Source organism: Lactuca virosa, chromosome 3 (genome assembly GCF_052849685.1).
Source record: "Lactuca virosa cultivar CGN04683 chromosome 3, Lactuca_virosa_CGN04683_v6, whole genome shotgun sequence".
Taxonomy (NCBI): Eukaryota; Viridiplantae; Streptophyta; class Magnoliopsida; order Asterales; family Asteraceae; genus Lactuca; species Lactuca virosa.
Window position 1 is genome coordinate 241,423,262 of NC_136428.1, and position 72,089 is coordinate 241,495,350.

Here is a 72,089-nt window from a genome sequence, read left to right on the forward strand (position 1 = left end):
ATATCATAGAAATAGGAAGATGTGGATGACCAGGCCTTCGCTTTCCCACAATCCTCAGAAGTACCTGAAACAATAAACTAAAACTGTAAGCCAAAGCTTAGTGAGTTCCCCCAAAGTACCAACACAATACAAAACAAACAAATCATGCAAATATGAGCCTTCAACCTAACTGGACTGACTCGTAGGGCCTACAACCTATCTGGACCGCTCTACGGGCCTTCGGCCTAACTGGACCGCCTCGCAGGGCCTACAGCCTATCCGGACCGTCCCGGGTGTCTTAGCCTTCAGCACAAAGCAGGACCGCCTCAACCCAACCACAATATGTCGACATACGAACAGATAACATAAACACAGAACCAGCAAACACAAATAATCATCCAAATCTACTAATCAACCATATACTAGCATAACATTACCTAACCAGGATAAATAATCTAGTGGGTCAGCATTGGTGTCTTCGGCCCACAAGACAGTGAGGAAAACTCACCTCTCAGTCTGAAAATATATCTGACAGAACACAACTCTGAATGACAACTCAACTGGTCACCTAAACACCAAATAATGACCGATCTCAAATACCACTCAAATTACCTAAAATACCCTTAGGTCAAACTTGGTCAAAGGTCAAAGGTCAACAAACCAGCCAAGTCAACCTAACCGAGTCAACCCAGCTGAGTATGTTGGACGTACTCATTAGTACGCGGGGTGTACCCTGCTTGACCCAAAAATCAGGACTTTGACCGCATATGTGTAACGCCCGCAGATTCGGGCTAGTCAATTTATAGACAATGAGCGTCAAAAATGAGTTTTTTATGGAAGATTATTTAAAAGGATTAATCTTAACCAAGTTGTAGTATATGTTACAAGTGTTCCGTACATATAAAGAATGCTGAAATCCGAGTTATAACGAAGAAGTTATGGCTTGTCGAAGTTTTACGGCAAAACCGGCACGACACCGGGAGACGTAAATAGTGAATTTATGATAGATGACTTTTTAGCCTTAGCAATCTAAACGAAAGTCGTAGAATATGTTAAACCGAGAGCGTCCGTAAAAAGAACGCCCAAATCTGACTTCGTATGAGGAAGTTATGAATTTTCTAAGATTTGGCATAGTAGTGCACGGCCCGAAACTCGAATTTTAGTTCGAGAGGTTTTTGGCCTACGCGACCTAAATGAGAGTTGAAGATATCATTAATAGGAACTCAACGATAAAAAGACAGACGAAAACGGAGTCCGTATGAAGGAGTTACGAATTTTTCGCGGTCATTTAGCAGTATAATCTCCTCCTACTGTTAAATTTAAGATTGGTCAAGAATTATCCAACGGAGTCAAAATGAAAGTTGTAGATCTTGTTTTTACCTACGCGTGGATATAAAAAACGTCAAAACGGAGCTCGTATGCGAAAGTTACGGGGTTTAGAAGTCGGCAGGGTGCTGCTGCAAAAGGGGTGACGTGGCACAATGTAGGCCACACACGTTTTGCCACCAGAATGGTGACATTTGGCACTGAACTCGACGAGTTGGAGGCCAAATCGATGAGTTTTGGTGATTTCCAGCCTATAAATAGAGGTGTCGGGTTCCCCTCATTCTTCACACCTCCCAACTCCACTTTCTCTCTCTAAACTCTCTCTCTAACCCCCTAAACCCCCCTAAAGCCTAGGAAAACCCCCTAGCACCCGAAGGAAGCCCCGAGGCTCCCGAAGGCTCCGAGAAAAGAGCTTTTCAGCTCGGAAACGCTGCTCCAACGAAGCCCGGTTTTTAATAAAAACTCGCTGTAAATGAGTTATGCTTACCCTACTTTAAGTATAACTTATGTTTAAGTTCATTATCGTTATTATGAACTTATAAACATGATTTATCACTGATTCCAAGTCGTTATACTGATTGATCTACTTACGGGGATGATGTCTAGGCTGTGATTTAGTGAGGTGTTTAAAATGGGATTTCCAAACAGTATACTTCGTATACCAAACGGACCCTACCTCCGATATGATCTTACCTGGTTGTTCCTTACTTGTTAGATCATGAAGTAGACTTTGAGTTAATGATAAATCTAGACTAATAATTAGTCGCAATAAATATTAGACTAAAATTTAGCAATAATAATGCTAGGTTTCGTCGAAGGAAAATAGAATCGTTAGAAGCGAAGCGCTGCCCGAGTTTGGAATCATCACTTTAACAAGTGAGTGCATAGTCCCTTTCATCTTACACATAGATATGAAGTATCTAATATAAATTACGTGCTGTGAGTGCATAGTTACTTTCATCTTACACATAGATATGAAGTATTTTATATAAATTACGTGCTATGTGTGCATATAACCTATATACTTGCTATCTATGCTGGATGAACGATTTTATACATGTTTTAAATAATTTAAACTGTATATGTATTTTATATTTATGAATATGTTGGGTAAAACATGGGTAGATGAATGATGAGAGATGAAAGATGATATGAGTGAACATTGGCAACTATAGACTTAGTGCCTAATAAATAACATCGACAACTATGGACTTAGTGCCTATTGGATAAACACTGGTAGCTATGGACTTAGTACCTGTTAGATAAATGTTGGTAGCTATGGACTTAGTACCTGTTAGATAAACGTTGGCAGCTATGGACTTAGTACCTATTAGATAAACACTGGTAGTTATGGATTTAGTACCCGATGAATGAACTTTAGCAACTATGGAATTAGTGCTTTACGAACGAGCATTGACAGCTATGAACTTAGTGCCCGTCGTATAAACCCTGGAAGCAATGGACTTCGGATTGAACGAATGTAGGATAAATGATTCTTAGGGTAGACCCCTAAGAATAAAGAAGATATTGAGGATGGGTAATTGGGTTAATTGTTTGATGATTAAACATAATAATTATATTATTGTGGGTTGAAAACCCTATGTACTCACCAGGTTTCCCAACCTGACCCACTCAGTTTATCTGTATCACAGGTGTCTATATGAAGTTACATTACACTGAGAGATTTATAAGAGATGTAGATCACTAGTGTAAATGAATGTAAGTTCTGTTTATGCTTATGTTTCTGTATTGACGATGACATCCCAAATGTTTTAAAATGAATAAAAATACATTTCTTCGGAAATGCTTTGATAACGAATTTATCATGTTTTACTGGGCACAAATTCCGCAACATTTTTATTAAAAGGAGTACTCTAATTTTTTATAAAGCATAAACAAAATCGGTCTTTTCTGGCCGTGAAAATGGGGATGTCGCAATATGCGCAGTGTACCATTTGGTACGCCCAACGTATACACCTGGTCAACCCCTTTTCTCATAAAGAGCTTAATACATCAAGTCCTTACGTTCAAAATCAGATTCAAGCCCCAAATGACGTCCTTGACCATAAAGTTTCCAACTTTATGGTCTTGCATGGCCAATAAGTTCTTAACACTAAACATCTTAACTACTTAACCCATTAAGACCTTGTAACCTATGCATGGAAGGGAAGAAATGATCAAGACCGTATTTTTATGCTTCTAAGCACCTCAAAACGTCTGAAAGGACAGCTTAAATGTACTGGAGTAGCTCATACTCAAAATACAAAACTAATGGGACCAAAAGGACACAAACTTCATAGCTAACTTAGATTTATGCATAGCTTCATCAAGTTCAAAGATTTTTATCTCTAAGTGATGCCAAATGGTGATTATATTTTGGATCCAAAGAGTCCTACTCCTCCAAGATGATCTTCTCTTCTTCCTCTCTCCTTCAAGGTGAGCAAAACACACAAACAAAGCTCAATGGTTCTCAAAAGTGGATTAGGGTTTTTTTGGGGACGAAGTCAAGTTGGAGGCTGATGAAAGAAGGTAGGTTGGGGACTTAAGGATGTTTAGATAGGGTACAAACCCTAAAAATTAGGGTTTGGGAATCATGCACGTACGCCCTGCGTATGCTAGGTACGTCCAACTTACGTGACCTTGGGATAATAATTACAAAAATGCCACTATGGTCCATTTTGCAACATTTCTCATACACAAGGGCTAAATAAAATAAATCTTCATACTTAGGGTTTAATTTGGAAATATCTCATCAAGGAGATGTTAAAATTCTCCCCCACTTGAACTAGACTTCGTCCTCGAAGTCCGTTGCTGTGAACAACTCCAGGTAATGCTCCCGTATCTCAGACTTGGGTTCCCATGTCCATTTGGAACCCTTCCGATGCGACCACTAAACCTTGACTAACGATACCACCTTGTTGCGTAGAGCCTTCGTCTTCCGATCCAAGATCTCCACTGGCTTCTCAATGTAATTCAAGCGATCATTAACCTGAACAACCTCCAAAGGAAAGAACGCTGACTCATCAGCCACACACTTCCGAAGCTGGGACACATAGAAGGTGTTGTGGATCTAGCTGAGTTCACTAGGAAAATCCAATCTGTATGCTACCTTGATAACCTTGGCTATCACCCGAAATGGCCCAATATATTGGAGCCCTAACTTTCCGCTCTTCCTGAAGCGCATTACACCCTTCTAGGGTGATACCTTCAGTAAAACCATGCCTCCGACCTGGAACTGCAACTCGGATCGCCGCTTGTCGGCATAACTCTTCTAACGACTCTGAGCTGTCTGAAGTCTCTGCTTGATCTGTTAGATGAGCTCTGTCGTCTGAAGAACTACTTCAGTTCTTACCATGACTCTATGACCAACCTCTCCCCAACATATTGGGGTACGACACTTCCTCACATAGAGGAGCTCGAAAGGTGTCACATCGATACTGGCGTGGTAGCTGTTGTTGTACGAGAACTCGGCTAAAGGAAGGTAGGAGTCCCAAATCCCACCAAAATCAATGACTCAAGCTCTCAGCATGTCCTCAAGTGTCTGACTGGTCTGATCACTCTGACCGTCCGTCTACGAATGATAAGTAGTGCTGACATGCAATCTCGTACCCAATTCCTTATGGAACTTCTGCCAGAAACGAGACGTGAACCTAACATATCAATCAGATACAATGGAGACTGGAATACCGTGTCGCAATGATCTCATGCACGTACAAGTCGGTCAATTACTCAGCCGATGAGCTATCACGGATGGCTAATAAATGGGAACTCTTGGTCAACTGATCTACTATCACCCAAATTGCATCGTGCCCCTTAGCCGTCCGGGCTAAATTAGTGATGAAATCCATAGTAATATGTTCCCACTTCCATATGGGAACCTCCAGTGGTTGCAACTTTCCATGTGGTCTCTGGTTTTTGGCCTTGACCATTCGACTGGTCAAGCACCTCTCAACATACCATGTTATCTCCCTCTTCATGCATGGCCACCAGTAGCTAAGTCTCAAATCCCAGTACATCTTGGTGGCTCCGGGGTGTATCGAAAACATGGACTTGTGTGCCTCCTCCAGCACATTCTGTCTAACCCCACCAAAATCTGGCAACCAAACACGTCCATGCCGTGAAGCATACACAATAACTCTCCCACGCTGCATAAGCACTGCGCCCAAACCCGTGATTGATGCGTTACAAAACACCACAAAATCATCAATACCCTCGGGGAGGGTCAGCACTTGGGCCTCACACAATATCTGTCTCAGAGTCTCAAATGTCACCTGCTGCTCAGGGCCCCATCGGAAATCCACGCCCTTCCTCATTAGATGAGTGAGGGGTACTGCAATCTTAGAGAAATCCTGACTAAACCTCCGATAATATCCCGCTAAACCTAAGAAATTCCTGATCTTTGAGGGAGACTTCAGAACCTCCCACTGCATCACGACCTCAATCTTGGCTGGATCGACCAAAATCCCATTTTGGTTAACGAGATGTCCCAGGAACTAGACCTCTTGTAACCAAAACTCACACTTTGAGAAATTGGCATACAACCGTTCTCGCCTCAACACTACCAAAATCTCTCGAAGGTGCTCCTCATGCTGCTCTCTGGTCTTGGAATACACCAAGATATCATCAATAAAAACAATGGCTGGTCGATCGAGCATCGACCTGCATACCCGATTCATCAAATCCATAAAAGCCACAGGCGCATTGGTGAGCCCAAATGGCATCACCACGAACTCTTAATGACCATAACGAGTCTGGAACACGGTATTCTCCACATCCTCCTCTCTGAATCTCATCTGATGATACCCTGACCTCAAGTCGATCTTGGAGAACTAAGACGCACCCTACAACTAATCGAAGAGGTCATCAATCTGCGGAAGGAGATAACGGTTCTTCACCGTTAACTTGTTCAACTCTCGGCAATCAATGCACATCCAGTGTGAACCATCCTTCTTCTTTACGAACAAAATCGGTGCTCCCCACAACGAAGTGCTCGGTTTAATAAACTGCTTGCCCAGCAGCTCCTGAAGCTGAGAGGACAATTCATGCATCTCAGGTGGTGCCAAATGGTACGACGCCATAGCAATAAGGGCCGTAGTAGGAACCAAATCGATCATGAACTCGACCAGCCTCTCCGGAGGCACACCAGGCAACTCCTACGGAAACACATCAGCAAAGTCTCTAACCACTAGCACCTCTGAAATCGACACATTCTTCCCAACTCGGGTATCAACCACATAATAAAGATAACACATACACCCGTGCTGAATATACTGTCGAGCTCTGGCAGCATAACAAAAGGTTGATCCCAATCTGCTACCCTCTCAATAAATAACTAGTTCTCCCCCACTTGGGGTTCAAACTATCACCCGCTGAGCCTCACAATCGATCATAGCCCCGAATCTACTCAGCCAGTCCATCTCTTGAAACAACCCAAAAATATAGACCAAAAATTTCTTTTTAAAATCATTTATGAAAACAATATTCCAACCATATCATGATAAAACCATAAGACATGTATCTCAAAACAACATCAATTCTGTCAATGTATCACAATCATATATCATAAATCAGAGTGAATCCTCCTAGGCTAAAAACAGTGGTGTGTGCCATGCAGTCATACCGAGCTCTTCTTGTTACTAGCGGAAGTACCTGAAACCAAAAACTGAAAAATGTAAGCACGAAGCTTAGTGAGTCTCCCTAACTACCACATACCATACACATAACACATAAACATATCTTGGGCCCCGCCCCTGCTACATCGAGTTAAGCTTGGCATCGACTTTCCCGGCATCGGGCCCCGCCTGGCATCTAACCCTATTCGGCATCGGGCCCAGCCCATCATTGAGCCTCACCCGAGTTCCCCTGTCTACTGGACTCGCCGAGTTCCCCTGTCTGTTTGGGCTATCTTAAAGGATTAAGCCCTTACACTTCAGATCCAAGCTTCATACTCCACAAAAATTCTGAAAATGTCCTTTTAAGGGTAAAGTTTCTGACTTTACCCCTTAATACCACTTCTTAAAGGGTTTAGCTCAAACCCTAATTCCTTAGGACCTAGAACTTGGTCCTTAAGCGTTCCTTACACCAAACTAAAGCTTACAACCTCTGATCTAAACCCCTAATACTACTTGGGCACGTAAAGTTCCCACCTTTTCCCCACATGCATGGCCTTTTGGGCTAAAAAGGCCAATATGATACTCTATGTCTTGCATGGGGGCTCCAATGACATAAAGTTTGCACCTTTATGTCATAATAGCCCCTCTAGGTCCTAGATTTGGAAGATTATCCAGTTGGATTGTCCATTCTCCAAGGTTATCATTCTTGGGCCAAAACCTTCATAAAAAGGGAAGAAGGAGATCTAATGAACTAGAGATCAAGATAGAAACTTGATTACCAGAAAATGTAGCCAAAGAAGTGTAGTTTCTGGATCTACTCTCTTCCTCTTGAGCCTTCTAACTCCTTCTTCTTCTTCAAGCTTCAAGAACACAAAATATTGCTTACAAATGGCTCACACACTCACAAGATGCTCTAGGGTTTCGTGGATTAGGGTTTGGGACAAGGAGGCTGTAAATGAGGCCAAGGGGTGGGGGTTAAGGAGCTTAAATAGAGTGTAAAACCCCGAAATTAGGGTTTCATTCTGGCCGATCTACTCGCTGAGTCGAGGGCTCTTGACTCGTCGAGTAAATAGGTTAAACCCCGCGCATAATCTGCCTTCTACTCGACGAGTTAGGGCCACCAACTTGTCGAGTCCCTCTCTTAAAATGAATAAATAAATAAGTTAAATGCATACCAGGAACCAGGCGTTACAATTCTCCCCCACTTGTCTTAGACTTCGTCCTCGAAGTCTACTTCATCTGAAAACAACTCTGGGTAGTGCTCCCTCATCTCCTCCTTGGGCTCCTATGTCCACTCCGAACCCTTGCGGTGCTGCCACTGCACCTTTACTAACTGAACAACCTTGTTCCTCAAGGTTTTTGTCTTGCGATCCAGAATCGCCACCGATCTCTCGATGTAGTTCAGGCTGTCGTCAACCTGAATATCCTCAAAGGGCACACTCACGGAATCATCCACTAAGTACTTCCGCAACTGGGAAACATGGAAAGTGTTATGAATCTGACTGAGCTCTGCCGGTAGATCCGACCGATAAGCCACCCTACCCACCCGAGCTATAACCCTGAAAGAACTAATGTACCTGGGGCCCAGCTTGCCCCGTTTCCGAAACCGGATGACACCTTTCGAAGGTGACACCTTCAGGAGGACCATATCACCCACCTGAAACTCTAAATTTGAACGCCGCTTGTCGGCATAGCTCTTCTGCCGACTCTGAGCGGTATGGAGCGTGCTCCGAACCTGCTGGATCCGCTCAGTAGTCTTGAGTACTACCTCAGTACTCCCCATGACTCTCTGACCGACCTCACCCCAACAGATTGGGGTCCTACACTTCCTCTTGTAGAGCATCTCGAAGGGAGGTCGGTCTATGCTGGCGTGGTAACTATTGTTATACAAAAATTCCGCTAATGGAAGATACGTATCCCAACTGCCACCGAAATCAAAAACACATACGAGTAGCATGTCCTCGAGAGTCTGTATCGTCCTCTCGCTCTGTCCTTCTGTCTAAGGATGAAAAGTGGTGCTGAAGTGGAGAAGAGTACTCATCTCCTCATGAAACCGCTTCCAAAATTTGGAAGTGAAACAGACATCTCGGTCTGACACCACCGAGACAGACACTCCATTCCGTGCCACTACCTCACATACATATATCTCGTCCAGCTTTTCAGACGATATGCTCTCCTGTATCGGGGTAAAATGAGCGCTCTTGGTCAACCGATCCACGATGACCCAAATCGAATCTACTCCACGTGTGGTCTGGGAAGCTTGGTAAAGAAATACATGGTGATATCCTCCCATTTCCACACGAGAATGTCTAGCGGCTGCATCTTGTCGTGTGGTCTCTGGTACTCAGCCTTGACCTTCCTGCAGGTCAAACACCGCTCCACATACCAAGCGGCGTCACGCTTCATGCAGGGCCACCAGTAGTCAGGGCGAAGATCTCGATACATCTTCGTCGCCCCTGGATGGATGGAGACCCTCGACTTATGGGCCTCATCCATCAGAACCTGTCGTACTCTGCCCCAGTATGGAACCCAGACCCTCCCATGCAGGGTCAACAACCCTCGGCTGCCATAATCAAACGAGGCTACCCGGCCTACGATCCGCTCACACTTCTGGGGCTCTTCCTTCAGGCCCTCAACCTACGCCTTTCTAATCTGCTCCAACATTGGAGTAATCACTGTCATCCTCAAACATATATCTCTAATCGGTGCCACCACCTTCTTGCGGCTCAGGGCATCGGCCACCACATTCGCCTTGCCCGGGTGGTAAAGGATCTCACAGTCATAATCCTTCACCACATCCAACCACCGACGTTGCCTCATGTTTAGATTCGGCTGATCCATGAGGTACCTCAAACTCTTGTGGTCCGTGTAAATGGTACAACGGGCCCCGTAGAGGTAATGTCGCCAAATCTTGAGGGCGAAAACCACAGCCCCCAGCTCTAAATCATGTGTCAGATAGTTATCCTCGTGAGGCTTCAGCTGCCTCGACGCGTAAGCTATCACATGATCCCTCTGCATCAAAACTGCACCCATCACTACAAGAAAAACAACATTTTACGACGCGCAATGCGTGTCGTAAAACACTCAGACGATGCGCAAATACGCGTCAAGGAAGGCCCTGTCATAACGAGAGACGACACACTTTTGCGCGTCGTCTATTTACGACGCACGTTTATGACATGCATTTACGACGCACAGTTATGACACGCAATGCGTATCAAGGAAGGCCCTGTCATAAAGGAAGACGACACGCATTTGCGTGTCATAACCTTACGACACGCGTGTTTATGACACACAATGCGTATCAAGGAAGCCCCTGTCATAAATAAAGATGACACACATTTTCGTGTTATAAACTTCAATAACCATTTACGATATGCATTTACGACGTGTCTTTACGATACTCATTTACGCATAATACAAAAATATGTAAACAAATATATACCAAAACAATCAATTTCATCAAATAACATCATGTCGAAAAATTGTAATACATTGATATTAAGGGGATCTAATTGTACATTGTTATTAAGAGGTTTTCCCTAACTATATAACCTAATACTACATTGCATATCAAAGGACACATTCTGCAAAGTAATGCTATACAAACTAAAAAGATATACAAAAAGATGATAAACATGAAATTCCAACTAAGTAGAGTTGCATCTTGCCTTTCATAATTCTTTAAGACTAATGAACCCCTGCTCCGATAATTCTTGTGACCTGATCAAATAAAAGTAAAAAAATTAATATGCTAATATAATTAATAGATGAATCAAACAAGGAATGTTAGTTGCACATACTTGTGCCAAATGTGAGTGGTCAAATGAGGGAAAAGTGAACATTTGCAAGCTTTTTGACACCAGCCTACACACAAGCACATATACATATCAAACAAGGAATTTTAGTTTTAGTTTTTACCTTGTCTTTAACCAAACCACCCGATGTAAAAATCCCAGCATTTTCTAATGTAATTAAAACCTTTTTCTACAACAAATAATATTACCTTGGCCATAAGTTGTAAGCATTCGACGCATTATTGGTAGTAGAATCGGCTCAATGTGAGCAAAAATGTGAGGGAGCCCGCTCACTGATTCAAGAATGGTACTAATGGCAAGTAAACAACCCGCAGCTGCCAAAGCACCAAGATCATCCGCTTCATCATCAGCCTCTGAAGTATTGATACACTTCCAAAATGCAGCAGCCTGAAGTATCACATTCACATCAAAAAGTTAAAAGTTATAATGGGAAGGAGCAACTGCACCACTTCACATTTTCAATTGGAAAAACACATCACCAGACTCTGGCACAAGCCAATAGCATAGGGTGCCATCTCCTCTCCAAACTTGTCAACAATTGTCTCAAGTGTAAACACCAGATCCTCGTTCTCAACTTCATCCATTAGCTTGAAAAAATCTGAAAACAAACCATGTGTTGTAAGCCATGAATCAGTACAACTTCTTTTTCTGCATATATACGACTGACTATGTAGCAACATGCTTCCATTTATATATTTATTTATTATAACATCCTACGTTCGTAGCTACTTTCATATCTTTTTAGTACATACAGGATTCTACTTCCAATCTTTCTGTTATGAGCATCTCCAATGGAAGGTTATTTTATAGCTTATTTCTATTTCAACAATTCTTTGTTGACCATTGGAGTGGAATATGTTTTTTGGTATTTTATCCAACCACTTCAGTTATTTTTTAAACTTTGTTATATTTGACTAATAAATCTATTTTGTTAAATATGCAAAATAAAATTGAACATTTTTTGTATTAGAACTATATACATGATCAATATCAAATGGCATGTGTTCAAAAACAACAAATTGGATAAGGGGTCTTTAAACAATATTTCAAATAGATGCGGATACACATGTAATTGTTTAAAAAAAGGCTTTGCATTGGAGATGATATGTAAATATAGGTTGTTTTAAATAAAGTTGGTGAAAATATTATGGGGAAAAAATAAGAAAGGTAAACTACCGTGGATGCTCTAAGACATTGTACTTTATATAATTTACCTAATTATCGCATTGTACATTCAATAATTTTCTTATCAGGAAATACAAAATCTATCCAAATATAGCAGTGAAAACTGAAAGGTACAATGTTGTAATGGGAAGAAACAAAAGTAGGATACCATCAAGTAGGTGTGGAAGAATTGGCCTGATTTCGCTATGATCTGCAAATTAGAGAAATATTTTCCAAGCTTATTAAATTGTATATGTGTGAAAGAAAGAAAGAAAGCACAATATAAAAGAAGATCAGTTAAACTAGTTGTGCATTTTACCTTTGTAGGATTCAACAAAAGAACGCAATGTAAAAACAGAATCAAGACGAACTGGAAGCTCAGGGTCACGCATCCCAGCAACGACACTTTGTAGTGCTTTGCGGAAATTATTTGGGTCAGAGAAACTTATATGGGCATATTGTCCTGCAACCCACGCAGCCTAACATTTGAAAATAATGTTTTAGATTTAAAGTTTCCACCAAATAGGGATACAAAAAGATAATGACCATCAATCATCAACCAACACACACACACACAACATTAAATAACTTTTTTTTCGTTATATAATAAAATTTTTATACATAAACAACAATACAATGTTGCTTCATTTCTATGACAGTTTATGTTTCTGCTTTTATTGTTTATTAATATTAATATAATATAATGAAGAGGAAAGGAAACAAAAAATAGAAAATAAAGTATTATGAAACTTAGCTCACCTTTGCTCTGAGATGACCAACAGGACTGGCAAACTCGGGGAAAACATGCTGCACTAACATGGGCTCGAGCTCGGATTTATATGGTTCAGTCTGTTTCAATTTATCACACAGCGCTCCAATAGCAAGAAGTGCCCCATCCTTTTGTCTATAAGGCTTGAACTCAGTTGAAGCCTCTTCATATCTAATCAGTCAAAGTAGGACCATGATTGTTTGGACAAATTAACATGTTGTTTATGAAATAGCTAGAAGATTGGTATGTACACCTCTTAAAAATATCCACAATAAATAATATGAACTTTTGAAGGTTCTCTTTTCCACGTTTTCTTACCAGTTCGCTCACAAAGTCCATTGATGCGGTCCTGGGACTGTATAGGTCTTCAATAATATCTGCAGAAAATTATGGGAAGTATGGTTGATAAATATATATATATATATATATATATATATATATATATATATATATATATATATATATCAGATTAGAATGAGAGTCAAAAACTAACTCACCATAACCCTTCCTCACATACTCATGTGGATCTTCCTCCCAAAGGGCTTGATCATTGTCATTGAAGCACATAAGTGGAAAGATAATCTCAAACAGAACAACATTAAGTCTTGGTTGGAGCAGATTGTACATCGTAGTCTTGAAAAGACTGATGGACAAAAGTTGATGATTTCAAAAGGAATATGATAAGAAAAGGAAAGGAAAGTATTAAATCATGGATTACATGAAATGAAACAGACCTGTTGCTCAAGTATTGCAAAATAAGGTTGAAACCCTGTCAGGTAAATAGTCACCCATACGCAGCGCATTCAACAAGTTGAGATGACATTCCAAAAATTTTCCCGCATAGTTCTTCTGGAAGTGTTGCGCAAAAGCTTTGTTCTTTGGGTTTTTCAATTTTAAATCTCCAAAAGCTGAGAAAAAAGTAAAAAGTAAAAACTTGAGCAAGAAAGATCAGTTATAACATATTAATGGCATTAAAATATTTTAATTTGTACCAAAACAATCCTAAGTACTTGTAGTGTGACTAATATAGTTAACTAACGGAAGGAGCACCAGACAGAAATATCAGTTATGACAGTCTAAGGCAAAGAGATATAGAATATCGGCATAAACAATTAATCAAAACAAATTTATAAAGTAACTTCATCAATCATCTTCAGCATCAGCAGCTTAAGTAAAAATACAGCTTCTAATTATGGTCTATCAAGCAAAAAGTTAAAGTTATTAATGTTCCACCTTTAAAATGGACAGAATCCAGAATACAGGAAGCATCTTCTCAGCTCCTGCTGCTTTTTCGCCATTAGCCCCCCTTCCATAAGTTCAACAACAATACCTTCAACTTTTGGGACAACCTCCGACTTAATCTTTTCAATGGAACCAACAACCAAGTTTGACCACAGATCTCCCATGCCCCTCTTTTCATCTACATTCATGATTATATTATTATATACCAAAACATTCTGTTTTACCAACATCATACTTCACTTTCATTTCTATGATTCTATCTTTCACATGATTAGCTTGAAAACAATTTTGGTCCTGTTACTTAATACTTTTTTTCCCACTAACTGATAACTTGGGGAATGGAAGAAAAAAATAAAAGAGAGAAAACTTGTAAAAAGTTAGGACTTCTCCTTTCCCTGACTTTTTCTATTAACTTGTTCTTTCTGCATTGAGTCAGGGCCTCGCTATTAACCGGCTCCTTGCCATCCTCTGAATAAAAATTATCATAAAATAAAGTTAAAAACAATAAACATATTATATATTTAACATTTATGAATAGTTTTGAATATCCCTGTTTATTATTATAATAATATAATATTATCATTAATATGATTGTGTGTCGTAGATTTATATAGGGAGTTAAAGGAGATGTATGTATGCATGTACTCACAAACAACTAGCATAAACAGAGAAGCATGCAAACAACATAACATCAATGACTTCAAATCTGTATGTATAAATTCGAAAGAAAAAACTTTAACTCATGTCTTGTTGAATGTGTTGTACCTCTGGACATCTGTATGTATAAATTCGAAAAATTTAGGAGTAGTTATTCACTTTCTATTAAGTTGTTCTTTCCAAATTTAGTCGAAATGAAATACTTATATAATGTCGTTCTTTTTATGTTTAGTAAAACAATTTAGGATTGATAGGAAAAGCCTTGTATTACAATTTTCTAACTGTTAATTCATTTTTATGTATTAAGTAAAAAAGAAGCTCTCATAAATAATTTACCAGATTAAGTATAATCATGCAATTAAAAAAAAGATCTTATAACTTTTAATGGTTCATACCTCGAAATTATTAAGGGGTTCATCAAATAAGAAACTTCCATTTTCAAGCCCTTCTCTACCATATCTGGAGGAGGAACTATTGGCTTCCTCCTTTTGACAAAAGCAAGAGGATAATTTTGTGTAACAACCAACATGATTCCTCGCAGTTCCTGAGATTTTGAGTAACAAAACAAAAATATTGAGTTTCTAAAGTATGAATAACAACCAGCTTATTAAACTTATTTATATTTTATAGTTCATATTTCACTAAGAAAGCCAAATATGGTTTAGACCTTTAAAACGTGTTCCAAGAATAGCTACATTTGTGTTGGATTCTTTCTAAGGCTACAACCTAGTTACAGGACATTCAATGTCAATACATCATCATAAACGATTAATTTAACCATCCAATCTGTACTAATGAACAATTCACATATTTGACTATTTTAGGTCAAAATCATGGTTTTGCATTCTGCCTATTGTCAATCTATAACTCAAAATCGAACTTATAACACATGTATAATCATATTATCATTTCATTTATTGTACTCATCATACATATACCTCGAATTTTGATGGGTTTTGATCAATACATCAATCCTATGGTGTACATGCAAACCCTAATGCTTGGATCTAGTTTTTCTAATTGTACATGCAATAAACTTCCAAGACTTGCAAACCCTAAATCTAGCATACCAATTTCGAATACAACATATGAAATTAGGGTTTGGATCTTACCTTGATTGTTATGTAGCAATAACAGTCTCAATTCCTTCTTGTAATTGGCTTCTGAAAGCTTAGTGTCACAAGTGTCACACCTCTAATGGCTCACAAACACCAAGAGCAAGAGGATGACTTAGGAGAAAAGAAGGAGGCACCAAAAAACGTCCAAGAACCCTAAGGAATGTTTAGCCACGTTTTTGGTGCCCTAGGGATCCTTATATATGTGAGGCTATTAGGGTTTTGAACTAGGAAACCCTAATCTGACTGCTTAGGCCCTAAGCAGCCCATGGACTCCCTCCTTAGAAGTCTTGGACGAATTCTTATGGGTTTCCCCATAGATTTCGTCCACTCCATCCTCTATGGTGTCCATTAGCCCAATATTTAACTATCACACAATTGACAATTCTAATCCCCTTTATTTAATTAATGTCTTTTAGCCACAAAATTAATTCTCATTAATTCTTGACCAATAATATTAATTAAACAATATGATTTCTCTTTTAATATATTATTCATATAATATATTAATAAATCATAATTAATCTCTTTCTCCACAAATCATCCTATCAAGTTGCTTTGGTGAAGGCAACCCAAAAAGGACCATGCTCGCAATCAGGTCAAGTACATACCAAAATAGTTATGGGCTTAGACACTAATCCAACAAATTTATCAATGAGAATCGGCTTACCTTAATAATTTCGCAACTTTTGTCAAGAACACACCATGAATACCAAAACTCTTTTTTTCCAATTCAAAGCTTGGTCAAGTGAAAACTGGTCTGGTCCAGCACATATGGTGGAAAACAACATGAAAATTCCTCTGCAATGATGATAGGCTAGGGTTTTAGAAAATAAGAAGAGAGGAAATGTTTCGAGAGAGAGAGAGAGAGAGAGAGAGAGAGAGAGAGAGCGAGGGAAATTCAAAATAAGGTATGTATGATTGTGATATTCAGTGATGACCGTACACTTCTCTAAACCATATCAGGGTGAACCCATACCATCTAGAACTGCAAAACAGAGGAAACGATCATCTTTTTCTTCAAGCCCATAATAAGGTTACTGTATTTTGAAAAGACGTTAAGAATAGTACCACATCTCCGATGCATCCTCCCCTCAGCCTTAAGCTCTCTTCTCTCTCTTTCTGCTTGTTTTTTCTTTTCTTTCCCATTTTCTGTTCAGTCTTTCCGCGCACACACACAGACCATCTGGGAAGTAGGACGACGTCAACGATGGTGGAGGTGGTAGCCGACGGTGGCTGGTTTAGGGCTTTTAGAGAATATGATATATTTTTGTTCAGAGAGAGAAAGTGGAATCGATGAGAATGTAAGCTTCGGTTAGTGGATACCAAATAAACTGATGTAAGCTTGAATGAAAGTAGAATCGATGAGAATGTAGAGAGCCCCAAATTGAAACCTTGTCCAGTAGAATCGATTTGAGAGTGAGTGTTGGATTTATTGCTTCCCTTTCCCGGTTCGCTTACCCTTTAGTTACCCTAGTCGATCGATTCAAGCTTTCACGAAAAACCCTAGGTAGAAACCGATAAAGACAAGAACGATGGGACGAAGGTAGGTTGGATCCGATTTCAAAGAGTAACAGTAGATTTCACTGAAAACCCTTTCCCGGTTCGCTTGACCTTTGGTTACCTCAGTCGATCGATTCAAGCTTTCAATAAAAACCCTAGGTAGCGACTTGGAGAGACAAGAGGGAAAGGAAGGATCGCATATAGTTAGGGCAAGAGGGAAAGAAGAAAAAGATAGCGGGATTTTTTTATTTTTTAGGATTTCATTTCCCCCCCGGATGGAACGCGCGTTCCATTAAAATTTATAAAGCGACATCCTTAGACGACACACATTTTATTATAGGTGCCCTCCGTGTTTTTTTTTTCTTTAGACACTAATTTAAAGGCACGCAATAATGCGTGACCTAAATCCTTAAATTTTTTGAAGAGACGACACTTTTTTAATGTCACTCTCTTTTGCGTAACATAAATCAATGAGTGTCGTTGTTTGCGCGTCGTAAAAGGGTCTTTTTCTTGTAGTGCATCACCGTAATCGACGCGTCACAATAAACTACGAAATCATCAACTCCCTCGGGCAGAGTCAAAATCGGTGCCTCGCATAACCGCTGTCTAAGAGTCTCAAAGGTCGCCTGCTACTCAGGCCCCCAGCGGAATGTCACCTACTTCTTGGTAAGTTGGGTCAAAGGAACAACGATCTTGGAGAAGTCCTAGATGAATCTCTGGTAATAAACCGCTAGACCAAGAAAACTCTGAATCTCAGTTGGAGACCTCGGAACCTCCCACTGCATCACGACCTCTATCTTGGCCGGATCGACCAGAATACCCTTCTAGTTGACGAGATGCCCAAGAACTGCACCTCGCACAACCAGAACTCACACTTGGAGAACTTTGCGAAAAGTCTCTCCCTCCTCAATGTATCCAGCACCTCCCTCAGGTGCTCCTCATGCTGCTCCTGAGTCTTGGAGTAAACCAAGATGTCATCAATGAAAATGATCACAGACCGATCCAGCATCGGTCTGCACACTCGGTCCATGAGATCCATGAACGCGGCTGGAGCATTGGTGAGCCCAAACGACATCACCACATCCTCCTCTCTTACTCGCATCTGATGATAACCCGATTGCAGATCAATCTTGGAAAACCAAGATGCACCCTGTAGCTGGTCAAACAAATCATCAATCCTCGGGAGGGGATAACGGTTCTTCACTGTTACCTTGTTCAGCTCCTGGTAGTCTATGCACATCCGGTGCGAACCATCCTTCTTCTTCACAAAAAGGATCGGTGCTCCCCATGGTGAACTAATCGGCCTGATAAATCCCTTGCCTAGCAGCTCTTGCAGCTGCGTAGACTAATCCTGCATCTCGGGAGGAGCCAACCGATATGGTGCCTTGGCTATCAGAGCCGCACCAGGGACTAAGTCGATCCTGAACTCAACCTGTCTCTCCGGGGGTATCCCAGGCAAATCCTTCGGGAATACATTCGAATCCACTGTCGCCTTACCCTAATCCCGAGTATCCATCACATAAGCGACATAACCTGCGCAAACCTGCTGAAGGTAACGCCTCGCCCTCGCTGCTGAACATAAAACCGGTCCGCGCTGTGGCCTCTCGCCCTGGATCACTAACCCTCCCCCACTAGGAATCCGAACCCTCACTAGCTGCTGCTTGCAGTCGATCACTGCCCCATTGGGGCTCAACCAATCCATACCCACTATAACCTTATTCCCTCGTAGGGGAATAGGAACCAAATCCACCTAAAACTGCTCATCGAATAACTGTAGTGTACAACCTCTGTGAACCCTCGCCACCCTAACGGTCCTGTCATCTGCTATCTCCACATCAAGTGGGCAATCCAGCTCCCCCGGAGCTCCTACGAATCGCTTGCTGAGCGCGAGCGACACAAAAGATCGGGTTGCACCCGAATCAAACAGTACCAAGGATGATATACCGTTCACTAAGAACGATCCTATAACAAACACATAAACATAAGCAATAATCATAACATATAAAGATATAAGGAGAGAATACATACCCGTCACAACATCGGGAGTTGCACATGCCTCCTCAGCAGTAAGCTGAAAATCCCTGCTCCTCGTCGTAGGCGCCTCTGACCGGCCCTGACGACCATCTGTAATCCTCAACGTGGCAGGAGCGGGTGCCGCCACCTGTCCTGCTGCTGTCAGACTCAGACACTGGGCCTTCTTGTCGCCCCTCTGATTGCACTGAAAGCAAATCAGATCTGAAACTGCTGTGGTGGTGGTGGTAGCTGTACAATCCCTGCTCATATGACCAGTTCGGCCGCACTTGAAGCAGCCCGAACTCCCGGCCCTGCATGCTCCCTCGTGCATCTTGCCGCACATGCCACACCGGCTGCGGCCCTGATGGCTCCTCGTGTATCTGCTCGTACGGAATGCGTTGGCGACATCAGCCAACCATCTACTGCTAGCAATGGCGTCCCGAGCCCCATGATAGTCGGGAGCTCCACAAGCCCTGAACTCCCGGAAAGTCAGTGCGCGCAACCCCATCATGGCTGCCACCTCAGTGCGGAAAGCGCTCAGCTTCTCATCCAGAAGCTCCAAAATACCCTCCTTGACCAAACCAAAGATCACAGGAACCTGCTCTAAAATGCTGCACGTGATCTCAGACGAAATAAAATCCCTCGTCGGGTCATTTATCTGCTCGGTTCCAGAGCCCGAGCCTGATCCCTCACCAGTGCCTGAAGTGCCAATCGGCCTAGTGCAGAGCATCACCATACTGAAAATACACCATAACACACATCAATATACTCATCATATCTCGAGGGATCTAATACACTACAAGTTTCCTGGATTCATCTCAGCCTTCCTTGATTCGAGTACGGATCCTCTGCTTTCAGTAGTACGGGCTCATACTACCTTCCACATCTATCCGTACTTTCCTCAAGAACTACCTCGACACCACACCCTTTTTCTCTTTTCAAAGTTCTTTTCTCTTTTCAAGATTCTTTTTGTAAAAATGAATTTCTTTTGAAAATTTTCATACCAAGTCCTTAGTTTGAGTTCAGACACACCCTAGAGTGTGTCCGAATCCCTCAAACCAAGGCTACTGATACCAACTTGAAACAACCCAAAAATATAGACCAAAAATTTCTTTTCAAAATCATTTATGAAAACAATATTCCAACCATATCATGATAAAAGCATAAGACATGTATCTCAAAAACAACATCAATTCGGTCAATGTATCAAATCATATATCATAAATCAGAGTGAATCCTCCCAGGATAAAAACAGTGGTGTGTGCCATGCAGTCATCCCGAGCTCTTCCCGTTACTAGCGGAAGTACCTGAAACCAAAACTGAAAACTGTAAGCACGAAGCTTAGTGAGTCTCCCCAACTACCACATACCATACACGTAACACATATACATATATTGGGCCCCGACCCTACTACATCGAGTCAAGCTCGACATCGGCTTTCCCCGCATCAGGCCCCGCCCGACATCGAACCCTATTCGGCATCGGGCCCCGCCCGACATCGAGCAAATCATCGGGATACATAAGAGCATAATCAGCAATACATATAAACCTAAGCACATAACATTAACACTTAATCATACCTCGGACCCCTCCCGGCATCGGACCATAATCCAGTAACATACTAACATTCCTCGGGACCACCCCGACATCGAACCGAAGTCCGGAAACATACAATACAAACACATGTAAGAATCACAAAGACATCAAGCATACAAGCATTCGTTGGGACCGCCCCGACATAGGATTGAAACCTGGAAAAGCATATAAACCTACATCGGGCCCCGCCCGACATCAGACCATAGTCCGGACCTACTACTAACTAAATGGGCTGGCCTTGGTGCCTTAGACCCGTTCCTACTAGAGGAAACTCACCTCGAATGCTAGTTGTGAAATATCGTGTGAGGAATCTCTGACGGCTGCTCCAACGACTCCCCAACTATCAATTTCACAATAATACTTAATCAAAACCTGATAATCCTTCTTAGGGTAAAATGACCATTTTACCCCTGGTCAAAGTCAACATCCTGGTCAAAGTCAAAGTCAAGGTCAACTCCCAGTCAACCCAACTCGTCGAGTTATCTCCCAACTCGGCGAGTTCCTGTACTACTCAGACTCGTGGTCAACCGAGTCAACTCGTTGAGTCCCTTCACAGACTCGTCGAGTTCTACTTGACATACAATCGGGACAACCCGGCTTCAACTCGTCGAGTCCCTTACTAAACTCGTTGAGTTCCCCTGTTTGTTTGGGCTATCTTAATGGATTAAGCCCCTACACTTCAGATCCAAGCTTCATACTTCACAATAACCCTGAAAATGTCCTTTTAAGGGTAAATTTTCTGACTTTACCCCTTAATACCACTTCTTAAAGGGTTTAGCTCAAACCCTAATTCATTGGGACCTAGAACTTGGTCCTTAACCCATCCATACACCAAACTAAGGCTTACAACTTCAGATCTAATCCCCTAACACTACTAGGACACGTAAAGTTCCAACCTTACTCCACATGCATGGCCTTTTGGGTCTAAAAAGGTCAATATAACATTCTATCGATTGCATGTGGGCTCCAATGGCATAAAGTTTGCACCTTTATGTCATAACAGCCCCTCTGGGTCCTAGATCTAGAAGATTATCCACTTTGGTCGTCCATTCTCTAGGTTATCATTTTAGGGCCAAAACCTTCATAAAAGGGGAAGGAAGAGATCTAATGAACTAGAGGTCAAGATAGAAACTTGATTACCAGAAAATGTAGCCAGAGAAGTGTAGTTCAGATCCAAGCTTCATACTTCACAATAACCCTGAAAATGTCCTTTTAAGGGTAAATTTTCTGACTTTACCCCTTAATACCACTTCTTAAAGGGTTTAGCTCAAACCCTAATTCATTAGGACCTAGAACTTGGTCCTTAACCCATCCATACACCAAACTAAGGCTTACAACTTCAGATCTAATCCCCTAACACTACTAGGACACGTAAAGTTCCAACCTTACTCCACATGCACGGCCTTTTGGGTCTAAAAAGGTCAATATAACATTCTATGGATTGCATGTGGGCTCCAATGGCATAAAGTTTGCACCTTTATGTCATAACAGCCCCTCTGGGTCCTAGATCTAGAAGATTATCCACTTTGGTCGTCCATTCTCTAAAGGTTATCATTTTAGGGCCAAAACCTTCATAAAAGGGGAAGGAAGAGATCTAATGAACTAGAGGTCAAGATAGAAACTTGATTACCAGAAAATGTAGCCAGAGAAGTGTAGTTTCTGGATCTACTCTCTTCCTCTTGAGCCTTGTAACTCCTTCTTCTTCTTCAAGCTTCAAGAACACAAAAGATTGCTTACAAATGGCTCACACACTCACAAGATGCTCTAGGGTTTCATGGATTAGGGTTTGGGACAAGGAGGCTGTAAATGAGGCTAATGGGTGGGGGTTAAGGAGCTTAAATAGGGTGAAAAACCCCGCAATTAGGGTTTCATTCTGGTCGATCTACTCGCCGAGTCGAGGGCTCTTAACTCGTCGAGTAGATAGCTTAAACCCCGCGCATAATTTTCCTTCTACTCGACGAGTTATGGCCACCAACTCGTCGAGTCCCTCTCTTAACATGAATAAATAAATAAGTTAAATTCATACCAGGAACCAGACGTTACATCCCTACTATCATACACACATATCCCATGGGAATACAGATCAAATCAATCGAGTAAGGTACCCCAAAAATCTCCAAAACACAATCCCGGAAAACACTCGATGCAGAAATCTCATGTTCGTTGGCGATAGAAACCCGCAACGGACACTCCAGCTTTCCAAGGGTCAAATAAAAACTCTACTAAAAGACTCATATACAAAGGAACGACTCTCACCCAAGTCGAATAACATAAGAGTAGGAAAAGAATTCACTAAGTAGGCACCTATCAGAAGCATAAACATAAGCATACCATAAAATAATTGACAGAATGATAAATGGTGCTGGAGCTTGTGCCGGTCCCGCAGTGAGCAAAGGACAGTTGGCCTTAATATGGCCAACCTTCTCACAGTGTTAACAGATCCTGGTGCTCGGTACTGGGACCTGCTGGCGACAATCCTGGGCATAATGCCCCTCCTTTCCACATTTGTGGCACCCATAATAAGATCGAAAAGAACCATCATGAACCTTGCCACACTTTCCACAAGTGCGGCCCTCTGAGCCCATGATCTCACATCAGCGGCCTTGAACCACTTCGTCGCAGGTTTCTCCTGTACCAGATCCTGCCTCTTGTCCCTATGCTGGAGCTCCATCTCAATCTCCCGCCTCCTCACATCCTCCTGAAGCTCCATAAGTGTACAATAGCGCTAAATGGACACAAACTAGCGAATGTCTGTCTTGAGCATGTTCAAGTATCGGGTAATCTGAGCTTTCTCGGAAGCAGCAAACTTAGGACAAAAAAGATCCCTATCAGTAAACATCTTGGTGATCTCAGTCACCGACTCAGTCCCCTTCCTCAAATCCAAATACTCTTGGGCCAACCTCTCCCTCTCCACCAATGGAACGTATCTCATGCGAAACATCTTAGAAAACTGCTCCCATGCCATAGCAGTCCTCTACTCAGGAGTCTACGAACCAGTCACCAATCTCCACCAATCCTTCGCTCCTGACCGAAAAAGGTTCAGGGAGCACTTGACCTTCTGGTCAGCAGGGTAAGAGCACATAAAGAAACACCCATCAACATAGGATAACCACCTCATCGCAATGATCAGATCTTGAACTCCATCGAACACCGGGGGCTTTGTATTATCGAAGTCCCGATACTGTAAGGATCCCTCTCTCTCCATGAACTCCAACGGCTGCAACTGTCGTGGTAGCTGCAACAATAGCAACCTCAGAAAGTGTCGCATAACGATCATCGAAAAGCTCAATCATGGCGGTCTTGATAGAACCAAACAACTCCGGTATCGATCCCCGGATATCAATAACAACCTCAGCAAAAATCAACTCCCTAATATGATCCTCAGTCAACCCTGGCCTATCCTAGCTGCCTTCTCCAGCTCCTAAACCTGATCCCCTCGTGAGCACCATACTGAAAATAAACTAGAAAATATCAGACACGACGTATTTCATACCATATGAGCTATTCTAAATAATGAAACCCTAGGGGTTGTGACTTCACTGCTACGCATACATGTCCTGTGCTTTTGGTAGTACGGGCCCATACTACCTTCCACACCTACCCGTATTTGTCTTAGAAGATCATTACAATAACCCTAACAACACACACTAGAATACGCATACATCCTATTCTCACTCCCTAGAGAAAGGCTAGACATTCCTCAACTGTCCGGCTGCTTACACATAACCCATCCATGAAACTTCCACTAACCCTACAACACATGTGTATGCTAATAATACATAACACTGGTGTTGGCTTTTAAGCACTATACACTCCTATGGTGCACATGCAATCCTAGATGCTTTGGATCTATGTTTTCTCTAATTATACATGCAATTTGAATTTTTCCAAAGCATACATCCTAACTAGCATACAATAGAGGATATACCATATAAAATCAAGTTAGATGAATACCTCTTGATGTAGTTTGTAGTTCTTGACCTTTCAAGATCTTAGCACCTCAAGTGTGATGCCTAAAATGGTTCACAAACACCATGAACAAAGGAGGACTTTGAGAGAGAGGTTAAGCACCACCAAAATCGACTAGGGTTCTCGTAGAACTCTTAGAATGCTTAGGGTAAACGATTTTGGCTAAGGGATAACACATATATAATGTAGGATTCCAAGAGTCATGGATAAACCCTAATCCATACACTTAGGTTATGATCCATATCTCATGTGGGCTAACTCTTCATGGATACTTACGTAAAACTTAGCCCAACATGGATCAATAGCCCAAACACTATATATATCATTGATTTACATAATCAGTCCCCGTTAATTTAATTAGTCTCTTTTGATCACTAAATTAATTCCAAATTAATTTTTGATCAATTCTAATTAAATAATACGATTTCATAATTAATATATTATACTTGTAATATATTAATAAATCATAAATAACCTCTTTCTCAAATATCCATCCTATCAGATTGTTCTAGTGAAGGCAGCCCAAATGGACCATGCTACTCTCGGGTCGAGTACATGCCAATTATAGTTATGGGCTTAAACACCTAATCCAACAGTCTCCCACTTGGATAAGTCTAATAACTATTATTGCAAGTACGACTCTAAAATCCCGACTAGCTATCGTAGCTCTTAAAAGCCGCTGTCGAACTCTAACCTAGTCAATGACGCGCCTATTAGATAAGGGATCATATATTCCTCCATTCTAGATATCGTATGAACTGAGACATGGATCATAATCATTCTCTCTATTCATGTGTTTTTTCCCGATTTCCGATTTATGACGACCGACTAATTGAAGAAATCAAATCTGTCCAGGCTTGGCCAAGCGCTTAGGGTTTTCATCACTAAATCATCGAGGGGCCCACATATATCGCTTTTATCCACCTTGGGTAAAAGGAATGGATAAAATTTGACTCAAATGCTTGCTTGCACTTACTCATCAAATCACACACAACAATATGTTTTATAACACCAAGTTACTGGTGCGTTTACATATGTCAATGTGCAACCGACTTGTAAACTACAACTCACATGTCTTGGTTTCAAGAATATAAGATATTATCGTCTCACAATCACTCGTGATAAAATCCATGACGTAATTCAGATGAGCGTGGGTTTAATCCAATACTCAAATCTTGTTACAAGAGTACTTACGAACACTACAACAAATTTGTGCTATGTCTAAACACCTTTAGACAATCTACAGACCCATTCATGACAGTCTAGCTTCAATACCTACTTCCAAAGTATGATCGACTGTGGATGGTTTAAATAACCCAGTTATTCGGGAAGTCAAAACATGCAAAGTGAAACACAAGAATAATCGAATCCAATATGGTCTCAAAAATTTTGAATATAAATAAAACACCTTTTATTTAATCACCATATTGATTATACATTATTCATTGTATAATATTTCGATTAATCAACTTAATACTTGAATCAAAACAATAGTTATCCCATGCTCCAAGCATGCACACTATGTTTACCTATGTCCTTACTTTGTGAAATAGATCAATTGTAAACATTTCCAATGACATTCATTTCACAATTCCAAACCCTTATCGTAAGTGTAAGAATACCATGTCCTTGCCACTTACTGTAATCTGATAGATTCTAAGCTTATATGCAATGATCCTTTTTGTAATGACTATAAACACAAATCACATAGACTTTGCCAATTACAAAACTTCCATTGGAAATTGTTACAAGACAATTCCATAGATACGAAGTCTCATATTCAAAGCACATTCCTTTGAACATCCTTCTTGCATAAAAGTTTCTAACTTACTCATAGATTCTTGATATCCAACTCCCGTTATGGAACCTTTTCCATAATTGCCATATGACTATCCATTCTTAATAGAATCTTATCTATTCAAAATCATGTCAATATGGTCCATCCATTACCATACTTCCAACTATCCACAAGCAACCAATCCTTGGTAACCTCAGATCGTCCTTGAAAGTTGTTTAATAACTCCAGTCGTATCCGATTCTAGTCCTTTTTCCCTCTAAATGCCCTAGGCATTTGGAAAATTAGAACAGGAGAATATTATAGCACATGCAATCGATCCTATATTCGAAGCATATGGGACACGATTCATAATGTCTTACATACAGACCAGATACTTTACCAGTCTCTTGCTATAACATTTCCATATATAGAATTTCCTTATGTTGAACCATTCCAACATAACATTCATATATATCCTTGACTAAATTTGATTAAAATCTCACAATCTAAACTTTTAGATTTGAAATGAAGTATGAATTCCTCTCCCTTAATTGTAGCAAAACAACTTTTCAAACTCTGCAACTTTGCAAATTGAAACTTTTGTTTTTCTATAATTAACATTGCTAACTCGCAACACTTACCATAACAATTATGATCCCACTAGCATAATAAGTATTATCTTACTAGCATAATACTTATGCTCCCACTAGCATTGACATGTATCCAAAAATCAGTTGGACTTCTAGAAATCAATATTTATTGACTTTCTTACCAAAGTTCAGGTTTCTGACACGAGATGCTTAGATAAGCCTTTATCTAAGCTCATACACCCTTTATTAGAAAGCTCATATGTGTGTCTAAACTATTCAGAACTTACAGCAATAAGTTCCGAATGTTCAAACTATTTGCCATTTCTTACAATTCGAACTATGAAGAGGGATGTCGTAATCATAATCGAATTTGAGAATGAAAATATCACACATGCTATTTGCTTAAAATCCACTTACTGAAAACGTTTCCTCACAATCATTTTCATGAATTGGAGAGAAACCTTATGACACTTAGATTTTATGGTGTATGTGTTCTTATCCATGTGAATTTGTCATCACCATAATCAAAAGACAAGGTTAGTGACAAATCCAAACTCATATGGACTGAACTTGTTCAATCTTAACTTCTTGCCTCTTGGCAGCTCAAGGGCCTACCATGTCTTCCAAGTTGTTAAGCAGCTCACCCATGCTGATCAATGAAATCAAGATGCTTTGCCTTATGCAAACAGATGAGAACTCATAGAACTCACATGCATAGTCAACTTTAACTGGAATGGCATAAAAACAAGAATATGTCAACACGATAGGTTACAAACCTCAAGTCATGTGCTAGTGATTAACAATAGGTTTATTCTTGATTAGTTCTTGAAATTTTTCAAGATCTTTAAGACTCCCACTGACCTCTTGACATATAAGATTCTCTTTGTCAAGAAACATTACTTGACAAACAAATATTCAAGAGTTAGTGCGGTTTCTTATCAAGACAAACACTTCTCACAATCGGTCTTAGTTGATCTTTGTTTTATCCAAAACATCACAACTTACCAATTTCAAATGTACAAGAGTAGAAAACATTTTACTGTACATTTGATAAGTGTTATACACCTTTCTTAAGATTATGTTACTCAAGGCACAATCTTGGAGTATGACTCTAAGACTTAATTTTTGGAACGAAGTATGATTCACCTTTTGATTTAACCATTTCAACAATTCACGATTCCTCTTCTTAGCCATACAAATGCACTAAGGTATCCTTATAGGATCAATTGTGACATAGTTGCATAATCATAAGGATGATCATAAAACACGATACTAGAGTACTCTCCCTTCCTTTCAGATTGGAGAAACTTTTATCTTTCTGCCTAATTTGATTCTTCTTATTCGTTCTGCTTTACATTGAAACTTTTCCAATGACTCAGAATTATACTTAATCTTGTAAGCATAACCATATTTACTAAACTTTTAGTAAATCATAACGAATAGTCTTATCGTTCTTTGTGGTGGACCTGACCAGTGCACAACCAAGTGTACCCAATCCCCTAGTCCTTCACTTGACTCACATATACATGTGAACAAGGAATTAGTCTTAATTTCCCAACGACGAAGGTTCTCATCCATCATACAATACAGATTGCATGATTCCAAGTTTCTATCCAATTGAGACTTGGTGATGAGAATATTTCCTTATTTGGTAAATTTAGACACTACCACAAACGAAAGAATCAAATCCATATCGCTAAAAAAATAGAAACATACAAACATCAATTTTCACAAATGCCATTGCAAGGAAATATAAATAAGATAAAATCAAAATTCTTTCTTTATTTATAAAACGCGGAAAATCTTTTCCTTACAATGCAATTACAAATGAAAACTATGTCGCTACATATTTCTAAGCAATCTATCATAACTCCTAAGCAGCAGCTCAAAATTCGGAACATCGAACTATGCGATCGAAATCCATCTCTTCGCGATCAGAATCAACTTACTCTTCTTTCAAGCTTCCTTTCTCTTCTTTGATCCTACAAAACATCAAAATGCAATCTTATCACATCATGTATTAAGAATCTATAAGTAGGAACTTAATAGAGTTAGATAGTGAATTTACCTGAAGCAGAGTCACACATTTTGACTTTACCATCTCTTAGATCTATCAGGTAGTCAGGGCAGCTTCGCAACCAATGCCCCTTCTCTTGGCAATAGAAACAAACAGACTCTTTTGAAATGGTACACGGGACAATCTAAGACTTAACCTTTCCTTTTCCCTTGGAAAGAGAAATCTTTTCTGGACTTCCAATGTTTCCATTGTCAATGTCCATGGAAGTTTGGGAAGTAGATATTCCAATCAAATTTGCATTACCAGTGTGCCAAATAATTGCTAATTCAGCAGCAATTAGCAAATATGTAAGATCGATAATGGACATGTCGTGGTCTGTCATATAGTAATCTTTAATGAACTCACAATATGACTTAGGAAGTGATTGAAGAACCAAGTTAACAGCCAACTTCCTTGCCACAATGACTCATAACATTCCTAGCCTGTCAATGTGTGACTTCATCTCCAAGACATGTGCACATACAGACCCTCTATCTTGGTGTTTGCTAACCAATAGGGCTTGAGTGACCTTGAACTTTTCAAGTCGTTGAACTTGTGGGTTAGGGAGAATAATTGGAGGAGGTGGAGGAAGTGAAGTATGATTTCCGGGAACATCATCTTCATGAGGAAAATTTTTTCCATAAGATTCGGGAAGACCATAGTTGTATGAACTACACATCTACATGGGAGAAATTCAAGTTAGTTGATTTAAGTCCTTAATATAACACCCAAATGAAATATTAAGGCTAGGACCCAACACAATAATTTACAATTCAGAAGAGGGATGCCGTAATCTAATTGCAAATTATTTGAAGGTAGGTAAATGACGATTTACCAATTTCCACCATGAAAAACGAAAATGGATTTTAGGTTTTGAATGAATTTAAATTCCTAGATTCTTTGAGATTCATTGAACTTTTCAATGACATGTTTAAATCTCGATTATGCCCTTCAAGTTTGTGACAGGGATGCCGAGGATCACAAATAAGGTGTGAATAACCATGCAAATTAGCTTGGTACACTTAATGTTACAAATCACCTAATCAATGTGTTGGTTAACCAAACACGCTCCATTGATCCATGATTAACATCAAGCTACCCATTGTCATCCTTCATTAGTCCCATATTAGTGTGCCGGTTAACCACACACGCTCAACTAATGACTAATAAGGTGCAATGTGCAATTTCATGGGTTAGCATCAAATTCACATTTTTCCTAAGTAACTAAGATTGGGAATTTATAAAAGTATTTAGTTACTTGGTATTTCATTATACTTTTAATGAGAATTAATGTCCTATCCTACCCGTTCGGCCAACGACCCTCCACCAGTCAAGGAAGAGGTGGGTGAGAGTGGACATCCATTAAACCACCATTTTATAGGCAGTAACCTTATACCCCCTTATAGACCGGCTTCGTGAATGAGGCCTACTAACGTTAAGACTGACCATTTACTTATATATATAATATATTAAACTTTAATATTATATAATATAAGGGTGTATTTTAAACATTTAAAATACTAGGTGGTTTAATCTTTTAATAAATTATACTCTTAATTTAATTAAACTTAAACCATGTTGTTATGGATTTATTAATCTTCACCTTTAATTAAACACTTTAATTAATTTAATAAAGTCCATAAGGTGTAATTGAACTATTCAAAGCATCTAGGTTATTAAATATTCAAAATTAAAACCATTTAATTAATTTTTAAGTTATGAACCCACGGGTTGCATCTTTTGAAACCTTTCAATTACTAGAGTTAATGTTTTCATAATTTGAGACTTTTCAAATACCAAAACTTGAGGGCAAGTTTTGTAACTCTTGAAAACCTTTTCGTTTCCATAACTTATGAAAACATATGAGTTTTAATGTTCATGAATGAGACTCTTCATATAACTTGAGGACACGTTACAAAACTCACTTCAAGAACAACTTAGATCAATTTTAACTAACAGCATTATCATATGATTTCACTATTGATCTAATCTAACTCATAGCAAGGCAATTCATATCAAATAATACAAATAATTATCTTATTATCTTAAAATTTGACAATTGTCCTTTAATTGGATGAGGATCATCATCACCAAATCAGAAAATACGATTTTTATAATTACAAAACAGTTTGTGGTAATGATCCTAATCCAATTCTGGCCAAAAACTCGAAATTCTGCAACCAGAAGCCTCTACTCGACGAGTATATGAACATGACTCGTCGAGTTGCCATTTTAATGAGTGGACTCGTCGAGTCAGGCATTGGACTCGGCGAGTTCATCAGTCAGAGGCCAAAAAATCAATTTTTTCCAGCTTTGAAAATTAACAAGCATCAAATATAACAGAAAACAATCCTAGGCTCTGATACCATTGTTGGGTTTTAAGCACTAAAACACTCCTATGGTGCACATGCAACCCTAGATGCTTTGAATCTATGTTTTCTCTAATTATACATGAAATTTGAATTTTTCCAAAGCATACATCTTAACTAGAATACAATAGAGGATATACCATATAAAATCAAGTTAGATGAATACCTCTTGATGTAGCTTGTAGTTCTTGGCCTTTCAAGAGCTTAACACCTAAAGTGTGATGCCTAAAATGGTTCACAAACACCATGAACAAAGGAGGACTTTGCGAGAGAGGTTAAGCACCACCAAAATCGGCTAGGGTTCTCTTAGAGCTCTTAGAATGCTTAGGGTAAACGATTTTGGCTAAGGGATAACACATATATAGTGTAGGATTCCAAGAGTTATGGGTAAACCCTAATCCATACACTTAGGTTATGATCCATATCTCATGTGGGCTAACTCTTCATGGATACTTACATAAAACTTAGCCAAACATGGATCAATAGCCCAAACACTATATATATATATATATATATATATATATATATATATATATATAGATAGATATATATATATATATATATATATATATATATATATATATATATATATATATATATATATATCACTGATTTACATATCATTCCCCGTTAATTTAATTAGTCTCTTTTGATCACTAAATTAAATCCAAATTAATTCTTGATCAATACTAATTAAATAATAAGATTTCACAATTTATATATTATACTTGTAATATATTAATAAATAATAAATAACCTCTTTCTCAAATATCCATCCTATCAGATTGTTCTGGTGAAGGCAACCCAAATGGACCATGCTACTCTCGGGTCGAGTACATACCAATTATAGTTATGGGCTTAGACACCTAATCCAACAGCTGGATCCTATAGACAGTCGAATACTTGATTCTACCTTAATCCTTTCATCAAACAAGAATAGGAAATAAGGCCAAACTAAACATTATCAGGCTATAAAATCTTATTTATGTACAACTATGATGCACACACTAAGCAACTATAGTAATGATATCAATTCCATACAAGAAATAATCCTAGGCTATCATGAATCACATATCAGGCAATTATATCATGCAATTCCTAAAGCTCCCTAGCCTACCACTAGCATGTTGTTCTAACATAAACATAATATCAATAACAGTGTGGGTAACTTGGGGTATACTTTCTTGCTCCGTCTGATCGTGCACATCGCATCCTTCCTTGGTTACTTTTGAAAACAATTTTAAAAACCAGTTTAAAGACTTTTGCAGTTCCCTATTTTGAGTCTGGATTCAGACGAATGTTCATCCAATTCTCTCAAACCAAGGCTCTTATACCAACTTATTGTTTGATTTGGTGTCTAAGCCCATAACTATAACTGGGATGTACTTGACCCGATAGTAGCATGGTCCTTTTGGGTTGCCTTCAGCGGTGCAATTTGATAGGATGGACTTTTGAGAATAAGGTTATTTATGATTTATTAATATATAACAAGTATAACATATTAAAATATGGAATCATATTATTTAATTAGTATTGATCAAGAATTATTTAGGAATTAATTTTGTGGTCAAAAGAGACTAATTAAATATATGGGGATTGATTACGTAAATCAATGATTCTTGTAGTGTGGGCTAATGATCCATGATTATTTAGATGGGCTAAACCAATAAGTTAATCCATGGATAGTCCATGGAGGTTAAACCCATGGAGCATAAGAATGTGGAAAGTCATGGAGCATTAGGGTTTACAAAGTGTAACCCTAGCATTTGCCACACTATAAATAGAACCCTCATGAGTCAAAATCGGTTACACCATCCTTTTGAGATAAGTAACTTATTCTCTTAAGCCTCCTCTTGCATATTGGTGATTGTGAACCATTAGAGGCATCACACTTGAGGTGCTCAAGCTTTCAAAGGTCAAGAACTCTACCCTACTCAAGAGGTAAGCATCCAAACTAAGTTTTTACTATATAGCTTCAATTGTATGCTAGCTAGGGTGAATGCTTTGGAAAAAAAATGCATGTATAATTAGAGAAAACATGGATCCAAAGCATTTAGGGTTGCATGTGCACCATAGGAGTGTTATAGTGCTCAAAACCCAACAGTGGTATCAGAGCCTAGGATTGTTTTCTATTATATTTGATGCTTACTAGTTTTTCAAAGCTGAAAAAGTCGAAATTTTGTCCTCTGACAGGTGAACTCACCGAGTCCATGAAAAGACTCGACGAGTCCACTCAGTAACAGAGCAACTCGCCGAGTCCAGTTCATGCACTCGACGAGTTGAAGGCTCTGTTTGCAGAATTTCGAGTTTCTTGGCCTGGTTTGGATTGGGAACACTACCACAAACTGTTTTGCATCATTGGAAATGTTTTTTATGATATGGTAGTGCTTGTACTCATCCAACCACAAGATAATTGTCAAAGTTTTAAAAAAATAATTTTTGTTTAATATGATAAACAAAGTTGCTTGCAAATTGTTAACTTAGAATTATATTGTTTATGAGTTTGATTAGATCATCCATGAATTATGTGATAATGTTTGTTGTAAGAAAATGATCTAAATGAATTTTAATGACCTCCATAACTTGTCCTCAAGTTATGAAAAATGAAAGGTCTCATACATTAAAATCCAATTAAACTCATAAGTTATGAATGTGAAGAGTTTTGACATGTTTCAAAACTTACCCTCAAGTTTTGGAATTTGTAAAGTCTCATCAATGAAACTTTAATTCCAAACCCTGGAGTTTTAAAAGTTAAAATTCAACCCTTATACTTTATAATATAATAAGTTTAATAATATATATATATATATATATATATATATATATATATATATATATATATATATATATATATATATATATATATGTATAAGACTAGTTAGTCTTACCGTTAGTAGGCCTCATTCACGTAGCCGGTCTATAAGGGGGTATAAGGTTACTGCCTATAAAATGGTGGTTTAATGGGTGTCCACTCTCACCCACCGCTACCTTGACTGGTGGAGGGTCGTTAGCCGAACGGATAGGATATGACATTAATTCTCCCTCATTAAAAGTATAATGATAAATATAAAGTAACTAAACTTTTATTAAATTCCCAATCTGAATTACTTTAGGAAAAATGTGAAAATGGTGCTAATCCATGAAATTACACTTTGCACCTTGTTAAGTCGTTAGTGGAGCGTGTGTGATTAACCGGCACACTAATCTGGGACTGACAATGTGTGGGAAAGGGTAACTTGATGTTAATCATAGATCAATGGAGCGTGTGTGGTTAACCGGCACATTGATTAGGTGATTTGTAACATTGGGTGTACCAAGTTAATTTGCATGGTTATTCACACCTTGTTTGTGATCCTCGGCATCCCAGTCACAAACTTGAAGGGCACAATCGAGATTTAAACATGCCATTGAAAAGTTCAATGAATCTCAAAGATCTAGGAATTTCAAACCAATTAAAACTTAATAATCTATTTCGTTTTTCATGGTGGAAATTGGTAAATCGTCATTTACCTACCTTCAAATATTTTACAATTGGATTACGGCATCCCTCTATGCAATTGTAGAATATTGTGTTGGGTCCTAGCCTTAATATTTCATATTGGGTGTAATATTAAGGATTATCATCTAACCTAAACTTTGTTCTTCTTCTTTATACATGTCTATCCCAAACAATGTTTCCAACCCAATCCCTTCAGGCTCTTTCTCCCTCATGAACCTATGTGGAAGGGTCATTTTCGATGGCTCGAACTTCAATGACTGGATTCGTAACATCAGAATGGCTATTTGATATGTGGATAAAGAATATGTCCTGCATAAAGAGCTTAAGGAGATTGATGTAACCATTGGCACTCCTGAACAAATCACTGAACACACTACTCATGAGAGGGATGCGACAAAGGTGTCGTGTCTAATGATTGCTACCATGACTGCTGAGCTACAGAAGTCCTATGAGGACTACTATCCCTATGAAATGTATCAAGATTTGATGGAAAGATACCATCAAAGTGATCGGCATGAGAGGTATGAGATCATTGCCTCCATGATCACAACCAAAATGAAGGATGGTGAACCCATCACGGCACACTTGCAAAAGATGCAGAGATTCGTAGACCGCTTGCTAAAATTGAATGTCAATTTTGATGAAGAGTTGGCCATAGATATTATTCTACACTCTTTACCTTCTTGTTATGATTAGTTTCGTATGACCTATCATATGAACAAGGAGGAGGTCACTCTTAGCAAGCTTCAAGGCCTTTTAAGGACTGCAGAAAGCAACTTGAAAGGCAAATCGGTTGTGTCTACTCCTACTACCACTGCTTCTGCCCTTGTTCTGGCAATCGGACATGGGAAGGGAAAGAAGAGGAAGGCTCCCTCCAAGAGCCGCAAGGGAAAGTCTCTTGATGGATCCTCTTCTAGTGGGACCAAAGTTGGTTCTGCTAATTCCTCTTCCAATCCGAAGGATGCTGATTGCTTCCATTGTCATGAAAAAGGGCACTGGAAACGAAGCTGCCCCAAGTACTTGCAGGACATAAAGGATAGGAAGATCAAACCCTCCTTTGCATGTATTTACACTATTCAGTCTAATAACTCATCACATGCTAATTCTTGGGTCCTTGATACAGGTTGTAGATTTCACATTTGTTCTGATTTGCAGGGACTAAAAAGAAGTAGGGATGTGGAGCACGGGAAGATAAACTTAATAATGAGAAATAGGAAAATGTCGCCTGTGACCAAGATTGGAGTTTACTCTTTATTGCTTAGTAATGGTTTAAATTTAGATTTGAATAAATGTTGTTACTCGGCTGATATGACGAGAAATATTATTTTCTTTCATAGTTTGTACAAACAAGGTTTTACATTTTCTTTTAATATTGAAGTTGGTACTATTAATGCTTATTACAATGGTGTATTTTATTTTGAAGCATTACCTTGAAATGGTGTATATGAAACTGTGAATGGTGTAGATAACCTAGGAAATAATGTGTTACACATTGATTCTTCCAATGATTTGGATAAGGAATGCTTATGGCATTGTCGTCTTGGACATGTCAACAAGAAGCGCATAGCCCAACTCCAAAAGGATGGAGTCCTGGAGTCATTCGACTTAAAGTCGGATGACATTTGCGAATCTTGTTTACTTGGAAAGATGACCAAGTCACCCTTCACTGGTAATTGTGAAAGGGGTGAAGGTCTGTTGGATCTCATACACACTGATGTGTGTGGACCATTCAGAACCGCCACAAGGGATGCTAACCGCTTCTATGTAACTTTTACTGATGATTACAGTAGATATGGCTATATATACTTAATCAAGCATAAGTCAGAAACCTTTGAAAAGTTCAAAGAGTTTAAGCAAGAAGTGGAGAATCAATTGGGTAGGAAGAGAAAGATGTTGCGATCCAATCGAGGAGGAGAGTATCTTAGTATCGAGTTCATTGACTATCTTAAGGAATGTGGAATTGTTTCACAATTGACGCCACCTAGGACACCACAGCTTAATGGTGTGGCTGAGAGGCGCAATAGAACCTTGCTAGACATGGTTTGTTCCATGATGAGTCTAGCTTCGTTACCTATCTCATTCTGGGGGTATGCCTTAGAGACTGCTGCCCATATCCTTAATCTAGTCCCTACCAAAAAGGTTTCCAAAACATATCATGTCACACCCCGATCCTTGTCGGAATCGATCAAGGCGTGATATATTGTTCAAAGTCTCATGACAACTATGTTATAATATGATTAGATTCAATTAAGTACTAAGTATGCAAACAAGATCCACAACATACAAATACAAATCCAAATACGAACAACATTTATTACATCAAATTTAAATAGTCTTGTGGATTTCTAAGGCACAACCTATTTTTCATCAACTTCATTCTTCAAATCTGCATCATGGGTAAAAACAGGTCAACTACGAGAGTTGGTGAGTAATCTAATTTTAGTAGAGAAAATTTGTGAAGTTGAAACATTTATAATTTGAAATTTGTTTTCTTTTGAAGTCGGCAAACAATTGTATTTGAGATAACGGTTTATAAATCCAAAATTGATTAACAAATGATAACAACAACAATAAGTCCTCACCCTATATATACATATATATATATATATATATATATATATATATATATATATATATATATATATATATATATATATATATATATATATAGGATGGAGCATCTAATCATCAAACACACTCAACCACGTGCGATCAATCACCTTAGCGTCCCAAGGCGGGGTGGTCAACCCAATAGCGCTATTATTGTCCATAACGTACCTCAAGAGTACGGGCATAGTCATGGAGATTAGACTAAAAATGGTAATGCACTACAAGTACATGTAGCGTAAACAACAATAGTTATACAATTAATGACTCACGTATAAATGTCCCAACAATGTCTCAATTGTGATAAAACAATAAAATGAAGTTGGAACATATTAGAACCACATGATACACCCCAAAAGTATTGAAAATTATAAAATATGGGGTAGATTACTCACTTTAGTCCCAAAACGAAATGTGTGTGTCGTACGATAGACGGTTCGGGTCAAAATGGCGTAGAACCTAATATAATTAATAGTTTTGGTTTAGGAACTGCTAAACGAGAATACAGTATTAATACAAATTATAGTTTGTTATATAAATGTATCATAAACTATACCTATTATAGTTTATCACAACAAGGGTAGTAGTAGTGTTCATAAACTATAATTGTCATAGTTTACCAAATGTTTGTGTATTACGGATGTAAACTTTGTTTATAAAAATTAATTATTTACCATACTTGTGAAGGTAAAAATCCATTTGTTTTCTGATGTATGTCTAATTACCAAGACAAAATGACATATAATGTAATAATATATGATTACATAATGATATACACCTTGCTCAACGAGTTACAAGGCGTAAATGAAATTGATGGTATTTTTCTAGTAATAACGTTTCTGTTACTGTTCTTAGAAAATTTATAGAAAAATCATCAAAGGTCTAAATCAAAAACCGCAAATTCTGAGAGTTTGGAAAGTGTGTCTAGTTTGTTCATAAATTTTCTCATGATTTTTAGTGATCTCCAACTTGTGTGAAAATATTCATATTCACAGACTAGTCCGGTTTTGTTTCTGAAATGATAGACAGTTTTGTAAAACTCACCATAAATCGTAGACAAATCATATGGTGATGTGCAAGTAGTCATTTTAAAGGTATGAACCTGAACTATATGTGTCTGAAACAGTTTTGAAAACTAAAATGTTTAAGTTGACCAAAACAGTCCGTGAATGGAGTTAAACGTTTCTGTTGAAGACTGTTAAATGAGTTTAGTTGTGTTTTTGGTGTTTTAACTTGTATTCCCCCCCCCCCTTAAAACTTAAGAAAAACATGAAAATATAGGGGTATGAACTCACCTTATGTGTTATTAGAGGATGGATGTTGGAGAAGAGAAGTGTTCAACCGAAGAACACTTAGAAGATGCCTTGACGAATCGAGAACCTAACATGAAGGTGACGATGTTTGTGTAAGATTCTTATGATTTTGAGTAGAAGGATGTGTAATAATCATAAGAAGAATGAATTATACTTACCAAGAGTGGAAGAAAGCTTGATAATCAGCCTTGGAAGTCTTGGAATTGAGAGAGAATGGTGAGAGAATTTGGAGTGTGATCCTTGGAGGAAAATGAGAGAATGAAAGAAGTATGAAGGGATGGGTTTTTATACTTAGACAAGGAGTGGGGCTGGTCATGTAGTGGGTATGAGTTGGTCATGTAGTGGGTAAGAGCTGGTCATGTAGTGGGAAAGAGTTGGCCATGTAGTGGGTGTGAGTGGTGGCATGTGACATAAAGTAAAGTAAAGTCATCTTTCCACCTCAAGCACCTCCCCCACTAATTATTGGTATGAATGGCCCTAAAAACGTGGGGATTACTGAAATATAGAGTTCTAACTGTAAAAATAAAGTTTTTGGTGAAAATCCCGCGTTAAAATGATGAAAAACGGGCCTAAAACAAAGTCGTAGTCGAAAAACCGGAAAAATTATGACACGCAAAAATGCATGTCGTCGTCTTTTATGACAGGGGCTTCCTTGATACTCATTGCGTGTCATCAACACGCGCGTCGTAAGGTTACGACAGACAAATGTGTGTCGTCTTCCTTTATGACAGGGACTTCGGTCCTGAAGCTTCAGTTTTGGGTCCTTAAGCCTATTTTACCCGTTTTTACCCCGTTTCAAGTGGTTTTTGACCCAGTTAAGGGTCGGGATGGCCCGAATGATTACAAAAATTTAAAGGAACTTTTGAGAGAGATTTGGGAGAGATTCGGGGAGAGATTTTAATAGAGAGAGGTTGAGTGAAAGAGATTGTGAGAGGTTTCGTTTGTGATCTTTTTGAGTGTCCGGCTTCGCAACGAAAGGTCCATAAACCCCGTTAAGCCATGATTTAGTGTCTTACACAATCCCGATGATTGTGCAATAGTGTTTTATCGCTTTGGTTCGTTGTTTAGCACTGTTAAGGCTAAGGAAAATCAAACACATGAATTTTTCAAATGATGTTTTCTCATTGAAATAGCGAATTGTATAATGTAAACCCTAACATACAAGGGTTAATGGAGTTGACCGGTTTGACTTGTTGACTTTGTTTGACTTTGACTTGACCGAAATTTGACGGTTGTCACATCATCCCCCCGTTAGAGGGAATTTCGTTCCGAAATTTGCATTTTGACTGGGACTTCAAGAGTTTGGAAAAAGATGTGGAAAACTTCTCGTAGTACAAGAAATTGATTATGGTGAGGAACAACCCGCCTGATGTCACATGATGACCTTGGAAATTTCTTATTGTAACTTGAGCTGAGTCAATTTAAAAGGAGTTTATTGTTTTAGGATGATAGAGTATTCTATGTGTGCTTTTATACTCCCTGTTTTATCCTTGGTATTACCACTATGAATATTTTATAGTTAGCGTGTTCCATCATTACGAATGTTTCAACAAATTTTGACGAAATTTGCATTATAAGTCCTACCAGTTCTTTTATAGTCGCTTGGCATAAACTAGTCGTATATCATTAAGATTGCAAGGGCATTCGTCGTCACCACAGGTTTAATCTATTACAATGACTTGTTGTCGCTATAGGTTTTTAACAAGATCCAACGACATACCTATAGCGACACACAAGTCATAATTTGCATGTGTGAAGACTTGGAGTACTTTCTAATTGGTTCATGTGTGAAGACTTGGAGTATTTTCTAATGAAAAGTGTGCTACTGGGGAAATTGGAAACTGATACGTAGCTTCAAAGTCAAGAATATGCAGTAGGCATGTGATGCATTAAATGCATGAGGCACACAAGTCATAATTTGCAGCAACAGATACGTATATGTGTGTGAATTGAAGAAGAAGGTTACGGCTCAAAGAATATATATATATTCATTTTCTCTTCATTTGTTAGATACACAATAACCATAACATCATAGACTATATATATTCAATTTCGTTTGTAATTTTCACTAGTTTATATTCCGCGAGTGTTACCGAAATCATTTATCAATTTTTTCAGAAGTGCTTAACTTGTTTTGTTGCATTCCCAACAATTTGCTATTAATTACTTCTCCCACTTCACTTATATAAATCATCACATTCTTACCGTGACTTTTAACTTCTCCCTCACAAATGGATCCACCTGCAGATCGTCAAAACCCCATAGATGACCTCGATTGGTTTTAGTACTTTGATCATCAAGATCTTTTCAGGTATATATAAACGTCACTCATTGCACCATCTTTCGCACAGAAAAGTGATTTTGTCGACATTGATCAAAACATGGTTTGGATTTGTAGGGATCAAAAAGAGTCTTTCATCGTGTTGGATTTGATTATCTTGAGTTTTTGGATTTTTGCAGTGGTGACATGCTCGACCATCATGATTACGAGTTGTCGGAAAAATTGCATGAAGTGCTCGATCAGAACGTTTCCACAGTACTTAACAAAGATCAAAACATCATTTCTAGAAATGAGTTTCACGATTTTGATCCCCTTGAAGACATAAGCTTATGGGATTGTTGGGAGGATGGTAATTTACCATTGGTTAGTTTCAGTGAAGACTGTAAATCTGGTGGTGAGGCTACATGTAGTTCTAGTGCTGCCACCACTGATCACGGTGGCCGGAAGATGGCAAAGAGATTGAGACCATTGGAGTTTGAAGAGATAGAGAAGTACTTTGAGATGCCGATAATCATGGCAGCAAAGGAACTAGGGATAGGGTTAACAGTGTTGAAGAAAAGATGCAGAGAGCTAAACATAAACAGATGGCCTCATAGAAAACTTAAGAGCCTTCAATCCCTCATTCAAAATGCCAAGGTAAACTACGATAATAACCTTCTATACATTACTCATGCATGTATGCATGCACTTGGTAACCAAAGTAGTTTTGGTATTTTCTAAAATTTTAATTATTAGTTTCTTTATAACATAAACATAGGCCCTAGGCATATGCCACATCAAATCAATTGATTTACTACGATTTCCTGATTTATATTTATATAAACTTAACTCATTGTAAATTTTTTTTTTGAACTCACACGAAAAAATATATTACATCTACCTTTAAAAAAACTAGGAGTTGGGATTAAAGGAGGAGATAGAGACGTTAGAAGGGCACAAGAAGATGATGGAGAAATTGCCAGATATGGAATTGACAGAAGGAACAAAGAAGCTTAGGCAAACTTGCTTCAAAGCTATTTATAAGAAGAGAGGACTTAACAATCCTTAGTCCTTACCTTTTCTTTTAGCCATTTTGTTATAATTAGTGGATTTTAATCTACATTGTATGTGTTTTTCTCTTGATAGTTTGATACCCTTTTCAGTTTCATTGTGTTTGTCTATTGATTTTTAATGCAGAAAATTTTGTATAATTTGGGTATTATAGTTTGTATTATGTATTTAACAATATTCTAGATTGCCGACACGACTACGCCGACGACTCTATACCAGAGGTCTTTATAAATAGACTTATGAATTTAGTAGGAATAATTTGATTATAATCTTGTGATTTGTTCCATGTCTGATCCACTCCTAAGATTCACTCGACATGCCCCCAGTTATGTGTAATTAAAATTTTATTAGACTGTTGATCCTAATGAGTCTACCCTAAGTCCACAACCAAACAAGGAACAGGTCATAAGGCGGACTCACCATTTCTAGGTCAATCATTTCTTAATTACACATAAATTCGAGGTACACCTAAAGAATCTTAGAGTTACCAGTCGTAAATTGTTTGTAATACCAAGTAGTGAGATTCAATGAAATAAAATGCATGCCAATTTCATTGATGAACCTTTTCGTAAATATCCTTACCATTTATATACACATGTATAATTTCGCACTTTAGTGAACTATTCTTGGTGTTTCTGTTAACGTCTTGGAGACGGAGTTATGGTAGTGGGTAGAAGTAGGTTTTGTACGGGCGTTAAGATTTACCCATCATGTTGTTCGTGCGAGAATAGGGGTAGAAGAGATAATTAATAGACGCCTAATCCTATAATTACTTATAGGGGGTGATCCTTATTAGTTACATCTATAATCACGTAGTGCATACCAGTTATACATAATTTGAGATAGAATAGACCTTCGAATAAATGACTCTACTCTAAGTCCACAACCAAACAAGGAACAGGAAGTAGAGCAATAGTCATAGATTCTGAGTCTATAATATCTTTAATTATGTATAACCTTGGCGTATGCACTCAGTTATCATAGGCCTACTATTAGAGGTCTTTAGTTTTCACATAAGTTGGTTATAGTATCACCAAATACTCCTATAATATTTTTAGGTGTTTAGATTCGATTCTTAAAGTATTCCCTGTAGGATGTAGTTAGGTTGTTAGATTTGTTGCCCATTATGACTATCCCCCAGTATATGCAAGTCACTCCTCAGACATATATAGTTGATCAGGCTATATCCTTCCCAGACTTGATTCACATATACCAAGGCATACAGCCTCTCCCTTTGCCCGTTTTTCTAGGTTCCACCATGTGAGAGCATGACCTTGGAGGCACCCTGTAGCATGACGGACCATCAGGTCCTCAGGACACTCGCTATGGATGAAAGTACTCTCCATTTCTTCAATCCATGTGAGGAGTGCGGTGGCACCCTCGATGCCTTTGAAGTAAGGCGGATTGCAGTTACGAAAGTGCTTGAACGAGCAACGAGGAGTGGTTGCTGGAGCTTGTGGCTAAAGAGAATGAAGTTGGGTTGCAATTGTTGGGATGACGTTTGCTACCTCCTTGGCGATAAGGGCAGCTAGCCTTCGGTTGTTGCGAGCAGCGTATGGGGGTCGTAATGCCATCTACGAGAAACACGCATATGGACTTGTGAGTTATTTGTAAATTGATTATGGAAATAAAGTTTTTAGACATTGTTGGGTAAAATAATTGTAAAACACTTGTTGGGCCATGGTTAGGAGTGTTGGGCACCTTTTGGGCTTTCCATGGTTACTAAATGTGAAACATGTAGCACTTGCGTGGGCCCCCACAAAACTAAGTTTTCACATGTCTTTCCCACTTCTAGGCCCATTAGGGAACTTAATGGTCCAATGAGTTGGCCATTTTGGAGTGTATCCTTTTGGATACGTTTGATAAGGTCGGGTATTTTGATGGCTCAAAAGTAATGTGAATGACGCGCTTTGGCCTATAGGTTTGGGAACTCTCGCCTTTGGTCCCCAGGTAAGCAAACTGGTCCCTCAGTTGATTGGGATGTATACGAATGCTTGCCTAGTCAGGACTTTCGGGCTACCGGCACCTCCCCCTTCCGGTTACTACGCGTCCATTACTATGATCCTACCCAACTAGAGTGGATGACTTTGAATTTCCTATGAGCTCTAAGGAATATATATGTATATACATTTTTTTTTTCTTTTTTTTAAACCACTTGAATATGTGTGTGATTTTCAGAGAAAGAGGAGAATATTCACCAGTGTATGCACACATATAAGCATCAGAAGTAATACGTATGCACTTAAGGGAGCAATTAACACACAAAGGTATTCCTAGGATTTTCTAAGTGTGAATTGCATGCAGTTGTGTGTGCATTTTATAAACTAGCATACGAGAGGACCCTAGAGGCTATAGACTAGGTCAAGGCAATTAACCTAATTCCCTATAGTCAAGGGCTTTGATACCAATCTGTCACACCCCGATCCTTGTCGGAATCGATCAAGGCGTGATATATTGTTCAAAGTCTCATGACAACTATGTTATAATATGATTAGATTCAATTAAGTACTAAGTATGCAAACAAGATCCACAACATACAAATACAAATCCAAATACGAACAACATTTATTACATCAAATTTAAATAGTCTTGTGGATTTCTAAGGCACAACCTATTTTTCATCAACTTCATTCTTCAAATCTGCATCATGGGTAAAAACAGGTCAACTACGAGAGTTGGTGAGTAATCTAATTTTAGTAGAGAAAATTTGTGAAGTTGAAACATTTATAATTTGAAATTTGTTTTCTTTTGAAGTCGGCAAACAATTGTATTTGAGATAACGGTTTATAAATCCAAAATTGATTAACAAATGATAACAACAACAATAAGCCCTCACCCTATGTATATATATGTATATATATATATATATATATATATATATATATATATATATATATATATATATATATATATATATATATAGGATGGAGCATCTAATCATCAAACACACTCAACCACGTGCGATCAATCACCTTAGCGTCCCAAGGCGGGGTGGTCAACCCAATAGCGCTATTATTGTCCATAACGTACCTCAAGAGTACGGGCATAGTCATGGAGATTAGACTAAAAATGGTAATGCACTACAAGTACATGTAGCGTAAACAACACTAGTTATACAATTAATGACTCACGTATAAATGTCCCAACAATGTCTCAATTGTGATAAAACAATAAAATGAAGTTGGAACATATTAGAACCACATGATACACCCCAAAAGTATTGAAAATTATAAAATATGGGGTAGATTACTCACTTTAGTCCCAAAACGAAATGTGTGTATCGTACGATAGACGGTTCGGGTCAAAATGGCGTAGAACCTAATATAATTAATAGTTTTGGTTTAGGAACTGCTAAACGAGAATACAGTATTAATACAAATTATAGTTTGTTATATAAATGTATCATAAACTATACCTATTATAGTTTATCACAACAAGGGTAGTAGTAGTGTTCATAAACTATAATTGTCATAGTTTACCAAATGTTTGTGTATTACGGATGTAAACTTTGTTTATAAAAATTAATTATTTACCATACTTGTGAAGGTAAAAATCCATTTGTTTTCTGATGTATGTCTAATTACCAAGACAAAATGACATATAATGTAATAATATATGATTACATAATGATATACACCTTGCTCAACGAGTTACAAGGCGTAAATGAAATTGATGGTATTTTTCTAGTAATAACGTTTCTGTTACTGTTCTTAGAAAATTTATAGAAAAATCATCAAAGGTCTAAATCAAAAACCGCAAATTCTGAGAGTTTGGAAAGCGTGTCTAGTTTGTTCATAAATTTTCTCATGATTTTTAGTGATCTCCAACTTGTGTGAAAATATTCATATTCACAGACTGGTCCGGTTTTGTTTCTGAAATGATAGACAGTTTTGTAAAACTCACCATAAATCGTAGACAAATCATATGGTGATGTGCAAGTAGTCATTTTAAAGGTATGAACCTGAACTATATGCGTCTGAAACAGTTTTGAAAACTAAAATGTTTAAGTTGACCCAAACAGTCCGTGAATGGAGTTAAATGTTTCTGTTGAAGACTGTTAAATGAGTTTAGTTGTGTTTTTGGTGTTTTAACTTGTATTCCCCCCCCCCCCTTAAAACTTAATAAAAACATGAAAATATAGGGGTATGAACTCACCTTATGTGTTATTAGAGGATGGATGTTGGAGAAGAGAAGTGTTCAACCCAAGAACACTTAGAAGATGCCTTGACGAATCGAGAACCTAACATGAAGGTGACGATGTTTGTGTAAGATTCTTATGATTTTGAGTAGAAGGATGTGTAATAATCATAAGAAGAATGAATTATACTTACCAAGAGTGGAAGAAAGCTTGATAATCAGCCTTGGAAGTCTTGGAATTGAGAGAGAATGGTGAGAGAATTTGGAGTGTGATCCTTGGAGGAAAATGAGAGAATGAAAGAAGTATGAAGGGATGGGTTTTTATACTTAGACAAGGAGTGGGGCTGGTCATGTAGTGGGTATGAGTTGGTCATGTAGTGGGTAAGAGCTGGTCATGTAGTGGGAAAGAGTTGGCCATGTAGTAGGTGTGAGTGATGGCATGTGACATAAAGTAAAGTAAAGTCATCTTTCCACCTCAAGCACCTCCCCCACTAATTATTGGTATGAATGGCCCTAAAAACGTGGGGATTACTGAAATATAGAGTTCTAACTGTAAAAATAAAGTTTTTGGTGAAAATCCCGCGTTAAAATGATGAAAAACGGGCCTAAAACAAAGTCGTAGTCGAAAAACCGGAAAAATTATGACACGCAAAAATGCATGTCGTCTTCTTTTATGACAGGGGCTTCCTTGATACTCATTGCGTGTCATCAACACGCGCGTCGTAAGGTTACGACAGACAAATGTGTGTCGTCTTCCTTTATGACAGGGACTTCGGTCCTGAAGCTTCAGTTTTGGGTCCTTAAGCCTATTTTACCCGTTTTTACCCCGTTTCAAGTGGTTTTTGACCCAGTTAAGGGTCGGGATGGCCCGAATGATTACAAAAATTTAAAGGAACTTTTGAGAGAGATTTGGGAGAGATTCGGGAGAGATTTGGGGAGAGATTTTAATAGAGAGAGGTTGACTGAAAGAGATTGTGAGAGGTTTCGTTTGTGATCTTTTTGAGTGTCCGGCTTCGCAACGAAAGGTCCATAAACCCCGTTAAGCCATGATTTAGTGTCTTACACAATCCCGATGATTGTGCAATAGTGTTTTATCGCTTTGGTTCGTTGTTTAGCACTGTTAAGGCTAAGGAAAATCACACACATGAATTTTTCAAATGATGTTTTCTCATTGAAATAGCGAATTGTATAATGTAAACCCTAACATACAAGGGTTAATGGAGTTGACCGGTTTGACTTGTTGACTTTGTTTGACTTTGACTTGACCGAAATTTGACGGTTGTCACATATCACGAGATGTGGACAGGGAAGGTTCCCTCGTTAGACCATATAAAAGTTTGGGGTTGCGAGGCTTTCGTGAGACGTGAGACTCATGACAAGCTCGAACTTCGGAGTGAGCGATGTATTTTCATCAGCTACCCACAGAAGTCCTTTGGATATCTCTTCTATAGACCGAGTGACAATGTTGTCTTCGTTGCGAGGAGAGGAGTCTTTCGTGAGAGAGAACTCATATGCCAAGGGGATAGTGGGAGGCAAATTGACCTTGAAGAGCTTCAAGAGTCAAGCGGTGAAGGAACCTCAAACACTAGCAATCAACCTGAGGAGGAAACTCCGGTTGAGCCAATTGACGAGTCTGTACCTCTCAGGCGTTCCAGTAGAGTTAGTGTTCCACCTGTGTTATATGGTTTTCATATAACAGCTGAAGGTGATACATTTATTAGTGATAGCACACTGGTAAATTTGGATGAACCTAATAACCACAAGGAAGCCATGGCAGGCCCCGAGTCTGCAAAATGGAAAGAGGCTATGGACAGCGAGATTCAGTCCATGTATGACAATCAAGTTTGGAACTTGGTTGACAATGTACCGGGTTGTAAGACAGTCGGGTGCAAATGGATCTTCAAGAAGAAGACCGACATGGATGGGAAAGTAGACACATATAAGGCGCGACTGGTTGCGAAGGGCTTTACTCAAACTTCGGGAGTTGACTATGATGAGACCTTCTCACCAGTATCGAAGATTAAATCTATAAGGGTTATGCTAGCCATAGCTGCATTTCATGACTATGAAATATGGCAAATGGATGTCAAGACTGCTTTATTTAATGGAAAGTTGGCTGAAGATGTTTACATGAGTCATCCAGAGGGTTTTGTCAATGCAAAGTACCCTAATAGAGTGTGTAAGCTTGAGAAATCCATTTATGGTTTAAAACAAGCATCTCACAGATGGAATCTTTGTTTTGATGAAAAAGTCAAAGAGTTTGGTTTTTCGAGAAGCGAGGATGAGTCCTGCGTATATGTCAAAGCTAGTGAGAGTATAGTCAGCTTCCTGGTATTATATGTAGATGACATACTGCTCATAGGAAATGACATCCCAACCTTGCACGAGGTCAAGTCCTGGCTTGGGAAGTGTTTCGCTATGAAGGACCTCGGAGAAGCTGCCTATATCCTAGGGGTAAGGATATTGAGAAACAGAAGTAAAAGACTAATAGGACTTAGTCAAAGTACCTACTTGGACAAGGTGTTGGAATGTTTCAGCATGGAGAACTCCAAGAAAGGTGAATTACCTATCCAAAGCAATACCAAACTGAGTGAGACTCAGAGTCCGAGTATAGAGGATGAAACAGCAGAAATGAGTCATATACCATATGCTTCCGTGGTTGGTTCGATCAAGTATGTTATGACTTGTACTCGCCCTGATGTGGCCTTTGCTTTGAGCATTGTCAACAGATATCAAGGGAACCCCGGTAAAGCTCATTGGACTGCGGTTAAGAACATTCTTAAGTACCTGCGGAGGACTAAGGACTAGGTCCTTACTCTCGGTGGGAGTGATGACTTCAGAGTAACAGGGTATAGCGATGCGAGCTTTCAAACCGACAGAGATAATTTCCGCTCTCAGTCGAGCTGGATATTTACCCTGAATGGAGGAGCAGTGACATGGAAAAGTTCCAAGGAGGAGACTGTAGCTGATTCAACGTGAGAATCATAGTACATAGCAGCAAGCGAAGCATCGAAGGAGGCGATATGGTTGAAAAACTTCATCGGAGACCTTGGATTCATTCCATCCATAAAGGAGCCTATGGAGATTTTCTGCGATAATGAAGGGGAGGTTGCCTTAACCAAGGAACCGAGAGATCATGGAAGATCCAGGCATATCAACAGAAAATACCACTTTATAAGACATCAGGTAGAAGAAAGACACCTCGTGGTGAAGAGGATATCGTCAGAGGACAACCCAGCAGATCCCCTTACAAAGGGACTGACCAGGGTTAAGCACTTGCAGCATGCAAGGGGCGTTGGGCTAACGGGCTATATTAGTTTTAGTGGTTAGATAAACCGAAACTTGTAATAGCTAAATTGTAATTGACATTTAATGATTGAATAAAAGGAGTTTTATTTATAAGTAAAGTTACTGTCTTGTGTCAATTGTTTACTATTGTTTCACTTTGCATGTTTTGACTTCCAAAATAATAAGATTTATTCAAACTATCCACAGTCGATCATACGTTGGAAGTAAGTATGAAAGAAGACTGTCATGAGTTAGCTTGTAGATTGTCTAAGGTGTTAGGCATAGCAACAGTTTGCTACACCATTCATTAGTACTTCTGAAATAAGATTTGAGTATTGGATCAACCTGCGCTCACTTGAATCACTTCATGGAATTTATCACGAGTGATCGTGAGACAATAACTTGATGTTATTAAACGTATCGTTGTGCATGATTTAATGAATAGTTAGTACAAGCATCTAATGTCAAAGTTTATCTGTTTCTTTTATCCTAAGAGGATTAAAAGCGATATCTTGGGCCCCTTGATGATTCTGTTTTGACTTATGTGTCGGGCCCGGTCAGAACTAAATTGATGTGTTCAGTTATGTTCTATGTCAGACGAATCAGAAATCGGGAAACAAACTGCTGGACAATAAGTATGACATTGTTCCATGTATTTGTCCAGCTGATATCTTGAGAACAGAGGATTATATGATCACTTACCTAAAGGATGCGTCACTGACTAGGTCAGAGTTGACAGCGACTTTTGAAAGCTTACGATTGCTAAGTCGGATCCTGAAGTTACATTGGCAACTATAGTTATTAGACTTATCCAAGTGGGAGACTGTTGGATTTGTTGTCTAAGCCCATAACTATAACCGGGATGTACTTTACCCGATAGTAGCATGGTCCTTTTGGGTTGCCTTCACCAGTGCAATTTGATAGGATGGACTTTTGAGAATAAGGTTATTTATGATTTATTAATATATTACAAGTATAATATATTAATATATGGAATCATATTATTTAATTAGTATTGATCAAGAATTAATTTGGAATTAATTTTGTGGTCAAAAGAGACTAATTAAATATATGGGGATTAATTATGTAAATCAATGATTCTTGTAGTGTGGGCTAATGATCCATGATTATTTAGATGGGCTAAACCAATAAGTTAATCCATGGATAGTCCATGGAGGTTAAACCCATGGAGCATAAGAATGTGGAAAGTCATGGAGCATTAGGGTTCACAAAGTGTAACCCTAGCATTTGCCACACTATAAATAGAACCATCATGAGCCAAAATCGGTTACACCATCCTTTTGAGATAAGTAACTTATTCTCTTAAGCCTCCTCTTGCATATTGGTGATTGTGAAGCATTAGAGGCATCACACTTGAGGTGCGCAAGCTTTCAAAGGTCAAGAACTCTACCCTACTCAAGAGGTAAGCATCCAAACTAAGTTTTTATTATATAGCTTCAATTGTATGCTAGCTAGGGCGAATGCTTTGGAAAAACAAAATGCATGTATAATTAGAGAAAACATAGATCCAAAGCATTTAGGGTTGCATGTGCACCATTGGAGTGTTATAGTGCTCAAAACCCAACACTTATAACACTCCAAAAATCACAAAAACTTAAAATTTTTAGAATCAACCATTAACCATCATTATTTACTAAAGAGCCATTGTTTCAAAAGTAAAGTCATATCAGAGTGTCCTAAAAATCCATATCATAAAAATAGGAAGATGTGCACGACCAGACCTTCGCTTTCCCACGATTCTCAGAAGTACCTGAAACAATAAACTAAAACGGTAAGCCAAAGCTTAGTGAGTTCCCCCAAAGTACCAACACACTACAAATAAACAAAGCATGCAAATATGATCCTTCAACCTGAATGGACCGCCTCGTAGGGCCTATAACCTATCTGGACCGCTCTACGGGCCTTCGGCCTGAATGAACCCCCTCGCAGGGCCTACAGCCTATTCGGACCGCCACGGGTGTCTTGGCCTTCAGCACAAAGCAAGGCCGCCTCAACCTAACCACAATATGTCGACATATGAACAGATAACATAAACACATAACCAACAAACACAAATAATCATGTAAATCTACTAATCAACCATATACTAGCATAGCCCTATCCTAACCAAGTTAAATAATCTAGTGGGTCGACATTGGTGCCTTTGACCTATAAGTACAGTGAGGAAAACTCACCTCTCAGTCTGGAAAGATATTTGATAGAACACAGCTCCAAATGACAACTCAACAGGTCACCTAAACACCTAATAATGATCGATCTCAAATAGCACTCGAATTGGATGAAAAGTGGGCAAAAATAGATACCGACCCGAACCCGAATAATCTGGGATGTGCTTCGGGCCAGAACCGACCCGAACCCGAATAATCTGAAACCCGAATTGGATGAAAAGTGGGAACTGAAACCTGGACCGATTATACTAATACGGGACCGGTTCGGTTCGGGAAATACGGGTTCCGGTTCGGTTATTAACCCGAAAGGACCGAAATAACCCAAATAAACGTTTACATTATGTTTTCGAACCGAATAACCCAAATAAACCGAAATGACCCGAATAACCCAAATAAACCGAAATGGCCCAAATAACCCAAATAAGGAAATCTATATCTAGTTCAAGAAAAAAAATATTAATTTAATATTTTTTTTCTTGAACTAAATATAGAATTTCCTTATTTGGATTATTCGGGCCATTTCGGTTTATTTGGGTTATTCGGGTCATTTTAGTTTATTTGGGTTATTCGGGTCATTTTAGTTTATTTGGGTTATTCGGTTCAAGTGACTATTCACTTTCCGGGTCGGTCTTTTTGGCCCGATTAAACCTTTATTCGGGCAACCCGAACCGAATAAACCGAAACCCGAATTGGGCAAAAATAGATACCCGATAACCGACCCAAATAACTTATTCGGTCCTAATTCGGGTCGGTTCGGTCCGGGTTTCGGTTTCGGTTCGGGTATTCGGTCCAAAAGCACATCCCTACTTAGATGTATGCATAGCTTCATCAAGTTCAAAGATTTTTACCTTTAACTGATGCCAAATGGTGATGAGATTTTGGATTCAAAGAGTCCTACTCCTCCATGATGATCTTCTCTTCTTCCTCTCTACTTCAAGGTGACCAAAACATACACAAAGCTCAATAATGCTCAAAAGTGGATTAAGGTTTGTTTGGGGACGAATGCAAGTTGGAGGCTGATGAATGAAGGTAAGTTGGGGACTTAAGGATGTTTACATAGGGTCTAAACCCTAACAATTAGGGTTTGAAAATCAGGCATGTACGCCCTGGGTACACTAGGTACGTCCAGTGTACGTGACCTCGGACTAATAATTACAAAAATGCCACTATGGGTCATTTTGCAACATTTCTCATACATAAGGGCTAAATACAATAAATCTTCATACTTAGGGTTTAATTTGGAAATACCTCATAAACGGGATGTTACACAAAGCAGTCGGATATGGAGGCGAAGACGGTGGCAGTGACAACGTTACAGACCGAACAGATGCATAAATGATCGGAGCTAGAGGAGAAACGGGTGAAAGAGTTTTTACGTCAATCAAGCAGATGGAGGGCTTCATTGTCGGTAGCGATGTCGAAGATGACATCTCTGGTGGTGTCCGGAGGGGAGGGCAGAGGGTTGCAATCGGAGTTGCATTTGGAGGGAGCAAGAAGAGTGACGTTTGAGAAGAAGAAATAGCAGAGGGAACGAGATGAAGTATTTGGGCCAAAAGGGAACACAGGTCATTTGATTTCTTCAGATATGTCTTTACATCTAAAAGTTTAAGATGCATCTTTTAAATTAAGAGCCATAAATTCATATGCAACCAAACAGTCTAAATCTTTAAAATTAAGAGTTTGCCTCTTAATTTTTCAACTAAGAGGCTACGACTAAGGCTACCAAATATGACTTTAGTTGTAGCCTCTTACCGTAAGTAGGAATAAAAATGTATTTTATTCTTTTTGTTATTTTTAAATAAATTATATTAAAATCAATGCTTCTCATATTTATACAAGTTATTCCATTACTAAGATATATATTATTGTAATAAATATTATTTAAAGTCAACAAATATTATCCATCGTTGTTCATCCAAAAGGTCATGGTTTTGAACTTCACCTCCCCAGTATCCACCACATTTGGTACACCATCTTGGTGTCTTTTAATATTGAAAATACACTATTATGTTGAAAAATGTCAAAATATACTATTAGATTGAACGATATCTCTAACATCTTCTCACTATAACATCAGCGTCAGCGTCATATCTGTTCAAACAAATTTCTCATATGGTCAACCGGTGCAAGATGTACAAGTACCAAATCAAAATTATACAACCCATATAATGCATTGAGATGAAGAATGCGTGAAGGATCTTCAGGATACTCTTACCGTGATGCAATCTTGAAGTGGTGTTCCCTTATCACATGAAAAACCATCCTTCTCGGCTCTCGCATACACGAACTTTTATCCTCCTATCTTTTTAAGGAAAACCCCCAAATCAGGGGTGTGTCTAGTATGGCCCAAGGTAGGTCCTAGGACCTACCTAAATGTTCAATTTCATTTACAATATATATTGTAGAAAAATTAGGAACTACCTTAAAAAAAATAAGGGACCTACCTTAATTTTGTTTTTTAAAAAAATGTCTTAAAAAATCATTTTAAATGAAGGAAAAAAATAAGTTATTAGGATCAATTTGTTATTTTAAATTATGAGATTGATAACAAAAAATTAATCACTCTTAATCGGCACTCTCAAAATTTCAATAAATAAATAAATTGCTGTAATAAAAAAAGCCCGCATGCTAAAGACTTTTACTCTCTGTTCACTGCTTTATCAATGGACTAATAATCAACTAGTTTTTCATTAAAAAACATACTACTTTTTTCATTTATATTTCAATCGTTTTGTTAAAATTTTTAATCGGTGGTGTCTGATCGGTTTTAACAAGTTGAACTGATTCGTTCAGTTTTTTAAAGTATACGACCCGATCCGACCCCAGACAAGTGTTGTTGAATTTTTTTTATTGGCTTCACTTAATTTGGGAACCATGTGATTTTTTGGTCTAGATTCACCACTGTCCCAAATAAACAAGGGCGATTGTACTCTATCATAAAGGGGGTGTCTACCTCTATAGACACCCTTTAGTAAGGAAATTTTTATAGAATATTTTAGATAACTTTTAGATGGACACTGTTTGTACGTGAACAATGGACACACCTTACAGGCTTACACCATGTAGAAGAAAACTAATTCGAATTTTTAAAATTTTAAAGATCAGAGTTGGAACCTGATTTCACAAGGTTTTTGACAAAAATAAGAAAGAATTCTGAACTCTGAAAGGACCTAAAACGTAAATGTGTAGTGGGTTTGGATTACTTGATGAGTTTATTGGGCCATGTCTTTGGATATTTAAGTGGGTTAACGTAAGATATTATGATAACCATTTAGTTAATATAATAAATTATTTAAATCTTTTTTTATTCTAATGAGTTTGCCAGTTTGGCATTATTTGACTTACATGATTATTTTTATTTATTATTAATTTCTTATTTATTGAATTTATTGTTATAAAAACTTACTTTTGTTCGTGGAAATTTTTTTTTAGAACGGCAGCAACCAATTAAATTAAAAGAAAACTAGCAAGACGCTAGAAATACAGACCATTAAGACTGGGTAGGATTTTGAAGCCACAAACTCCAATTAATCCTAGTCTTAGAGTTACGGGACGAAAACCACCGAAACGAAATATCAACAATGGAATAAAAAATCCTATCATTTCTAGGCTTATTACTACTAAACAAAATACCGTTACGGAACGTCCAAAGCACCCAAATAACCACAGAAAAAATCGAGTCAACAATCGCCCGTTGTTGCCTAACATTCGGCCTCGCATCGATCTAGTCCATCATGTCTCTCATAGAGAAAAAATAGGGATATCCAAATCAAGCCAAAGACTAACCCGCCTCCAAATCTGATTAGCAATGGTGCACTGAATAAACAAGTGCAACACGTCTTCAGTAGCATCGTGACACAAAGGGCACAAAACCGAATCAAGATCCACCCCTCTCTCCACCAACTTCGACCTCACAGGAAGTCTATCCATCATTAAACGCCAAATAAAAACATTTATTTTAATAGGAAATGAACAATTCCATCTAGTAGGCATGGAACCCGACGGAAGTCTCGAATCATTGATCCAATTCCTAGTCGATTTAACCGAAAAGCACCCTGAATTATCAAGATTCCAAACCCATTTGTCTAACTCCACGCCAAGATGATAGTCATCCAACAAAGACATCAAAGACGTAAGCTGCTCCTGTTCAACCCCTCCTCTAATATCACGGCGCCAAGCAAAAACCCAACCCGTTGGAGACCAATAATCACTAACTAAAGAGTTTTGATTAGAAGCAAGCGCAAACAATCTCCCGAATTGCACCATCATAGGAACATCCAAGCACCAAACATCGTGCCAAAACCGAATAATAGCTCCATTCCCAGTCACTCTAGCCATGGCATTCGAAGGCAGTAAACCAATCTCGTGAAGATGGTTAATAGACCCAACTATTTTTTGCCAAACACCACCACCACTTTGTATTCTCGAGCCCCCAGAAAAACCTCCCCCTTCACCATAAAAAAACTTTAGAACTTTCACCCATAAGGCGTCAGGCTCATTAAAGAATCTCCATTTCCATTTATATAAAAGACCCAGGTTAAAAGCATCTAAACTACCAATACCCAAACCACCCTGGGCAAAAGAGTTTAACGCCAAATTCCACTTAACCCAATGAATATGTTTTTGACCCTCTTCCATACCCCAAAAAAACCGAGCCCTCATATTCTCCAAAGCCTGCAAGACAGCAACATGAGGCCTAAAAATAGATAAGTAATAAATACCAAGGCTACCCAGAACTGACTTAACAAGATTTAAACGACCTCCAATAGACAACAATCTAGCTTTCCAAGATCCCAATCTTTTTTTGAAGCGATCTATAATTATTTGCCATCCTTTAACACGCACCATAGATTCGCCAACCGGAACACCGAGATACACAAAAGGAAAGGAACCAGCCGAGCAGCCTGTAAAAGAAGCGAGGTTGGAGATTTCAGACCTACTAACCTCCACGCCATAAAGACTAGACTTAGAAAGATTGAGATTTAGACCCGAGACTAAATAAAAACATCTCAACACCCGAATCAAATTTCGGACATTATTCTCATTCCATTCTCCAAGAAATATAACATCATCTGCATAAATCAAATGAGAGATGGCTAAATCATGTGACTCAAGTTGGGCCCCCCTAAACACACCTTACGACACCGCATCCTCCATAGCAATATGAAGACCCTCCATAGCAATAATGAAGAGAAAAGGCGACAATGGGTCACCTTGTCTCAACCCTCTAAACAACTGAAACTCATCCGTAGGGCAACCATTCAAAAGCACTGAGGAACGAGCATTAGAAAACATCCCCCTAATCCAAGCCCTCCATTTTCCCCAAAACCAAGAAACAGCATAATCCTATCAATATAATCCCAACTGACTGAATCATACGCTTTTTCAAAGTCGACTTTAAAAATCATCAATTTCTTCTTCTTCTGTTTGAACCACCGAACCATTTCATTCACAAGAAGAGGAACCTCAAGAATTTGCCTGGATTTGAGAAAAGCAGATTGCTCCAACCCAATAACATCATGCAAGACCGGAGCTAACCTATTAGCCAACAATTTAGCAATAATCTTAAACTGCAAGCCAATGAGACTAATAGGCCGATAATCGTTGATACGAATAGGATTGTCAATCTTAGGAATCAATGTAATAAAAGAAGAATTACAACCAATGGGAAACCTAGGATTGGCACTAAATTCCTGCACAAAAGCCACCACATCATCACCCAAAAACTCCCAAAAATGTCTGAGAAACCGGAAAGAGAATCCATCTGGACCCGACGCCCGGTCCAACCCACAATCCCTGACCTCCTCTTGATCTCTTCAGTAGAAAACACTGACTCAAGTGAATTATCCGTGTCCGGATCAAGAGATCCGAATCTATTACTCTTACGACACATCGAAACTCCCTTAAACGTTTGGAATTTAGAAGCGTAAAAATCATAAAAGGCTTTTTTTAACAAGAGGGGTATCCGCAACCCACTCCCCGTCAATAGATATGCCTCTAATAAGTCTCTGATGTCTTTGCTGCTTCAACATGGCATGAAAAAAAGCTGAGTTCTCGTCCCCCTCGATAGCCCATTTAAATCGAGCTTTTTGGGCTGAGTCAAGAGACCGAGACTTTTCCAAGGAAGCCAAATCACCGAGAATAGCCCTTCTCTCACAAGCCAAATCATCACACGAGCCACCATCATCGAAGATCTTATCAATATCAACCAATATAGATAAGAGACGGTAACTAGAAACTCTAGATTCCTCCTTATAACCCGCAATCCATTTTTTTATCCGGTCTTTCAAGAATTTAAGTTTATTTTTTAACACAACAAACTTACTCCAAGACCTGTCAACCACGAACTCCTTGAAAGCATCTTTCACCATATCATTAAATCCATTAAGCTCTAACCAAGAGTTGAAGAATTTAAAAGATGAAGGACCATAATCCACCAAAGACACATGCAAGAAAATAGGGCAATGATCAGACCACCTTCTATCAAGAACCGAAACTTGAAGATTTTCAAATCTATCATAAAAAGCTTCATCCACCAGAAACCTATCCAACTTACTTAACTTGGAACCAATAACATCAATTCTAGTAAACCGTTTCCCAATCATAGGCACGTCAATGAGACCCATATCATCAATAAAATCATTAAAATCAGAAGCCGAACTAGAACAAAAAACCGACCCCATTCTATCAGACACCTCCCTCACAACATTAAAGTCTCCAAAACACACGTAATTCCCCCATTCCTCCTTTTAAAATCCATAAGATAATGCCACAGGTCAAATTTCTCCCGGATACCTTGAGGAGCATAAATATTAACCATGTAATAAGGAAAACTAAAAGGAACCCAAACTCCTCCAACATAAACCACATTATCCGTACAATGAACACTGTCTTTCACAAACACATTACGGTCCCAAACAGAAAGAATACCCCCTGAAAGAGCCCGAGCACAACTACACGCAAAATCAAAACAAGGATTACCCCACATACTCCTAACTTTGAACAAGTCAATTTTTGTCATTCTAGTCTCCTGCAACCCTAGAAATGACACCCCATTCTGGATACACAACGAATGAACCCAACTTCTTTTAAAAGAAGTTCGAGTACCACAAATATTCAAAGATAGACAATTCATCTATCCACTTGTACCACACCAATGCCAGACAAGATTTTAGAAACCTTGTCCTTATGAGATTTCATATCATACCCAAGAACATCACCCATTTCAAAATATTATTTCAAGACATCCTCAATATCTTCTACACCCACCGGAACTTTTTTCTTTAGCAACTTAGAAGAACCATGTGAACCAGAGGATCTCGACGCTGAGGAATTAAGATTAAAATTCCCGTGTAACTTCTCACGCTGGAACCCTGGAGAATGAGATAAAGATTCCGAAGCCCCACCCCCACTACTCCATCCTGACGGATTTCCTCATCAGCCGGCGAAGAATCCCTCTCGGGCCTAGTCGGCGACTTCACCGATGCGTCACACATGATCGAATTGACCCGCTCATCATCTTCAAAGCATCTATCCACCTTCTTCTTCCTTCCACTAGTTTGAAAGAAACGACATTTTCTATCTACAAAACCAGCTCCTCGATCACCTAAATTCGGAGTGTTATCCACATTGAGAGAATCTACAACCTCCTCATTACCGTTACCCTCCTGACAATCTTTTTGTATATCACACATATCTTCACCAAAAAAATCCTTGGGTTCCTCTTCATCTGACAAGTCTGGAATATCCGAGCCCACCTCCCCCTCTTCCAATATATCTGGTTCCCAATTAGAAATTTCACGAAATGCCAAATCATACTCAATACCTTGGGCAACCACTTTAACTGTCTCATGAATCAAAGCCGGCTTAGAAGTCTTAATACACGCCCTCTTGATTGCCAATGGAGTATCCCCATCATCATCTAGAAAACATACATCACCCCACATGCTAGCCACCTTAGAAATGGCATCTTCATTCCATGCACAACAAGGCAACCCAATCATTTCAATCCACACAGCTCTTTCCTTAACAAAAAACCCATTTACAACAGGCGTAAACAAAGAAAAATAGGCCTTAATACCATTACATTTCTTGAACCTGGCGCAGACTTCTTCAGACAAAAATGTCAAATATACCCAATCACTAGCAACATACTTGATTTGAAGATCATCAAAGCCCTCTTCTTTCAATAAAACAAACAAATTTTGAATCAATCTAATATCCCTGAGTTTCGCAAACACCGAAGCCTGTAAGGACAGATTATTGCATATTTCCTTCCCAGACAAAGTACAAACAGTAGATTTTGGCTCTTTCAGCCCATGCATGCCCTTGCCCCCCTTAACCACAGTCGCATAGGATTCAAGCCCCTGCCCATTAATTTTTGACACCACCTGATCACCATGTACATGTGAATCAGACTGCCTCTTACGATCAGGTTCTCGCTAAAAACGAGCTACTGAAGCAAACAGGTGATATGAACCCAACCAAATTTCTCTAATCTTTCTTTCCAACAATTTCTCATCTGACACTTTAATAAAACGAACAAAGGCAAAACGTTTACCTAATTTGGATAGCTTCTTAGCAATGTAAACATCAACCACAGTCCCCACCTTCGCACATGCATCCCATAATTCCTTCACTCCGAGATGAACAGGGAAATTCGTCACATAAAACGGGGAAGAAACCTTTTCAATCAATTTCAGATTACCGACCTGAGTCCGAGATCGACTCGCAGGCCCATTCCCAACCATCGAACTCGCAAAAAGAAATCCCAGAAGAAGGAACTCCGGCGTTTGATCCCGCCGGAGAATGAAGAAGACGCCGACAAAAGAGTCCCTAAAGGTTTGGAATTGCGATTGTGAACTTGAGTTGATTGTAATCAATATCAATATTGATATTATTTTTAAAAGCTTAATTTAATTTGTTTGTTCTCTGTAATTTTTTTTTCTCCTTTTCAATTAAAGCAAAAAAAAAATAATAAATAATACTAAAACCTGAAGTTTAAATTTAATAATTTTAAACTAAAAGTCTGATTTTTTTTATATCTTGCAAATAAAATTTCACTTACTTTAGATAATATTATTGACAACATGATCAAATAAATAAAAAAATAATAATAATATAAAATAACTAAATTTATCAGACAAATTTATTTTGTCCCATCAATTACATTGGACACTCTCGTAGATTTCAATCATAAATTCATCACTTGTACATGGACTTGCACCAAAAACTTCTAGTTATGATTTCTTATGAACTTTTTTGTGATGGTTAAAAATTGAAAATTTTACTAAAACCTGAAGTTTAAATTTAATAATTTTAAACTAAAAGTCTGATTTTTTAATATCTTGCTAATAAAATTTCACTTACTTTAGATAATATTATTGACAACATGATCAAATAACTAAAAAAATAAAAAAATAAAAAAATAAAAAAAAAATAACTAAATTTATCAGACAATTTTATTTTGTCGCATCAATTACATTGGACACTCGTAGATTTCAATCATAAATTCATCACTTGTACATGGACTTGCACCAAAAACTTCTAGTTATGATTTCTTATGACTTTTTTGTGATGGTTAAAAATTGAAAATTTTAGGTTAGGTTTTTAGTGACACATCATGTCATTACTTAGTCACTATTTACCTAAACTCTGGCACTTTTACATCGTTTTTGTTTCATAATCAACATGTAATTCCAAATTAATAAAGATATAACAAACTCAATCTGAGAACCAATATGATGAAACCAATACTATAAAAACCGATGTATAAGTTATAATGAAAAGGACTCGAATATATATTATCAAAGTTATCAAAGTTGCATTAACAAAATATATATTATCAAAGGTATATAATGGCTCCAAATATTGTTTAATAACTTCTTGTGTCACTGGTTCAACTGCTTCATGTAATTGTTGATGAACTTACTCAATAAGATCCTCCAATACTACATATTCAACTACTAAAAAATACGGATCTCTAAATGCATGAATGAATAATTAGCATATATAACAATTAGAATTAAATACAAGAAATAGCAACTTACTTTCATTTTTGTAAGATAACCTAAATTGAAAGTATAATGTTATAGTTGGTAGATTTTCTAAAGTACTACAAAAATGAAAATAGAAATTCGTAATCGAAAGTAATAAAAGTAGGAAGTTGTCATAAATACTTATAATGCAATGGATAAATAAGTAGAACCTTTGCAATACACATAAACTTTCAGCGAATAGAAGTCAAGAACCCTAGTGGCTGCATCTTATGAACTTTCAGATGCCAGTAGGATTCACTAACAGTTTAGTGCTTGGATATGTACCTATGAAACTTTGACTAAAATTGACAAGGGGGGGGGGGCAATCTTGGCTATAAGCAAGCAAGCATCAAATAGGGTCTCTATATGCATGTACACGACGATAAACATGGTTGTTGTATCTATGTTCATGGTCTAAGATCTGAGGATCCGGGGAAGTACATCTATCATTATCAACTTTATTTAGAGTTTTATGACCATGTACCCAAATGACTATTAGTCATTCTTGTTAGATGTATATTCTTGGAATGACATTAGGGAGCATGACTTAGAAATCTGGAATGTATTTATTGCATTTCATAAGGAGGTGAAGCCTCTATCTATGTACAAACAAAAATACCAAATTAGGAAATTATGAAAAGAAACTTTAGGAATAAATAAAACCATATTTTATATACATTCTAACACTCCCCCTCAAACTGGAGCATATATGTTAATCATGCCCAACTTGTTAAAAAAAAATAGAGATTCGAGAATCGGGTAACGCTTTCATGAAGACATCCGCTAGCTGACTTCCTGTTCGAATGTGTGGAGTTATAACACTTTCATGGCAGTCTACTTCGATGTGTTAAGTTCTTTCATGGAAGACAGGATTGTTTGCATTGTGAATAGCTGCCTCATTGTTACACCATAACTTCATCGGTTTAGATTGAGTACACCAAATCTCACCTAGAAGGTTACCCAACCATATCAGCTCACAAGCGGTTTGGATCATAGCCTTGTATTCAAATTATGTGCTTGACCAGGGAACAACATTTTGTTTCTTACTTTCCATGAAACCATATTTCCTCCAATGAATACGTAATAGCAGTAGTATAATACTTGTAGAGTCCCTATTATAGCCGAAATCTTTGAATCATTTAATGACGTGATGACCATGATTTTGGTATAACATGCCACAACCAGCAGAAACCTTTAGGTACTTCAAAATATAAATAATCGTGTTCCAATGGAAAATCCTTGGCGATGACATAATTTGGCTTACAACACTCACTGGGAAAGAAATGTATAGCCGTGTGATCGTTAGATAATTTAGCTTTCCTATAATTTATATGTACTTCTCTAGATTCTCAAGTAGATTTTCATCTATTGATTTCAAATTCACATTTGGAATTGGCCTCACATTGTTTTATCTCAATCATACCTGAATCATTCGAAATATTCTTGAAATATTTTTGTTGATTTAAAAAAATCCTTTATGAGTGCGAGAGACCTCATTCACTAAAAATACTTCAAAGTATGTTTAGAATTCAGATCCATGAAACACTTTCAAATTCTTAATCCCAGTATCATCGATCCCAATAATCACTATATAACCAACATATAAAACCAATAAAATGCAAGTAGAGATAGATGAACAAAGAAAAAAAGAATGATCATATGTGCTTCTTTGTAACCCAAACTTATTCACCGATGTACTAGATGGCTCAATCTAAGCACACATGGATTGTTTTAAGACATACAAATATTTTCTTAGTCTATAAACTTTACCACACACCCCTGAGAATCAAACTTAGGAGGTTTCTCCATGTAAACCTCCTCGTGCAAATCACCACTAATAAATTCTATTTGACATCAACTTAATGAAGTGTCCAATCGTAAGTAGCATCTAGAGAACTTAATAGACGAACAAAGGATAGTTTAGCTATAGCTGAAAATATCTTAGAATAATTCACTCCTAAGCATAACCTTTGGCAACTAATCTTCCATTTGAACAAGCCACTGATCCATCCGGATTAACTATTACAGTAAACATCCATTTGCAACAAATTGCCTTTTAATAACAGGTAACTCGACCAAACTCTGCATGCCATTGTGATCAACGACATTCATTTTTTCAATCATATTTTCATGAAATTCAAGATAGGCCAAAGCTTCACTAATATTTTTTTAGGATCGATATAGAATCTAATGTTGCAACCAATGAACTTTAAGATGTTTAGAGCTTATCAGAATAAACAAATGAAGAAATAGGTACGTATATGAACATTGACATTTCTAAAGAGCTATAGGAATATCAAGATCCAGAAAATTTGTAGGGGAAGTTGGCTTCTCATTATTTGTTGTATTATAGGTATCATATGTCGATCCAACAGATGCATGTGGTACCAAATCGGGCCTTGATGTAGGTCATTTTTGCCTACTATATACAAGAATCGCTATGATCTTGTACATTCTAGTGATGGCTCATAGTTATATGGTATAGGGAACTTTGTATTCGAGTCACAAACATGCATGATATATACCAATATATCATTATTTCCTTCTTGATCATGAGAAGTGGTCACCATAAGGAAAAAAAATACTTTCTCCATAAAGGGTCATTACGTGAAACAATATAACGGTTGGGTGTAGGACAAAAACACTTATAAACTTTCTGGATGAGAGAATATCGAAGAAAAAACATAATTGAGGGATTTAGGATCTAGTTTGCTTATCTGGGATTTAGAATACCAAAAAAATGACAATAACCGAACCTCTTAAGTTTATCAGGGAACATATGTTATTTGGAAACATAAATGGAAATGGAGTCTCACCACCAAAAAATGCAGATGACATATGATTAATGAGAAAACCGGAAGTAGAGACTATGTTAGACAAAAATTGTTACGGAGCGGTTATTTGAAATATTGTTGTTTGAGCTACTTCAAGGAAGTGGTGATTTTTCATTTAGCAACTCCATTTTAGGCAAGAGTATCATCATAAGAAGATTCAGGAGGAATATCTTATTGAAGCATGTTTGGCCGATATGTTTCAGATGTATATTCTTTTGCATTATCATTATGAAAAGTTTTCACAAATACATCAAATTATGTTTTAATCTCAACAATAAATTAACATATATTGGTGAATACCATTTAAAGATTTTTCATCAAATACAACCAAGTAACATGAGAATAATCATCCACATAATTCATAAAGTACTAGAACCTGTTTTTAGAAGTAATAGGACATGAACTTTGATATATATATATATATATATATATATATATATATATATATATATATATATATATATATAATACAAATCAAATGATTTGCTTTGTTGCAAGACTTTGAATGAAACAATAGTCAAGAAAAGCATTGAAAGTACAATTCAATGCACCAAATATTCTTGTCATCTACCAATAATTTATTTGTTGAAAGACTTTAAAAGACATAATAGTTAAGAAAAAAAGTTGACAATACAATCCAATGCACAGTTAATTTATTGTTTGATCAAAATTAAATGAAAAATTAGGTAGGGTTAACATAAAAGATAATGAAACAAATAAGGAGAGATCAACAGTACCAGATCCTGGAACTTGAGAAGTATACCTATCGATACCGATGACATGGGATGTAGACATATGAGTACGTAAGTTAGAGAAGACACTAGAATTGTTCGTCATGTGGTCTGAAGCACTAGAATCAATAACCCATCTTGAGGCAGAATATAACAAGCATTTACCAGAGATACTTGTATAAGCAAAGGGGAACCCGACATTCATGAATTTTCAAATTCCAAAAGTTGAGCATACTCTTTTATAGATACATTAACAGAACTAGAACTAGAAGTAGGAATTCTAATTGTAATATCAAAACCATAAACATAAATTTCTTGATTACCCTTACTGAATTTCTTATGTCTCTGGGGATCTCAGAAAAGAACACACTCATAGGGTTCCTGAATTGCAAGTCAATATAAGATAAACAGACAAAACAAAACAATCATAAGGTGCCCTAATCTGAAAACACCGAAAATTGCAACCTATGAACAACACTCGTCGATCAAAAATATTGTGAGATGGATAACACTTGGTGGAACAATACTTGTAGAAACAAAAAACTATACGAACCATATTCATATGAATAGTAAAATACAAACATTACATATGAACGACACTATATATATATATATATATATATATATATATATATATATATATATATATATATATATATATATATATAATCAAATTCCATAAAACAACTTGAACAGTGAAAGATGAACCGTAGCTGAATTCGGAATCCAAAAACAAAGGTGACCCAAAAACATTAGTGTCGAAAAGAAGCTTCATGCGCTCTCACATGTCAGTGTGTGTTAGACAGACAGCTGGGAGCGGCAACATGTGGTGGTGTGTGCGGTTGTTGCAGACCATTGACTTTTCAGGGTTTTTTAGTCGAACCTTTTCTGACGAGGATGGTAATGGTGGTGAGATGAAACGCTTTCAAAAATTTCCCTTATATTTAACAATATATTTGAAAGGTGTGTACTCTCGGGGCACAACCTTAAATTCATGATGTGAATGAGACAGTCTATTAAAATAAACCTAGTACAAATCTAGTTTTAAATTTCTAAAACCCAACCAATCAAAACTGAGACTACCAATCGCCAGGAAATGTAGCTGATCTTGAATTTTATAACTAGGGCAAGTAAGGGTGTCAAACTCAATAGGAACAAAAGTTTACCAATAAATATGATTTAAATCAATTAAATTAAAAAAAGGGGTTTGATAACTGATTAATCTTAACTAAGAACTTAATACTTCAAACAAGCAATAATGAATAATTGAAAGAAGTAATAATAAAAAGTACATTTCTTAGATTTCGATTCACTTATTGCTTATGACTGATTCATACTAAGTGCAATGGGATAAACAGATATCCACAAATTCCTAAATTGATTAATTTAAACTCAATGTCCTTAATCACATGTTTCTAAGTTATATACCAGCAGTGATAGCTTTTATAGATCCATTATGTTAATTCATATTATGAAATATTTAATTGGTATGATTAGTCCCTGATGTGGTGGTTAGTGGGTTTTCTAGGTTACAAAATAAAGATTTGCACAACGAAATTTACATAAAACATTTTATGAGCACATGTAACCTAGAAATCTATGGCTTTTCTCATAATAGCAACATACTTTGAAAAACTAACCTAACCTATGTATAATGAAAAATCATGAGGTCAGGTTTAAATACCTTTATGCTATGATTGAATAAAGCAATCTACTTTTCTTCAAACCTTCCATGGAAAGCATGCACCAAAAGTATGATGCCTCTACTGGTTCACACCCAATACCTTAGAAGGCTAAGAAAGATTTGGAGAGAGAGAGAGAGAGAGAGAAGGGAGAGGGAATTTTCGGCTATGGCTTCACAAGGGAACAGTGGCAGAAAATCCTAGCCCTAAGGGTCCTATTTATTGCTACTAGGAAACCAGGATAAACCCTAATTTCAATAATAAAATATTTCATATTTATCTTATTCAAGTGGTTATCCTTATAAGCTAAGGAAGGCTTCCAAAAACCTTTTGAAACCTCTCCAAAACCGTCCACCATATGGAAGGTTCTGGAATTGCCTCATTTGCTCAATTACTGAACAATTACAATCCAACCCTTGCACCTTTAGTTAATTCTAATTAATCCAAAATTAATTTTCAATTAATTCTGGTCATTTTCAATTAATTTATTAATTTATTAATTTCTAATTAATTAATTTCAACAAATTAATTTCTCACTATCCTAAAGTTGTTCCTAGCTATTTCTAGTTATTGACAACAACCCAAAAAGGACTTTGCTTTTATTCACAAGCTTATACCAATTTAGTTAAAACCTTAGACATCTTAATCCATCAGCCTTCCACTTGGATAAATCGTCAACTACAATTTCACATATAGACTTTGAATAACCAACAAAGTGTGATTTCCAAAGCCACTACCGAACTCTGATTCAAATCAGACATTGGCCCTAAGATAAGTGATCAATTATTCCTTCGTTCTACAAGATATTGTATGGACACGATACATGAATATAAATCAATTTCATAGCCCAAGAGTATGTTTCTCGATTTTCGATTCATGATTACCTTATTAGACTACGAATTGAACACATCAAATTAGTCCAGGATGGGCCCAACACTATAATGTCAACACCAAATCACAGAGGGGCCCAATTCATCGCTTTTCCTTAAATAGGAAAAATGAACGAATAAAAATTGATTACATAATTACAACCTTTACTCACCATTACATACATGGAATTACATTTTATAACATCAAGCTACAAATGCGTTTACATAATACCAATGCACAACAGACTTGAAAACTATAAATTATGTCTCTCCGCTTGAAGAATAGAAGATAGTATCGTCTTAGAATTACTCATGATTTTATCCATGAAGTCATCTCTAAGTGCGGGTTTAACCAATACTTAAAATCCCTATTTAAGAACTTATGAGTATAGCAACAATCTCTATGCCATGTCCAGTCACCATGGACAATCTACTAATACTCCTTGACAGTCAATAATCATTACTTACTCCCTAAAAGTATGACTGACTATGATATTTTGAATAAATTAATACTCAGGAAATAAACATGAAAAATGAAACACAAGAATAAATAATTGAAGAAGGTAGTACATATACTCATAAACAAATCTCCATTATTAAATCATCAAAAACAATTACAATTTTTTTGTTATATTGTTTCAAACTATCAAGTAACTACTAAAACTAATATCATCTCTTAAACCTATACTCCTAGCATGTTCGATGTGCATGTTCTTGCTTAACACCTTTGTAAAAGAATCAGTTGGATTATCCCCTGATGATACTCGATTAAGCACAAGGTCGCCATCTTCAACTCTATGTCATACATAATGGTATTTCCGTAGAATGTGCCTTGACCTCCCATGATTCTTTGGTTCTTTAGTTAAAGTAATCGAACCTTCATTGTGGCAGAAAATTTCTATGGGTTCTTGGATTGATGGAACTCCAAGATCACCAACGAAATTCTTCATCCATGTCACTTCTTATTCCTCCTTTCTTGATGCGATGTACTCTGACTCACAAGTAAAATCAGCCACCATTTTTTGCTTGGAACTCTTCCAAGTCACCGCTCCACCATTCAAAAGGAACACCCAGCCAGATTGTGAGAAATTTTTTTCTCTATTTGTTTGAAAGTTGGCATCAGTGTAACCACACACTCTTAAATCGTCTATGCCACCGAGAACTAAGAATGTTTCTTTGGTTCTCCACAAATACATAAGAATGTTCTTAGCTGTTGTCTAATGGGCTTTTCCTGGATTATCCTAAAAGCGACTTACCATGCTCAATGCATAAGACACATCAGGTCGAGTACAAGTCATAACATACATGATCTATCCAATAAATGAAGCATATGGGACGCAACTCATAACATCTATTTCTTCATCACTACTAGGACATTGAGACTTACTCAACTTAACAGTACGATGAATAAGCAAATCCCCTTTCTTGAAATTCTTCATACTAAAACGTTTCAATATTTTATCCAAGTCGAAAGATCTAGTATGCCCAAGAGTAATTATAGAATGATATTGCTAATAATATATGATCCTATAGGGTCACACCATATAGCAAGTTACCGTCAATTGATTATTTATTAGTATAATTTGATTATTAATAAATATATCAACACTTGTATTTAATTGGAAAATTATTATTTCATGGAAATAATATTTTACTAATTGGAAATTTATTATTTGTGGAAATAATATTTATTGGAGAAATAACAACTTATGAAATATATCATAAAGTATGATTATTTATAAGTTATATTTATATCTTAATAAACTAGTTCAATTTATATAAAAGATAGCTTTATATAAAATAAGCTACTTACAATTTATGTAAAATATAGTTTTGTATAAAATAAGATATTTATATATGACTAGTTATATAAATATATATGTTGGGAATTCTTTATAAAAATAATTGATTTTTATAAAGATAACATGTATGTGTATATAAACTAGCCATGAGACAACTTTTGTCTTCTTTTGGACATGCTTTTCTCGAAATCGAGGAGGAGACAAGGCATGCATGTCTTGTCTATTCATGCCAAGCTTGGGGGACAAAGTTGTCTCCTATTTTACTTTATGGTTTCCCTTTGCTGTTTGGGCATTATATAAGGGAGGGCATGGAAGGTTTTGGTAGAACTTCTTTCAAGCTTCTTCTTCTTCTTCTTTTGGCCTTAAAACCGAGAGGAACAAGTGCTCTATGGAGCTACCAAATTTTCGATATTTATGCCCTCTTATTCTCATCCATTCTCTTGCATCTTGATGGTAGAAAAAGTCCCTTTGTTGCTTCACCTTTGAACATATATATGGTATATATTTCAAAGGCTTATGAACAACAAATTACAAGTGAATACTAGCATGTTTTGATGGTTCTACTCTTGCTTGGTGGATACTTGTAGAGAACTCTTGCTTTAGAGTTTCATCCCACACTTCATCAACCTCCAACCTCCCATGAGGATCAAAGTCTTCAAAGGTTGTTATACTTTCCCTTCTATGGTTGTTTTAATCTTTCTAACTCTTGCAAAATGATCATTGGTGGGTAAAATATTTTTAGCTTTGTTCAACATTTTTAAGCTTCCGTTGTCAATTTTACCGGTTGTGAAACCGGATTTTTGAATAAAAACCCAACACAAGTATAAGTCCAATTTGACATTTTTTTCTATCCCTGTAAATCCTTATCCCAAGAATGTATGTCGCCTCTCCGAAATCCTTCTTAGCGAAACACTTTCCAAGCCAAGACTTTACCTCTTGCAAAGTTGGAATATTGTTTCCTATAATGAGTATGTCATCAGTATACAAAACTATAAAAGTTACGACACTCCTACTAGATTTGACATACACATAAGACTCATCTTCACTACTAGAGAATCCAAACTCCTTGACCTTCTCATGAAAGCAAAGATTCCAACTATGGGATGCTTGTTTTAGTCCATAGATGGACTTCTCAAGCTTGCACAACTTATTAGGAAATTTGGCATGTTCAAAACCTTCTGGCTGACACATGTAGATGTCTTTAGTAAGCTTCCCGTTTAGGAAAGCAGTTTTGACTTCTTTTTTCCATACCTCATAATAAAAAAAGGTTGTTATGTCAAGCATTATTTTGATTGATTTGATGTTAGCTATTGGCGAGAAGGTCTCATCAATATAAATCCCTTGGGTTTGAGTGAATCCTGTCGCAACCAACCTAGCTTTTAACAAGTGTACATTCCCATCCATTTCGGTATTCTTCTTGAAGATAAATTTTTAACCCACCGTCTTCCGACCGGGTACACGATCAACTATAACACACACATTTCTCGCTAGGCACTAATTATAAAATATGTATTTACATCGGTCGACAATTGTAATCTTTTATGAAGAAATGAAAGAGAATTATTTGAATATAGGTGTTTATATATTATGTACGTGGAAATTGGATAAATATTATGTGTATATAGTATTTGTGTAGAAACTTATTTTTAAAACTTAATAAATAGGGATAGAATAAACGTCAAAAATAAAAGACTATTTAGGATGATTGATGTAAATAAAAGTCGTAGATATCACGATTACGAACTCGTGCATATAAAAAAACGCCTAAATCTGACTTCGTGTGAGGAAATTATGATTTTTCGAAGTTTCACGATCAGGCCGATATACCTATATGTGTCATAAAAGGTGAAATAAAGATTGGTTACTTATTAGACTAAGTGATCAAAACGAGAATCGAATTACTCATAAATACGAATTCGTCGATATAAAGAACGCCGAGAACGGAGTTCATATGAAGAAGTTATGAATTTTGCAAGAATTCTATCACTCTAAACCAGTCCAAAAAATGAAGTAAAATTAAAATTAAAATTAGCCAACGCAGTGTAAATGAAAGTTTTAATACTCAGAAATACCTATGTGTAGATATAAAGAACGTCAAAAACGAAGCTCATATACAAAAGTTATAATTTTTCGAAGTTTGCAAAAATGCTCGTGCAGGAGATGATGTGGCACCACCCGGTGGGTACCACTATTAGGGTTTCAGTATTTTCCCGTC

The 72,089-nt window shown here is 37.6% G+C and overlaps 1 protein-coding gene and 1 long non-coding RNA gene across 2 annotated transcripts; one reads left to right on the forward strand and one right to left on the reverse strand.

The window, feature by feature from the left end:
• Window positions 1–10,933: 10,933 nt before the first annotated feature.
• On the reverse strand, window positions 10,934–12,112 carry LOC145162886 (uncharacterized). Its single transcript, XR_013739411.1, has 3 exons — window positions 12,069–12,112; window positions 11,215–11,333; window positions 10,934–11,122 (listed from the first exon to the last, which is right to left on the reverse strand). It is a non-coding gene; the product is annotated as an uncharacterized LOC145162886 (long non-coding RNA).
• Window positions 12,113–23,541: 11,429 nt separating this feature from the next.
• On the forward strand, window positions 23,542–55,370 carry LOC145164481 (uncharacterized). Its single transcript, XM_079083194.1, has 4 exons — window positions 23,542–23,571; window positions 41,373–41,891; window positions 42,151–42,251; window positions 55,352–55,370. Exons 1-4 carry the CDS (start codon window positions 23,542–23,544, stop codon window positions 55,368–55,370), a joined length of 669 nt encoding a protein of 222 aa, XP_078939320.1.
• The last annotated feature ends 16,719 nt before the right edge of the window (window positions 55,371–72,089 follow it).

Bases quoted from the DNA above. Each gene is read 5' to 3' on its own strand.
- LOC145164481 (XM_079083194.1), top strand. From the start codon at position 23,542: ATGTCTGTCTTGAGCATGTTCAAGTATCGG. The intron at 23,572-41,372 runs GTAATCTGAGCT...TTGGATTTGTAG, and splicing joins TGAGCATGTTCAAGTATCGG to GGATCAAAAAGAGTCTTTCA. The intron at 41,892-42,150 runs GTAAACTACGAT...TAAAAAAACTAG, and splicing joins CCCTCATTCAAAATGCCAAG to GAGTTGGGATTAAAGGAGGA.